The 71,676-nt window shown below is 36.6% G+C and overlaps 4 protein-coding genes and 1 long non-coding RNA gene across 11 annotated transcripts; 4 read left to right on the top strand and 1 right to left on the bottom strand.

Annotated features, from left to right (window-relative positions):
- Positions 1-9,117: 9,117 nt before the first annotated feature.
- On the top strand, positions 9,118-10,089 carry LOC138887085 (uncharacterized). The gene is made up of 3 exons (XM_070168799.1): positions 9,118-9,383; positions 9,473-9,656; positions 9,748-10,089. The coding sequence occupies exons 1-3, from the start codon at positions 9,118-9,120 to the stop codon at positions 10,087-10,089; spliced, it is 792 nt and encodes a 263-aa protein (XP_070024900.1).
- A 1,581-nt stretch (positions 10,090-11,670) lies between these two features.
- LOC104210852 (uncharacterized) lies at positions 11,671-15,136 on the top strand. 4 transcript variants are annotated; one of them, XR_706982.2, is made up of 4 exons: positions 11,671-11,758; positions 11,902-11,938; positions 12,993-13,090; positions 13,242-15,136. It is a non-coding gene; the product is annotated as an uncharacterized lncRNA (long non-coding RNA). The 4 variants fall into 4 exon arrangements; XR_706983.2 differs by lacking the exon at positions 11,902-11,938; XR_011405763.1 differs by having other exon boundaries at positions 11,902-13,090.
- Positions 15,137-37,118: 21,982 nt separating this feature from the next.
- On the top strand, positions 37,119-47,480 carry LOC104218311 (target of rapamycin complex subunit LST8-1). Of its 2 annotated transcripts, none has more exons than XM_009768768.2 (11): positions 37,119-37,283; positions 37,377-37,502; positions 38,347-38,448; positions 38,596-38,708; positions 38,802-38,871; positions 41,131-41,208; positions 41,551-41,667; positions 44,198-44,292; positions 45,731-45,810; positions 45,927-45,986; positions 46,873-47,480. In XM_009768768.2, exons 2-11 carry the CDS (start codon positions 37,392-37,394, stop codon positions 46,995-46,997), a joined length of 951 nt encoding a protein of 316 aa, XP_009767070.1. In that variant the 5' UTR covers positions 37,119-37,283; positions 37,377-37,391; the 3' UTR covers positions 46,998-47,480. The 2 variants fall into 2 exon arrangements, with proteins under 2 accessions (XP_009767070.1, XP_009767071.1); XM_009768769.2 differs by having other exon boundaries at positions 37,173-37,283; positions 37,381-37,502.
- A 4,247-nt stretch (positions 47,481-51,727) lies between these two features.
- Positions 51,728-57,279, top strand: LOC104218310 (protein FAR-RED IMPAIRED RESPONSE 1). Of its 3 annotated transcripts, none has more exons than XM_009768765.2 (8): positions 51,728-51,884; positions 53,642-55,906; positions 55,999-56,055; positions 56,296-56,364; positions 56,500-56,562; positions 56,646-56,714; positions 56,793-56,837; positions 56,917-57,279. In XM_009768765.2, exons 2-8 carry the CDS (start codon positions 53,789-53,791, stop codon positions 56,971-56,973), a joined length of 2,478 nt encoding a protein of 825 aa, XP_009767067.1. In that variant the 5' UTR covers positions 51,728-51,884; positions 53,642-53,788; the 3' UTR covers positions 56,974-57,279. The 3 variants fall into 3 exon arrangements, with proteins under 3 accessions (XP_009767067.1, XP_009767065.1, XP_009767066.1); XM_009768763.2 differs by having other exon boundaries at positions 56,494-56,562; XM_009768764.1 differs by lacking the exon at positions 51,728-51,884 and adding an exon at positions 51,891-51,976 and having other exon boundaries at positions 56,494-56,562.
- A 968-nt stretch (positions 57,280-58,247) lies between these two features.
- On the bottom strand, positions 58,248-66,662 carry LOC104218309 (1-acyl-sn-glycerol-3-phosphate acyltransferase 2). The gene is made up of 11 exons (XM_009768762.2): positions 66,138-66,662; positions 65,669-65,791; positions 63,068-63,107; positions 62,894-62,967; positions 62,275-62,334; positions 61,427-61,504; positions 61,018-61,176; positions 59,925-60,050; positions 59,038-59,130; positions 58,794-58,880; positions 58,248-58,704 (listed from the first exon to the last, which is right to left on the bottom strand). The coding sequence occupies exons 1-11, from the start codon at positions 66,216-66,218 to the stop codon at positions 58,462-58,464; spliced, it is 1,164 nt and encodes a 387-aa protein (XP_009767064.1). The 5' UTR covers positions 66,219-66,662; the 3' UTR covers positions 58,248-58,461.
- Positions 66,663-71,676: the final 5,014 nt, after the last annotated feature.

Raw genomic sequence — 71,676 nt, 5'->3', positions numbered from 1 at the left:
ATATTACATAGTGAGGACGAGAGTAAAAGCACGAAGGGTGATGCCGTGCCTTTCACTTTCATATCATTGCTTTACCTGCATTCCTTTTTTGGTGATTTACTTGGTTATATTGTTAATTCGTGAGATGTTACTTCAGGATATCGTACTTGCTGTTTTTATGATATTACCCCCTATCGCAAATCCCCTCCCAGCTAATATTTTATCATTCTTCTTGTTATTTTTCTGCTTCATATATATTTACACAGGCTATTTACCTAGGTGTCTTGTAATAGCCTCGTCACTACCTCGTCGAGGTTAGGCTCGATACTTACGGAGTAGGTTGGGTCGGGTGTACTCATACTACATTTCTACATTTTATGTGCAAATATTGGTATCGGTCCTGGTGGTACTTAGAGGTGCGTCGGCTCCGATCACTTTCATACGGAGGCTCGAGGTAGATCAGTTGGCGTTCATAGACCTTGAAGTCCCTGCCATTTTCTACATTCACTGTCTATCTCTTTCAAACAGTTGTATTTATTTCAGACTATATTTGTGGACTTCTAGATGCTCATATACTCGTGACTCTGGAATTCTCGGAGTAGCTCGTATCACGTTGTTTATATTCACATTATGTTAGATTTGGAATTTATTTCTCATTAAACATCATTACTTTTTTCTAACAGTTAAAATTATTTAATTACTTATTTCACGTCGGCTTGCCTAACAAGTGGATGTTATGCACCATCTCGACCTTGAGGTTGGTATTTCAGGTCATGACAAGTTGGTTTCAGAGCCTTGGGTTGCTTAGATCTCACAAGTCATGAGCAAGCTTAGTAGAGTCTAGAGGATCGGTACGTAGACGTCTGTATTTATCTTTTAGAGGCTATGGAGTCTTAGGAAAAATTTCACTCTTTTATTTTCCTATCATGCGATTTTGTTCTATCATTGATATTTAAATCATTCCATGCTTGTTCTCTCGCAGATGGTGAGAACACCTATAACATCTAAAGTCGGGTAGGAGCCGGAGCTGCCTATTGTAGCTACTACAAAGGGTAGAGGCCGAGGCCGAGGCCGTGGTCGAGCCAGAGGTAGAGCTCAATCTAGAGCTCGAGCAGTAACACACATAGTGGAGCCTCATATTGATCATGAGGAGGAGAGCTGGACCGTACCAGTTGGACCAACTCAGGTCCTGGAGGGAATCATAGCCACTCCAGTGCTTAGGACGCTCTAATTCGTTTAGTGGGCCTTATGGAGAGTGTGGCCTAGACTGGTGCATTTTTTGTGGCACCAGCCGTCTCTCAAGATGGGGGAGGAGCACAGAATCCCGCTACTCACACTCCGAAGCAGATGGTACTCTAGCAGTCCAGCTAGTTGGAGTAGTTCAACCGATTGTTGCTACACAAATCGGGGAGAGGCCCGTAATGTCTTTTAAGGGATTGATGAGATTGGACAAGTTCACCAAGCTCTTCCCTATTCACTTCAGTGGTGCGCCTTCAAAGGACCCACATGATTACTTGGACCATTGCCACGGGGTGTTGCTCAACATGGGTATTGTGGAGACCAATGGGGTCAACTTTGTAGTATTCCAGATGACCAGTTCTACCAAGAGATGGTGGAGAGATTATGCGTTGACCAGACCAGTTGGTTTACCTTCGGTTACCTGGGATCAGTTTTCAAAGCTATTTCTAGAAAAGTTTATTCCTTTCACTCTGATAGAGGAGTATCGCATGCAGTTTGAGTGCCTTCAGTAGGGGAGCATAACCATCACCTAGTATGAGATTTGATTTGTGGACTTAGTTCACCATGTAGTTAACTTACTCCCTACTAAGAGGGAGAGAGTGAGGAGGTTCATTGATGAACTCACTTTTAGTATCAGGTTACAGATGGCCAAGGAGACTGGAGAGGATATTCATTTTCAGAGGGCCGTAGAAATTGCTAGACAGATTGAGATGGTTCATGGTCAGGAGAGGGGGGGATATCTGATAAGATGCCTCATCATTCTGATAGTTTCAGTGGGGCCTCATCTGGAGGCAGACGTTCATTTGGTAGGGGCTATCCTCCCAGGCTATTTTAGTCAATGCTTCAAGTATCCCATGGTGCTTCGGGTAGTCGTGGTCCTTATGTGCCTTATCTTGAGCAGCTAGCCTATAGTGCATCATCAGCTCCTATTAACACACCCCCGATCCAAAGCTATTAGGGTGACTATGCAAGTCAACATGGCCAGTTCTAGTTCCAGGGTCAGCAGTCGCAGCAGTCAAGGGCTTATTGTACTTGTGGAGATCCGAGGCATGTTGCTAGATTTTGCCCTAGGTCACAAGGCATGCCACAGTAGAGTTCTCGTGCCATGGTTCTGGCACTAGTTGCTTCACCTCTCGCTCAGCCAGCTAGAGGCGGGAGTTAGGCTGTTAGAGGTAAAGGTCAGTCTATTAGAGGTAGAGGCCAGGCAGTTAGAGGTTGTCCGAGAGGCGGAGGTTAGAGTGGTAGGGCTCAGCCCCGTTTTTATGCATTCCCAGCTAGACTTTAGGCTGAGTCATCTGACGCCATTAATACGGATATTGTTCCAGTTTGCCATAGAGATTCTTTAGTTCTATTTGATCTGAGCTCTACTAATTCATACGTGTCATCCTATTTTGCTTTATTTCTTGTTGTGCCTTATGATTTTTTGAGTGCTCATGTATATGTATCCACTCTTATAGGAGATTCTATTGTTGTAGACCATGTTTATCACTCGTGTGTGATTACTATAAGGAGTCTTGAGACTAGTTTAGACCTCCTTCTTCTTAATATGGTAGACTTTGGTGTTATTTTAGGCATGGATTGGCAGTCACCTTATCATGCTATATCGGATTGTCATGCCAAGATGGTGACCTTAGCTATGTCGGGGTTGCCTCAATTAGAGTGGAGAGGGACTCCTGGCCATTCTACCGACAAAGTTATTTCTTATGTGAAGGCTTGGCGTATGGTCGAGAAGAGGTGTCTAGCTTATTTGGCTTATATTCGTGATTCTAGTGCGGAAACTCCTTCCATGGATTTAGTACCAGTTGTACGTGAGTTTCCAGAGGTGTTTCCTGCGGATCTGCCCGGGATGCCACTTGATAGAGATATCGACTTGGCTCCGGGCACTTGGCCTATTTCTACTCCACCACACCGTATGGCCCCGCGTGAGTTGAAGGAGCAGTTGCAAGACTTGCTTGATAAGGGATTCATTAGACCTAGTGTCTCACCTTGGGGTGTGCCCGTGTTGTTCGTGAAGAAGAAGGATGGTTCGATGAGGATGTGTATAGACTATCAGAAGTTAAACAAAGTCACTATCAAGAACAAGTATTTATTGCCAAGGATTGATGACTTATTTGATCAGCTTCACGGTGCCAAAGTTTTTTCAAAGATTGATTTGAGATCTGGCTACCATTAGTTGAAGATTACGACATAGGATGTCCCTAAGACAGCTTTCAAGACTCGGTATGGGCATTATGAGTTCCGAGTGATGTCATTTGTGTTGACCAATGCCCTAACAACGTTTATGGATTATATGAATTGGGTATTTAAGTCCTATTTGGATTCTTTTGTGATTGTATTCATTGATGATATCTTAATCTACTCCCGCAGTCGAGAGGAGCATGAGCAGCATCTTTGGATTATAGTTCAGACACTTAGAGATAGTCAGTTATATGCAAAGTTTTCAATGTGTGAGTCTTGGTTGGACTCGGTTACATTTTTGGGACATGTCGTATCAGTCGAGGGCATTAAAATGGATCCTAAGAAGATTGAGGCATTTCAGAATTGGCCTAGATCTACTTTAGATACAGAAATGTAATATTTCCTAGGTATGGAGGGTTACTATCGTCGTTTCGTGGAGGGGTTTTCATCCATAGAAGCCCTATTACTAGATTGACCTAGAAGGGTGCTCCATTCAGGTAGTCCAATGAGTGTGAGTTGAGCTTTCAGAGGCTCAAGACTATTTTAACTATAACCCTAGTGTTGGTGTTTCCCACAAGTTCAGGTCCTACACGGTGTATTGTAATGCATCATGTATTGGGCTCGGTGCAGTGCTGATGCAGGATAACAAGGTGATTGCTTACGCATCGTGGCAATTGAAGGTTCATGAAAAGAATTACCCTGCTCATGACTTAGAGTTGACATACATTGTTCATGCATTGATGATTTGGAGGCACTACCTCTACGACGTGTCGTGTGAGGTATTCACTGATCATCGAAGTCTACAGTATTTGTTCAATCAAAAGGATCTCAACTTGAGGCAGAGGAGGTGGTTGGAGTTGTTGAAAGACTATGATGTTGCCATTTTGTATCATCTCAGGAAAGCCAATATGGTTCCTGATGCCTTGAATAGAAGGCTGTGAGTATGGGTATTCTTGCATATATTCTAATTGGTGAGAGACCGCTAGCATCAGATGTTCAGGCCCAGGACAATCAGTTTGTGGGGTTAGATGTTTCGGAGCCTAGTCAGGCCCTAGCTTGCACGACTTCTAGGTCTTATTTATATGAGCGCATCAGAGAGCGTCCGTATGACGACCCCCATTTGCTTGTCCTTAAGGACACGGGGCAGCACGGTGATGCCAAGCAGGTTTCTATTGGAGATGATGGGGTGTTGCGGATGTAGGGTCGGATTTGTGTGTGCAATATCGATGGGCTTCGTGAGTTGATTATTGAGGAGGCCTACAGTTTACGGTATTCCATTCATCCGGGTACCGCCAAGATGTATTAGGATTTGAGACAAAATTATTGGTGGAGAAAAATAAAGAAATATATAGTTGCACATGTGGCTCAATGTTTGAATTGCTGGGATTTAATACGGGTCGTTGATCTCTCAGATCAACGGCCATGATTTAATTGGTTCTGGATCGGGTAGGCTGGTTTAGAGCTTGGGTCGGGTATTTCGATTGGGAATTGGGCTGGGGTTGGGTTAAAATTGAGGCTAAAATCGAAATGCAATCTGGCTATATTTTAAATAGCCAATTTAATCCCATATAATTTATAATAAATAGTAAATAATTTCTACAAAATAATTTCATGTACTAAAATGATTTAAAATAGATATTCAACATTTTAAAAATATAGAAGATCAATTTTATGCATATAAATGTAATTATACATTAATAAAGCTAATATTGTAATTATATGCAAATTGGCTTTAAAAATACACAATGCAATTATAAAAATGTACTAAAAATATTTTAACAGTATTTTGGCATAAATATAGAATTTAGATGATTAAATTATCCCAACAATAATTTGAAGTATAATTATTGGGGATTTTATGAGTAAAAAGGGAGGAAATAAATCACTTTAAAATCTTTAAAATTATAAGAAAATTATAAAAACCTCATACATGCCTATATATGCATATGTATGCTATTTTGAAAGTATTTATGTATATTAAAAATATATAGGGAAAAATTGGGTATCAACAACATTGCACTTCTGGAGGGTCGTACAGCATGAGTTAGGCACACATGTTGAGTTGATTACAACATTTCACCCTCATATGGACGGACAATCCGAGTGCACCATTCAGATATTGGAGGATATGCTTTGTGCTTGTGTTATGGATTTTGTGGTTCATGGGATCAGTTTTTACCACTTGTGGACTTTGCCTACAACAACAACTACCAATCGAGTATTCAGATGGCTACTTATAAGGCCTTATATGGGAGGAGATGTCATTCTCCACTTGGCTGGTTTGAGCCGGGAGAGGCTCGGTTGTTGGGTACCGATTTGGTTCAGGATGCCTTAGTAAAGGTCAATATAATTCAGGATCGACTTCGCCAGCTCAGTCTAGGCAGAGGAGTTATGCCGATCGTAGAGTTCGTGATGTTGCATTCATGGTTGGAGAGAGGGTTTTACTCTAGGTTTTACCCATGAGGGGTGTGACGAGGTTCGGAAGGAAGGGCAAGTTGAGCCCTAGGTATATCTGGCCCTTTAAGATACTCGAGAGAGTTGGTAATGTGGCCTACAAGCTTGCATTTCCACCTAACATATCAACAACTCACTTGGTGTTCTATGTCTCTATGCTCTGAAGGTATCACAGTGATCCGTCACATGTGTTAGAATTCAGTTCAGTCCAATTGGACAAGGATTTGACTTACGAGGAGGAGTCGGTAGCCATTCTAGCACAGCAGGTCCGGAAGTTGAGGTCTAAGAGTTATCCTTTTGTTAGAGTGCAGTGGAGAGGTCAACCGATCGAGGAAGCTGCGTGGGAGTCCGAGTCTAACATGTTAAGTAGATACCCACACCTTTTCACTAGTCCAAGTACCTTTTTACGTCGGTTCGAGGACAAATGGTTGTTTTAGAGGTGGAGAATGTGATGACCTGATAGGTCATTTTGAATTTTAGCCTTTATTTTTATTTTTTCGAGATATCTATTAGCTCCATTTAGCATTTCTCAATTTACGTACATAGTCTATATCTTATTCCAAAAAAAATTTATGTGAAAACCTGAAAAAAAATATGAATTTTAGCCTTTAAAATGATTTGAGTTGACTACGGTAAACATTTTGTATAAACGGACCCGGATCAGTATTTTGACAGTTCTAGTGGATTCGTATCATGATTTTGGACTTGGGCGTATGCCCAAAATTGAATTCGGAAGTCCTTAACTTGTTTTGGCATGATTTGTTGAAAACTAGTAATTTGAAGGTTTAAAGAATTCCTGAGTTTGACCGTAGGTTGACCTTGTTGTTACCGGGTTTGGATTTCGGTTTCGCGATTTGGTATAGGTTCATTTTATTATTTAATACTTGTCTGCAAAATTTAGTGCAAAACAGAGTTGATTTGAAATGATTCGGATGCTTAGATGTGAATCTAGTGTTCTTGAGTTTTACTTTGAAATTTCATTTGTTTTGAGGATTTATTTGTAAATTTTGATGTTATTTTAGTGATTTGATTGTGCGAGCAAGTTCATATGATGTTATTACACTTGTGAGCATGTTTGGTTTGGAGCCTGAGGTGCTAGGGTGAGTTTCGAACGTGTTTCAAATGAGTTTTTCTAGGGTGAAGATTGTTGGTGCAATACCAGCTCTAGTGTCTGCTGTAGATCTTGTGTGACTCGCAATTGAGAGATTCGCTTTTGCAAATAAGAGTTCGCATTTGCGAGCAGGGTCTGGGATTGGGTAACCTCACATTTGCGAGGAAATATGTCGGGATATCGTACTTACTGTTTTCATGATATTTTCCCCTATCGCATGTCTCCTCCCAGTTAATATTTTATCATTCTTCTTGTTATTTTGCTGCTTCATATTGTACAAGGTTTTTACGTAGGTGTCTTGTCATAGCCTCATCACTACCTCGTCGAGGTTAGGCTCAACACTTACGGAGTACATTGGGTCGGTTGTACTCATACTACACCTTTGTACTTCTTGTGCAGATACTGGTATCGGTCCTAGTGGTGCTTAGAGGTGCATCGGCTCGGATTACTTTCATACGGAAACTCAAGGTAGATCTGCTGGTGTTCGCAAACCTTGAAGTCTCCTGCCATTTTCTACCTTTACTGTCTATCTCTTTCAAACAATTATATTTATTTCAAACTATGTTTCTAGACTTCTAGATACTCGTGTACTCGTGACTCCTGATTTCTGGGAGTAGCCCGTATCACATTGTTTATATTCGCATTGTGTTAGATTTGGAATTTATTTCTTATTAAATATCATTATTTTTCTTTTAATTGTTAAGTGTTTATTTCCGAGAACCAGTTCGGGTTCATGTCGGGGCATTCTATTAGAGAAGCCATCCACTTTATAAGGAGATTGATGGAGCAGTATAGGGAGAGGAAGAAGGACTTGCATATGGTGTTCATCGACTTAGAAAAGGCATACGATAAAGTTCCGAGAGAGGTTTTGTGGAGATGTTTGGAGGCTAGGGGCGTACCTATTGCCTACGTTAGGGTGATCAAGGACATGTATGATAGAGCAAAAACTCGAGTGAGGACGGTGATTGGGGAATCAGACCATTTTTCGTTTATAATGGGGTTGCATCAAGGGTCGGCACTTAGCCTTTTTTTGTTTGACCTGTCGATGGACGTACTGACGCACCACATCCATGGGGAGGTGCCATGGTGCATGCTATTTGCAGATGATATTGTGTTGATTGATGAGACATAAGGCGGTGTGAACGTGCAGTTAGAGACATAGAGGCAGTCCCTGGAGTCTAAAGGTTTCAAGTTGAGCAAGACTATGATAGAATACTTGGAGTGTAAGTTCAGTGGTGAGACTCAAAAGGGGAAGGGGAGGTGAGGCAGTCAAGATCTCTCATGTCCAGAAGATGAAGATATCAGAGATGAGGATGTTGAGATGGATGTGCAAGCACACCAGGTAGATAGGATTAGAAATGAGGTTATTCGTGGTAAGGTGGGTATGGTCCCTATTGAGGACAAGATGTGGGAAACGCGACTTAGGTGGTTTGGTCATGTGAGTAGGAGGAGCACAAACCCCCGGTGAGGAGGTGTGAGAGGTTGACATTGGAGGGCCTACGGAAAGGTAAAGGTAGGCCAAAGAAGAGGTGGGGAGAGGTGATTAGGCAAGACATGGTGCAACTTTAGCTGACGGAGGACATGACCCTTGATAGGAAGGTATGAAGGTCGAGAATTAAGGTAAGTAGGTAGTCTAGAGTGTTCATAACAGTAGTATTGGCACGTTTGTCCCGTTTTATGTTGGTAGTAGGTTTTTATGACTAACCGTTGTTTTCTTTCATTATTTATCACCTTACTATCTTGCTATTTTTATTCTACTTTTATATGGATTTTTGGTGTTGTCCCTTCTTATCTATATTTTCATTAATGTGGTGGTTATGCTTTTCTGAGCTGAGGATCTATTAGAAACATCCTCTCTATCCTCACTAGGTAGGAGTAAGGTCTGCGTACACACTACCCCCAGACCCCACTGTGTGGGATAATGCTGGGTATTATGTTGTTGTTGTTGTTGTCATTGTTATTGTTGTTGTTGTTGTTGTTGTTTTTAACTGTTAAAATTAGTTAGTTACTTATTTCATGTTGGCTTGTCTAGCAAGTAGATATTAGGTGCCATCACGACCCTGATGTTGGGATTTCCAGTCGTGACATCATTAATGGGCTTCCAAAATCTCATGGCTATGAAGTAATACTAGTGATAGTGGATAGACCTAGTAAATATGGTCACTAAACATCCTTTTACAAGTCAATCTGTAGCTAAGGTGTTCATGGACACTATATTCAAATTACATGGTCTTCCAGAATCAATTGTTAGTGATAGAGAAGCAATTTTTCTGAGTTCTTTCTGGTATGAACTCTTTTCCATACATGGTGTACAGCTGCATACTTCTTCAGCTTACCATCCTCAATCTGCTCAGACTAAGGTTCTGAATAGGTGTTTAGAAACCTATTTGAGTTGCTTTTGCAATGATAAAACTACTGACTGGTATTCCTATCTAGCTATGGCAAAATATTGGTACAATACATTTATCATTCTGTTATTAAAACTATTTCCTGTGAGTCACTCTATGGAAGGCCAGCTCCTCTACATTTGCCTTACTTACCAGGTGAATCTGCATCAGCTGATGTTGATAACACATTGTTGAACAGAAAACTCAAATTGCAACTACTGAAATATCACCTAATGAGGGCCCAACTCAGAATGAAGCAACAAGCTAACTCTCATAGGAGTGAAAGACAATTTGAAGTGGAAAAATGGGTATATTTGAAGGTCCAACCTTACAGACAGATTACCCTACCCACTTAGCCATTTCACAAACTAGCTACTAAGTATTATGGCCCTTTTTCAGATCATAAGAAAGGTGGGATCAACACCCTACACTCTTCTTTTTCTTTCTTTAGTAAAGATACGTCCTACTATACATGTGTCCTTATTGAAGAAGTGTTATGAGGTACCTGCTCAGATTTCATACCCTCCTATCATTGATATTGCTAGCCCCCATTGCCCCTACCCTGAATCTATTCTGCAAAGAAGGATGGTGAAGAAGGGTAATAAAGCAGTTGCACATGTTCTAGTCAAATGGTCAGGCCTATCAGCAGATCATCCTACTTGGGAATACTTTACCGTGCTCAAGAAAAGATTTCCAACTTTGGTCTTTGTGGTCAAGGATCTTCTACAGGAGGAGTATTGATAAACAATTATAGTCTTCCGAAAATTTGTTAGCAGAGTTAGTTAAAAGTTAGTTAGAGTGTTACAACAAATAGTCAATTTGTTAGTTGAAAGAGGAGAGAATCGAGACTGAATTGTGGGAACTTATATTCTCTATAAATTAGTGTATTTTACATATTACAATCATCAATATACAGATATTACAATTTCTCTCTCAAATCCTCTCATTTCTCTCAGATTCATCTTCTTTTCCCATCGCCATAGCGGATCCTCTCGAGCTTCTCAGCAAAGCTCCTAATTCAACTGCTTAGTCCTCGAATTCTCGATTGAATTCTTGCAATTTAGCTAACAACCCCGAATGCTGAAATATATTACTACTTATTCAATGTAGGATTAAAAATACAAGAAAAATCATAAATTGAGATTTACAATTGGAGGTTTTATCCTCGATTTGATCACTACGAACTGAGATTTGTCCCAAGTTCCTACGATAATGCCATTTTATTGTGTTCCTAGTATGTGCATACCTGTGTGATTTCTGAGTTTACTATTAAAAGCCATTGAGACTCTCTTAAACTTGAGTTTGAAATTTTGGATTTTTGAAATTTCGAGTGACTGTTGTTTGAATAGATTGGTTACATTTCAAGGAATTTAAATTTCAATTATTGGACAATCTTATAGAGATTTGAGGTGGTTTAAATTGAAGTTGAGCCAAAATCAAAATCAAAGACAAACGTTAAAAAAGATGAGATGTGTATCTCGTGTATCATCTGTGTATCCCATATGTATCAAATGTGTATCCAGTATATCTGCATGTGAGATAAATATGAGTACATGTCCCGCAGAGAAAATTTTCTAGTCGATTTTAACTATGAATCTTGACTCCAAATCAGTCCAAATAACCTCTAATTTTCCTCAAGTTTAAAATTTGCCTCCTCTATTATTTTTAACGAATTTCAACCATGCCAATTGAAAATAAATTCTTTTTCCTAGTTTTTTTGAATGTTATATATCATTGGTTATGAATTTTGACTCCAAATCAGTCCAGATCATGTCCAATCCTACTCAAATTTTCTATATTGGTTCATCTATATGTTTTCATTGAATTTCAATTATACCATTAAAGAGATCTTTTTTGTCTAAATTTTTTGAATATTGTATATCATTCGTAACTCTATTCTAGCTATTTTGATATCATTACTTAATGGCTAATAATTAGTAAGTGGTGCCAATGTTTAACTTATTTCTATTGTTATCTCTTCTCTTTTTAGATAAATTAAAGTTGGAAACATGTCAGAGGAAAATCATATAGCTAATTTCAGTTAAAAATAAATCCATTATAAAAAGCTGAAGGGTTGATACTTTCTTAGTACTCCATATGAAAAGGAACCAGCATCCTTAAGGACTATTTTGGACTTTTTCTCCGAGCAACTCAAAGCCCACTTAAAGCTTAGGGAGCTGAAGTGTAACTAAAGTATACATAAGGTACTAAAGTACCACTTATCTTAGTGAAGGGGCCATACCGGCATAACCGTTATGTATTTATTTGTCATCACTACAAATTAGAATGGTTTCAAAGTTCAAAGTTCAAACCCAACTCAACCTTTTATTGCGTATGTATCTCTCACAAAATCTTGCAAAACCCTAGTGCTATATCAATCAATGATCTAATCTGATCCCTAATTTTTCAGGTACAGTATATTATGTAGGCAATCCCCCCCTCCCCCCCCCGCCCGCCCCCCCCCCCCCAAAAAAAAAAAGTTGAAAACGCCAAATATTTTGGTCACCAATGCCTGAAAAGTTCTTTTTCTGTTTTGTGTGTGAATTTGAATAGAAAGAAGGAATAAAGATCCCTCCAGTACCCAGTATTAGTATGTCTCCTTAACTTCAATTCTTTTTACCACTTTTATTTGTATTTAACAGTAAAAAATATTTTTTTATGTTATCTTTAATTAATCTATGAGAGAAGGATCATGTAAGATATTTGCTTTCAGTTTATATTTGGTCGTTTTAGTTTCTTTGGTTTTTTTATTTTCTTTGTTTTTTTGGTTATAAATGCTATACCATTAACTTGCGTGCACCTTGACTATGACTATTCCACTGAGTCCCTACTACGTTCCATTTGCACGGATGTTGGGTAAATTTGTACACAAAGGTCGGAGCACATGGTCTCACATTCATGTGTTATGCTTTTGCTTTCTTTCAGGAATTTGCCCTCATTCTTGTTAATGCCCCTCTATATGTGGTCCTCTCTGTTCTATACATGGATATGTACACAGATAATAAGTTGATGATTAAAGCATATATCAACTCTTAGAATTTCTTGGTGATCCTAGTAACATTTGAGATTTCTGTGTGTTAAGAGCTTTGTTCAAATAGTAACATTAAGACTCTTATATGTCTGGATAAGTATGGCTGATTCAGCAGCAATCTATTTTCACTGTTGTTGCTGCTGCCTAGATGTTTTTTGCCAACTTCTAGTTTCATTATATATGGTCATTATTGGAGGTGGGTGCTTTATCATTATTCATTAGCAGATGGCATAATGCTCTGAGACTATAACTTCTTTTCTTTTGGAGGAAAAATGAAATTAAGATGAATGAGCTTTTATATAAAATGTTTTTGCCAAATTGCCTTTTCGCATATATGTGACATATGTCATTACGGGGTAAATTTGATGCCAAGTTTGCGAAATGGGAAACCAACTCAAGCTTCATTTTTTATCAAGTATGTGAACTTTACCCCCAAAATAGTTGAGTTGTTTTTCATCTGCCCAAACGAACTATATTGGTGGGAAAGGTGTTATGGACAGTCAAATCGCATGGAAAAATATTTGCATTTTAAATCAACTTATTTTTATTGGACCAGTTATGTGATACATCTGCCTTTACTTACTTCCTTTCCCTTTCTTGAACTGTATACAAGTCAATCTGCTCAAAATTACTCTGGATAATCACTTCCTGACTGCTGCTGGAGATCCTTACATTCGATTATTTACCATTAACTCGAACATTCCTCAGCCGGTAGGTTATAGACTAATTCTTTATTATTTCCTTTCTTAATGCGCTTTTGTTTTACCTAGTGCTTTCCTTTGTTGTGGCTCTGAAATATCTAGTTTTGTGTTGATTTGAGTTCCCCAAGCTAAACAAAGATTTTGTCACCCTCTTTTTCCAGATAGCTTTGATTCACACACTAACATTGTGATGGCAGTAAGATTCCATTGTGATGAAAATTGGATGTATTCAGGATCTGAGGTTGGCACTGTAAAAATTTGGGATTTGAGGTATTGTAGATATCAGAGACAGATGGTTTGCTATCTTTCCAACTTCCATCTCTCTTTTAAGTCAACATATATTTGAATCTTTTGAGGTTATCAAAAATATATTTGAATCTTTTGAGTATATGCACCAGGTCATTAAGAGGGAATATGAAAGTCGAGCAGTTGTGAACACTCTAGTTTTGCACCCTAATCAGGTTTTATACTATGTCTCTGAATCTGTGAAGCGCACTATATGCTTAACCTTTTGATTGAATGTTTGAACTCTCTGAGAACCTTACAGATAGCTGTGTTTTTTGTCAGCTTTTATCCTGCCTCTTTTCTGAGGAAAAATCTGTATCTTCATTCACTATTTTCATATAACAAAATCTCCATATCAATTCTATGAGTTTCTGGTTGAACTAGGGAATAGTTTGAACGAGCTATTTGGATCTTGATTGCATCAGAAAAAATGGGGGCGGTGCTTAAGAAAATAGACATAGTATTGGCATCCGTCTAAACCGATATGTGATGTGTAATATTTACTAGTAGTTCGCCTTTGCATGCCACATATTCTTATATTTAATAATAAACCGGTCTTTCAGCTACGTTACTTTTTGGTATGTTTTGAGCAGGTTTTAAAGTTTTAGGAATGCTTTTGCAGATTACAAATATATTAACCTATAGTAAGTAGTTTTTCAAATACCATATCATTCAATCAACTACGCCTCAATTTAAAATAGTTCACTTTGGTTATATATTAATCTTCCATAGCCATTAACCTCTATTAAGGTCCATTACATTCTAATAGTAAATTTGTCTTTTAAGTGGTTCTCTGGAATTAGATCTAAATCTCACTCTTATTACTACAGCCAGGAAATACTAGTCTCTATCCAAATAAAAAGATCCTTAACAAATATCTGGCCTTATGTAAGTGTAATGACAACAACTATGCTTTAAACCCGATTAGATGATTGTTTGCTTCCATTGTGTTGCAGTCTTAGTTGAAACAATTTCCTTCAAGTAATTTCAGGTTTACCTTATCCATTTTATTACCTTCGATTTTCATATTCTCGCACCAAATGATTGATGCATATCGAGTGCGTAGAACATAGTCAAACATATTAAGATCCTCACATTTTATCCTTTCTATGCTATATGCTCCATTCGTAGGATGTAATCATTTCTGATTTTGCTCAAACATATGTCCATCTTAACGTTCTTATTTTCTACAGCATTCTTCTTGTGATTATGTTGGACCTTGGATGTCCAACATTTACTTCTATGTAGTGTTAGTGGTCTCAAAATTGTTCTATAGACCTTTTCTTTCTTTTACTACTGTTAATTTTTTGTTAGGTAATCTTTCTATTCTGCTATCCTGCAACACTCCAATGTAACTCCTTTTATACGGTCATCATGTTATAGTTTTATATGTTACTTCTTTGTCTATCCTATAATCTATTCGAATATTGATCCAAGAATTGTTTGCATTAATGCACTACAATGTTGTCTATCTCCTTTAACCTTTATTCTTTAATGGTTGCAATCTTGTAGTGCATATATTTTGGTTTAATTCTAATAGCCATAAAATCCTTATTCTTTGACTTGTGGTTGATTTGTCTTAATCTCCACAATTTTGACTTGTGGTTGATTCCTTCACTAGTTTCGTCAAATTAGCACAACAGCACAACTATGCCTCAATCTATAGCAAATTGGAGTCAGTTGTATCAATCCTCATTGTTCATATCGCTCCATATAATCTTCTTAATCCAAGAGAAATTCTATACTCTTATATATGAGCATGGTTTTTTGGTCAAACATTAATAAATTGTATTACTTTATAAAACAAAGTTTTTCTTAGTCCAATACTATAAATTTTTTGTTAGTAGAAGAGGCTCTTTTCTTTTTTTAGTGGTGTATAAACTTCTAACAGGACTAAAAAACTCTTAGCAAACATTGGACATAAACTAAATAGACTAACATGCCTAACTAATTTGTATCTCCTGTATAAATTCCCGGAGATTGTAGATCTTCAAACAAATATATGGGGTAAGGACCGCCAAAGTTCAAGTGTGTAACTGACATTTTGACGCAAGTTTGGGTGTAAGGGGGTATTGCCTTTCCCCTAATTAGGGAGACAAGCTGTCGACATTGTGGTACTTTAGCGTGGAAAGTTTTTAAGGGAAAGGATAAAACGATTCCTTATAAAGTCTTATAGTATTTTCCCTTGAAGCCAAGAGCCCAAAGACATCAAATGTTATTTACATGTGGAAAAACAAGTATGGACATGAGGTGGCATGAAAAAAAAAATTGGAGAAGGCAAATGAGTTGAGGTATCTTGTTGATTCTGAAGCTTGGCAAGAGTTTGACGAGAATTATCTGTGGTTTGCACGAGAACCACTTAAAATTAGAATTGACGTTGCACCCGATGGTTTAAATCCATTTGGTAACGTGAGAACATCTTATAATATGTTGCTAGTCATTTTAGTTCCTTATAATCTTCCTACTTGGAAATGTTTTAAGGACCCATTTATAATAATGTCACTGCTTACTCCTAATCCTCGAGTATCTAAAAAGGATATTGATGTTTATTTGAATCCTATGGTTGATAAATGGAATGAGTTATGGAGTGACGGTATAAAGGAATTTGATGCATTAACCAGGATGTGCTTCAAGATGCTTGTTGTTGTTTTATGACTGCAAACAACTTTCTAACTTATGGTAACTACTTAATTTCTTTACCATTATGTCTAAATAACACTCCCTCTGTTTCATTTTATATAACTTGTTTGACTGGATACGAAGTTTAAGAAAGAAATGATTTTGAAACTTCTGGTATTAAACATACTATAACATTTGCTTGTCTATGAAAGCTTGTCATTATTGGTGAATGGGAAAATTAAGTTGCATTGTTTTCAAATTTAGAAAGTGGTCATTTTTTCTGAAACAGACTAAAACATAATATGGTCGCATAAACGGGAAAGAAAGGAGTAGTACATTAGAAAAGTGTATATAATTAACTTGTATAATACTTGTAAGTTTTATACAGCGCAACTATAAACCTATTTTTTAACATATATTATTTCATATGAATCAACCATTAGGTAATTTATTTGGATGAAATACTAAGGGAGTACATGGCATGTCCTATTTGCAATAAGGATATGTCTTCACACAAGTTAAGAAGTAAAATATGTTACATGGGTCACTATCGGTATCTTGAACTCAATTAAATATAGAGAAGTAAGAAATTTAAAGGGGAAATAGAAAATAGATTGAAGCCAAAAGTTCTTTTAGGAATAATATCTTACAACAACTAAACTTTATAGGTACTTATAGATCAAGAAAACACTAAAATAGAATAAACGTCATCTTGAAGAGTCAAATCAAGTGAGAAAAGTATTTTATTTGAAACAACTATACCGGAAGAGTTTGAAGTTGCAACATAATTAAGATGTAATGTACATAGAAAATAATATTTGTATGGGGGTTCTGGAGACATTGATTGGAAAATTAAGAACACGTATAAAGCAAGAAAAGATCTTAAGGAAGTGTTGTCAAAGGCTCATCTAAGGCGCGGTTAAGCCCTGAAGCTCAAAAAATCTCAGGGAGGGCGCTTCGCCTCACTTAAGCTGTGCTTCAGTATAGGCAAGGCATCACAACGTACCCCTTATTGCTCATGAGTTCTATCTTGAATGGAGTAATGCTATAGTACAAATATAATCGACAAATAAGTGTATTAGTTATTAAGGAAAACAATAGGAATGAATTTGTTACTTTCTCTTGAATTACATATATATATTTTTTTTGCATTGTGCCTTTTTTAACTAAAGCCCGCAATTAAATTGCGCTTTGCTCTTAAAGCCCAATTGACCTAGAGCGTTTTTTAGAGATTTCGCCTTTGACAACACTGTCTTAAGGATATGAACATAAGAAGGAACTATGGTTGCAAAAAATGTTTCCATTTGTACTGGACTATTTGCTTGTTATGATATGTCAAAAAAGGGAAAAAAAGATTTGTGCATTCTTAAATTTGTTTCTTAGTGGTTATGCTTCAAAATGTTGCGGTGTGTAAGCGTGAATGATGCTAAGATAATTGAGCAAAACTATCATGTCCACTTGTAACGAATGGTGCCTATTTGTATTTAGAAATTTGTAAAAGGACATAGTGGTCATGACTTTTTAATCCAGTCATGTTACCATCATTCATGCTTATACACCACGATACATTTGAAGCATAACTATTAGGAAATTTTACATATTTTAAAATTGCACAAAATTCTTTTCCTTTTCCTTTTTTTGACATATAATAACAAGTGTCATCGTATAATTGGAACTATTATGGTGCAACCATAGTTCTTTTCCTACATTCATATCCTTAAGGTCTTGTGTTGCTCTATATGTGTCCTTAATTTTTCCATCAATATTGAATGATGCCCTTAAAGGATTCTCACAAATATTTTTTTTTATGTGCATGACATCTAAATTATATCGTAACTTCAAACTCTCCCAGTATGGTAACTTAAACAAAATACTTTCCTCACTTGATTTGACTTTCAGGATGGTGTTTATTTTTCTTATTATTTGGGTGTTTTGCATGATCTATTAGTTATAAAAAAAATCTAATTGTTGTATGACATCATTTCCTAATAGCTCTTTTGGTTTCAAGTTTTTTCTACTTTTCACAAATTTTCCACTACTTCACTTGTGATTGGGTTCAAGATACCGACTGTGACCCATGTAACAAATCTTACTTTCAACTTTTATAAAAATGTATTCTAATTTCAAATATACATTCCATGTATCCTTTAGTGCTCCATTCATGTGAATTACATGATTCATAAGAAATAATATATGTTAAAAGGTAGTTTATATAACTTAACTATATACAACTTGCAAGTATTATACCAATGAAATATAAAATTTTCTAATTTACTACTCCATGTGTTCCACTTTATCTGAATCTATTACCATTTGGGGAGTCAAACAAGATTTTGTTTGACCGGATTTTCTGCAAATATTTTGAATTATTAACTGTTGTGTCCTAAAGTACTTTTTAGGTAGTTTCTAAATATGTTAATTTTATTTCAAAAATTCTGAAAATACTATGTTCGACTTAAAAAAAAGTCAATTTGACCCTCATACGCCGAAAAGGTTCACATGAAGTGGATCAGAGGGAGTATTATTTAGGCATCATGGACGGCAAAAAATTTAAGCCCTTACTGTAAGTTGGAAAGTCTTTTGTGGTCATGCATCTAGAAGTGCTTTATAGTTGATGCACCAAATGTCTCTATATCATTACTCCATAACTCATTCAATTCATCAACCACATCCTTATCTTTTCTAGGTGCTTGAGGACTAGAAATAAGCAATTACATTATTCTTTAACCCTAAAAATAGTTTTTACGGTTAAAACACTTAATTTATATTTTGGGGCACTAACAATCGATTTAACTCATTTTTCCATATATAAACAATATAAAAGGAATACAATTGAACAAAATAATTGAGAGATAAATGGAAAGAGAAATCTTATTGATGTTAGTAGCACTTCTTCCATGTAAGCAAAATATTGAATTACCAGAAATAGAATATTGAGATTCAATAGTGTGATTGAGAGAATAATTGAATAGTTTTCGGATGAGGATACAATGTAAGGAACATGGGTTTAAATAGTATTTCTATTCGTAACTGATTGCCTTATCCAGCTACTGCACATTACTATCATTTATTGCATTTATTGTACGTTACATAATTAATGCGTAATCAATGGTGTAATAATAGCGAATCTCGTGTAATTCAGGATTAAATGATTCTTTCCTTATTTGTGTTCAACTCGGGGCTTTTCCTTCTTGGTCAGTTCCAAGGCTTTTTCTATTTTCTTTTGCCTTTGCCTTCTTCCTAAAAATCTCTTCTGCTTTTTCGTTCTTCGCTTTCAACCTTCTTTTATCTTTGTAATGGCTTCCAAACCTTCTGCTTCTTCTAACCTTCTATATTTCCTCGTCAGGCTGTCATAGTCGACGAACTTCCTAACGTGGTAGCTCTAGTTAGGTCTAGGAGAAGAGGAGGAAGACTCTGTAGCCTTGGCTCCATGGCGAGTAGAGGCAGTACTATTTCCACTAAGGGAAGTTCTTCCAAAACTCATTTTATCTCCAAAACTTCTTCTAAAGGGCAAAACCAAAGCGAAAGATACCACAAAAACTTTGGTTGAGCCTTTAGTCTCTAAAATTATTCCACAAGAATTTTTTTTTTGCAGCCGATTATGACGAGTGGGATAAGAAGATAAGTTAAAAGGATGGCCATAATGATCCAACTGACCATTACCCTTCCCATATCAGTTTGGCCATCCCCCACTTGTTCGTAAAGAGTGATGTTAGAGATCCAATTTTCCGGTCGAAACTCCTCGTGAAAATGAACGAATAACTAGCTATCACGAAGGTTATTCATTCGTGTATACTTATTCGTTCACCCTCGGGTTCCAACCTGCAATATATCTAGTGATCATAGGGTTTTGCCGAAACTTTAACGTATGTTTCGGTCAGATAGACCCGGTAATTTGGATAGTAGTGGTGTGCCTTGGCTTTTTGTCAAGTTTAGTTTCGACAAATTTCACTCTTTGCCATCTTCTCCATTTATACGCTCGCAAACTTTTTCGTGTCGCTATATTTACTCTCACGACAAGAAGCAAACGAGTTATCGTCAATCCCGAGGACGAGCATGATAGGTGGTGGGACAACAAGTTTGTAGTTGTTTCTACCCAAGAATTGGTAGGACATGATAATCTTCCATTTCTCGAGAAGTGGGATTATAGACGTAAGTTTCCTTCGCCGTCTTTAAATTGCTTTTGTTTTATTTATGCTACTTTTTTATATACCTTTTGCAGCGACCATGGAAGTATTTGGGGAAGTTCAGAGTTTCCATGATTTGGTTGCTTTAATGTTATCTTACGCTCCAATGGAGCAAAAAACTTGGAAGTCCATTTCCAAAATAAAATGGTGGGAAAGTGAAGACCCACGGTAAGTTCTTCTATATCATGCGTATTTTTCTGCATTTTTATTTTGTAACCATTCCTTCTGGTCCAGCTATTAGACTTAATGTCAACGTAGCTCAGAAACGTATTTTGAGCATTCTCTCATCGAAAAGAAAAAATAAAGGGGCGCCTGCTTCCGAGGAGGAGGAAGACTTTAGCCCTCTCAAAAAGAGGCCCCATTCCAGTAGAAAACAAATTGAGTCGGAAGGTGGTCGAACCAATCTTGAGTTCACCCTTCTGAAACTCAGTTTCAGTTAGTTGATGAGCTTGAGGATACCTCTGTGGTGGCATTGGATATGAAGGTGTTGAACCAGTCCCTGTGTCAACTGAGGATGTATTTGATCAATAATTTGGTGATTACGATGGTGAAGACCATCTTTCGGGTTTTACTAGCGGTAACCAATCTACCGTAGCTCTGGTACCAGTCCTTTCCATTCTTGTTCATGATGAGGCTGGTCCTTCGAGAAAAGGAAAAATGCGGCAGGTTGTAGTAGATATCTCGAAAGACGTCAATCTCTTGAAAAGACTGGACCAGGTTGCCCCTTGGTTAATACTCATTGGTCCAATTGAAAAGAACAGATTGAAGTCTTACTCTTCAATTACCCCTCGCAAATGACATGGTTCATTCAGCTCTCAAGGTATGATTCCTTCTTTTTTTTATCTCTTTCCTTAAATTTGCTTAATATTTTAAACTTCTTTACCACAACTTAACTTGACTGGTAAGGAGTTGATGAAGAGAGTTGCTTGGTATGAGCATCGGGTTGAAGAATTGTCTATGGAGACTGACAATCGGAAAGCCTTCAACTTGACAAAGAAGAATCAGATAAACAAAAGGAATTTCTTCAGCAACAAGTCAAAGTGATGACTTCAGAGCTGGCAATTACGAAGGCAGAGGTGAAGTTTCAACAAAACTTTATGATCACCGGATCTATGCAGGTTGGAACCCGAGGGTGAACGAATAAGTATACACGAATGAATAACCTTCGCAGTAGCTAGTTATTCATTCGTCTTCACGAGGAGCTTCGACTGGAAAATTGGATCTCCAATGGCACTCTTTGCGAACAACTGGGAGATGACCTGACTACGACCATCCTTTTGACTAGTCTTCTTTTTCTACTCAGCACAGTCGGCTGCAAAAAAAAAATCTTGTAGAATAATTTCAGAGATTAAAGGCTCAACTGAAGTTTTTGTGGTATCTTTGGTTTTTCCCTTAGAAGAAGTTTTGGAGGTTGAAGGAGTTTTGGAAGAACTTTCCTTAGTGGAAGTAGTACCGCCTCTACTCGCTATGGAGCAAAGGCTATGGAGTTTTCCTTCTCTTCTCCTAGACCTAACTGGAGCTACCACGTTAGGAAGTACGTTAACTATGACATCACGGCGTGGAGATGTAGTAGGGTTAGAAGAAGTAGAAGATTTGGAAGTCATTGCAAAGATAAAGAAAGTGGTTGAAAGCGAAGAACGAAAAAGTAGAAAATATTTCTAGGAAGGCAAAGGCAAAGAAAGTAGAAAAAGGTTTTGAGGGTTTATGGTTTCATATTTATAGAAAAGAGTTACATCGTGGGACTGTCACAGAGCCGTCAGTGCCTAGAAAACCGCTACAAATCTTAGAACCAATCATATTGCCACGTGTTTCGAGCATTAAATGGAGGCGGCACATGTCTCTTCACTTTTGCAGCACGTCATTATGATCTCGGGAAGAGGCGGCAAATATTCTCGCCATAAATAACTTACCACTTCTCTAATATTCAGTTGAGATATTAGTGGAAAATAACTTCACCACGTGGATCAATTAGATTGCAACACTTGGCAGTAAAGTTATTGAAGAATGACGTGTAAAACACATTCAAAGCTAATGTATATTAGTACCGGAACTATTAGTTCCGGAACTGACCATGAAGGAAAAGCCTTGAGCATGTTATGGAAGGTCGTTCATGAACACGAATAAGGAAAGAATCATTTAATCCCGGATTGCACGGGATTTGCTATTATTGCGCCATCGATTTAGCATTAGTTATATAACGTATAATAAATGTAATAAATGACAGTAACAAACAGGAGCTAGACAAGGCAATCAGTTACAGATAGAAATACTATACCCATATTCCTTACATTGTATCCCCATCCGAAAACTACTCAATCACATTATTGAATCTCGTTGTTCTATTTCTGGCAATTCAATATTGTTACACGGAAGAAGTGCTACTAACCTCAATAAGATTTCTCTTTCCTTTTATCTCTCAATTATTTTGTTCAATTGTTATTCCTTTTTATCTTGTCTATATTTGGAAAAGTGAGTTAAATATGTTGTTATAGTGCCCCAAAATATAAAATTAATTGCTTTGACCCTAAAAAGTATTTTAAGGGTTAAACAATTATCATAAAATGCGTCTTTAAAGTATTTCAAGAAGGAAGATATAAGAAACTAAAATGACAGGTCACATACTATAAGATGTGCTCATGTTATCAAATGGCTTAAAACCATCAATTGCAGGCTTAATCTAATTTTACGAGGTTCAAATTACTGATGGTTGCAAGGCAGGTATGTACTGAAGTTGTTGTGAACTATAAGAATATTTCTGATGCTTCTTCCCGGCTAAAGTTTAACTTGACCAAGCATTTTTGGTGCATTGAGTACTCATTCTGTCTTGTGTCTTTTGGATTGGGCCAGTTGGCTGAGACGTGGAATCGTGCTGTTTTAACATAATTTCTTTTTCTCAAAAGAGGAAGGATTTTCCATATCATTAGAAACAGGAAATAATTGACAGTAGAATGAGTTCTACTCATTTTGTTTAACTACTCCTTGGTTCTTAAATTCTCTTAACCATTTTTAGATGAGGAACTTTCTGTCTTTCTATTTTAATTTATTTAGGTATCATGTGGTTGTCATTTACTGGACTCCTTAGTATTGGTCACTTTTGTTTGTTTACTATGGTTTTGGTTTTTGTTGTGATAGAAAATAGGTATTGAAGAGAGCTTTGCTCTTCATCAACATTCAACAGATGAAGGAACATAAACGATGTTTTCGGGGATAGAAATGTTATGGAGCGGGTGAATTTTTTTTTTTTCCTTTTTCTGTGGACGACTAGAGGTTGATTCAGGGTTTGAAGCTTGAAAATAATAATATGGTACAGGTGAGCAGCCTGTGTGATGATTTAGAGAACCTTTCAGATTTCCCCTTTATGCCGAAAGACCTTTTCAGATGAGACCAATATGGTTCTGTTTCTCAATGCAGCATTGTCTTAGGTTCTTGCTCCCCATATGAATATCGAGTGTTAATAGTAAGTCTTTGAAGCATGCAGCTTTTCAATTTGTTCCGACGTAAAGCAACTAAACTTAAGCAACACATCAATTGGCTAGGACATCAAAGTGCACCAAGTGCAACATAAGGCTGTAAACTATTTTCTTACGTGTATGTGGCCCAATAAGATTAGGCCCATAATTAATATTTAATTAATGAGCAAATCTCATCCGTCCGATCGGTTACTTGATGGACGTACCGGATTAAGTGAGAACCTCTATAAATTGATCTTCTCCCTACCCATTAGGGTTACCGTATTTTTATTCTCTCTTCCATCTCTAAAGGCGGCGGTAACATAAAGTTAGGGCAAGGGGCGAGAAACCAGTTTTGAATTAACGCTTCCGCTTCAAGATAATGGATTCCGCTTTAGGTATGTTTTCTATGGCAATTACATGTAAGATTATCATATTCAAGATCCTGGTATAAATTAAAGATTATGCTTACATGTGGTATCATGAGCCTGGATTACTTGAATTGATAATCTTCATTAAAAATAATAAACCTTTGCGAATGAGTTGCTGTTTTGAAATTATGTATACCTACGGTAATTTTGAAATCATGCTTTAAATCATCGGTGCAACCAGTGAAATAATTCTTCAACGCCTGAGTCATTAAAGACCTTGGGCAGCATCTTCTTTATTGACCGAGATAAACAAAATTGTTTCTCTGTACTTGAATAAATTTTGTATTATATAGGTTATGATATTAGAAGATAACGATTATACTGATACGCAAGAATTTGATGATACAGGAGTAACGTTAATGATGCCTTAATGCCATAAATTGATTTGAAACTTTTTTTTAAAATTCTTGGACAGTATAGTAATCTGTTTTGGGCTATTAGGTTGGTGAAACGATTTATTGTTTATTTTATGTATGTGATCAATGTGTATATAGTTTGTTAGTCACCAAAGTGACCAAACTAGATTGTTTAAAGTATTCACATGCATATAAACTTATGATCTCTATTTTGTGTGTGCACTTATGTTATATAGTTTGTTAGTCACCAAAGTAACCAAACTAGTTTGTTTATGAAAATACGCATACATAAAATTGTAGTTTATCCATGAAATTAATGAAATGCCTATAATAAAAAATTAGTGGATAAATTAATTTTCACTATTGCTAGAACTTAAAGATTTACCCAAAGGTGAATCAATTATTCTATGAATAGTGAATATGATGAGGTAAATTAATATTCTTAATCAAATATATATTGTCTGTCCAAAGATGGCATATATATTTGGTTAAAAATATTTAATTACCTATTATAGACTAAATGACATTTAAATTATGATAGTGTGTCGTAGTATCTACCCAAAGGAGAATTGCGATATGCTTTAACTGTTTTGTTGAATCCATATTGATTTGTGAGCATGTATTATCTATTTTGCAGCTATTCCTTTTCATTCGCTTGCTTCGTCTGTTACTATGTTCAATGGATTGAACTTCTCTGAATGGCGTGAACAAGTCCAGTTCCACTTAGGTGTGATGGATCTTGACTTGGCTCTGCTGAATGATAAGCCCGCTGTCATTACTGATTCGAGCAGTGCAGATGAGAAGTCTTTCTATAAAGCATGAGAACGCTATAACATGCTAAGCCTTATGTTTATGCGAATGAATATTGCCAACAACATTAAGAGTACTATTCCACAAACAGAAAGTGACAGAGAATACCTGACGTTTGTGGAAGAACGTTTTTGTTCTGCAGATAAGTCTCTCGCTGGTACACTAATGGCTGAACTCATGACCATGAAGTTTGATGGGTCGCGTAGTATGCAAAACCATATCATCGAGATGACTAAAATTCCAGCAAGACTTCAGACCTTGGGGATGAAAGTGGATGACTCCTTCTTGGTTCAGTTTATTCTGAACTCGTTACCTCCTGAATATGGACCTTTTCAAATTAACTATAACACTATTAAGGATAAGTGGAATGTTAGTGAATTGTCCAGTATGCTTACTCAGGAGGAGTCGAGACTTAAGAAACAAGGGAATCATTCAATTAACCTCATGGGTCAAGGAGCTGGTAAAGGACTTAAAGTGAAGGCCAACAAGTTCAAGAAGAAGAAAGTACCTGCTAAAGCTCAACAGGATACTAACAAGGAACATAAGGCAGATACGTGTCGTTTCTGTAACAAGGAAGGACACTATCAGAAAGATTGCCTGAAACGTAAAGCTTGGTTCGAAAAGAAAGGTACAATTAGTGCTTTTGTATGTTTCGAATCAAATTTAGTAGAAGTTCCTAATAATACTTGGTGGCTTGATTCTGGTGCAACTGCTCATGTATCTACTACGTTGCAGGGATTCCTTACGATCCAAACTACAAATCCAAATAAGGATTTCTTATTCATGGGAAATCGTATGAAGGCTCCAATTAAAGGCATAGGGACTTATCGTTTGATCATGGAGACTGGACGTCACCTTGATCTATTACAGACTCTTTATGTACCTTCAGTTTCTAGGAATTTGATTTCTCTTTCAAGACTTGATGTTTCTGGATTTGATTTAAAGTTTGGAAATGGATGTTTCAATTTATATAAGAATGCTATTTTTTATGGTTCTGGCTTTCTCAGTGATGGTTTATATAAATTGAAACTCGATATTGCTTTTTCTGAATCCCTTCTTACTGTTCAACATAATGTTGAAATAAAACGTAGTTCACTAGATGAAAGTTCTGCTTACTTGTGGCATAGACGTTTGGGTCATATATCCAAAGAAAGGTTAGAAAGATTAGTAAAAAATGAGATTCTTCCGAATCTAAATTTTACTGATCTTACTATATGTTTGGATTGCATTAAGGGAAAGCAAACCAAGCATAGTAAGAAAGGTGCCACAAGAAGCACCCAGCTTCTTGAAATTATACACACCGATATTTGTGGACCTTTTGATGTTCCATCTTTTGGTGGAGAGAAATATTTTATCACTTTTATCGATGATTTTTCACGTTATGGATACATCTATTTGCTGAAAGAAAAATCTCAAGCAGCAGATGCTCTCAAAGTGTTTGTTAATGAGGTTGAAAGGTAATTAGATAAAAAGGTGAAAATCATTAGGTCAGATATAGGTGGTGAATATTATGGAAAATATAATGAATCAGGACAATGTCCAGGTCCATTTGCAAAGTTCCTCGAGGAACGTGGCATATGTGCACAGTATATTATGCCAGGAACACCTCAACAAAATGGTGTTGCAGAAAGGTGCAATCGAACACTTATGGATATGGTTAGGAGCATGATAAGTAATTCCTCATTACCCAAATCATTGTGGATGTATGCTCTTAAAACCGATGTATATTTATTAAATAGGGTTCCTAGTAAGGCAGTTCCAAAGACCCCTTTTGAACTGTGGACAGGAAGGAAACCTAGTTTAAGGCACCTGCATGTTTGGGGTTGCCCAGCGGAAGCTAGAGTTTATAACCCACAAGAAAAGAAATTAGATTCTCGAACAGTAAGTGGTTACTTTATTGGTTACCCAGAGAAATCTAAAGGGTATGTGTTTTACTGTCCAAACCATAGTTCAAGAATTGTTGAAACCGGTAATGCAAGATTCATTGAGAATGGTGAAGTTAGTGGGAGTGTTGAAAAGCAAAGTGTGGAAATTAAAGAGGTGAGGGTCAATATTCTATTACTCAGAAATGTGCCTACTTCCACACAAATACCAAATATTGTTCCAGTTGTTGAAGAACGCTTTGACAACACAGAGCAACATTTGGATGAAATACTTTATGAAGAAACTAACTCACAAATATCTGACACAAATGAACCACAAGAAATGCCATTAAGAAAATCTCAAAGAGTTAGAAAATCGGCTATTTCGGATGATTACGTGGTTTATTTGCAAGAGTCGGATTTTGACATTGGTCTTAATAAGGATCCGGTTTCATTTTCACAAGCCATAGAAAGTAATGAGTCTAACAAATGGATTGATGCCATGAAGGAAGAGTTAAAATCCATAGAATACAATAAAGTCTGGGACCTTGTTGAATTGCCAAAAAGTTCTAAAAGAATCGGGTGTAGATGGGTCTTTAAGACCAAACGCGATTCAAATGGCAATATTGAGAGATACAAAGCCAGACTTGTTGCCAAGGGTTATACTCAGAAAGGAGGCATTGATTATAAAGAGACCTTTTCGCCGGTCTCAAAGAAAGACTCATTAAGAATTATTATGGCTTTAGTGGCTCATTATGATTTAGAGTTACACCAAATGGATGTGAAAACTGCCTTTCTTAATAGAGACCTCGAGGAAGAAGTTTATATGGACCAACCAGAGGGTTTCGAAACTAAAGGAAAAGGTCAAATGGTGTGTAAACTGAAGAAGTCAATATATGGACTTAAACAAGCATCATGACAATGGTATATAAAGTTTAATGATACCATAACATCTTTTGGATTTGTGGAAAATACCGTTGATCGGTGTATATACCAAAAGATCAGTGGGAGCAAGTTTATATTTTTAGTCCTATATGTTGATGATATTCTACTTGCTGCTAATGATTTAGGCATATTACGTGAGACTAAAGATTTTCTCTCTAAGAATTTTGAAATGAAAGATATGGGTGAGGCATCCTATGTGATAGGAATAGAAATATTCCGTGATAGATCACAAGGATTATTGGGATTGTCTCAGAAAGGCTATATCGAAAGAGTTCTAGAGAGATTTAACATGAATAATTATTCAGCAGGAATTGTTCCAATTCAAAAAGGGGACAAATTTAGTCTCATGCAATGCCCTAAGAATGATGTAGAACGAAAGGAAATGGAATCAATTCCTTACTCTTCAATTGTTGGTAGTCTGATGTATGCTCAGACTTGTACAAGACCGGATATTAGTTTTGCGGTCGGAATGCTAGGAAGATATCAGAGTAACCCAGGAATTGATCATTAGAAAGCTGCAAAGAAAGTTTTGAGGTACCTGAAAGGAACGAAGGATTACATGCTCATGTATAGGAGATCCAAGCATTTGGAAGTTGTTGGATACTCGGATTCAGATTTCGTTGGATGTATTGACACTAGAAAATCCACGTTTGGTTATTTGTTCCAATTAGTTGAAGGAGCAATTTCGTAGAAGAGTGCCAAACAGTTTGTTATTGCTACATCCACGATGGAAGCAGAATTTGTGGCATGTTTTGAAGCCACAATTCATGCATTATGGCTGCGAAACTTTATTTCAGGACTTAGGGTTGTCGACACCATTACCAAGCCGCTGAAAATTTACTGTGATAATTCTGCAGCAGTATTCTTCTCCAAGAACGATAAGTACTCTAAAGGTGCCAAACACATGGAATTGAAGTACTTTACCGTCAAGGAGGAAGTTCAGAAACAAAGAGTGTCACTTGAGCATATTAGAACTGATCTCATGATTGCAGATCCGTTAACGAAAGGTTTACAACCAAAGATATTTAAAGAACATGTACATAGAATGGGTCTTGGCTGTACTTATGATTGATGTATTTCTGATGTTTTGACACTCTGAGCTCATTTATATGTTTCTGATATACATTAATGATTTCCTGTTTCTCATAATGGTGTACACATTATTGTTTTGAGAAATTACAGGATAAGTTTCAAGGAGACATTATTGTGGACCATAATATTTTATAGCTTATGAACCTGATGATAAATTACTAATGTTGTAGTATATGGAAGGGAGTATGTAGACAAATTATGTATAACCGACATAACTCACATTTACTAGTTTATCGTATTGTGGTATTTATGATGGACATTATAGAAGAGATTTGTTTATGCGCAACTAATGTTCCTATATTAAACTATTTTCTTACGTGTATGTGGCCCAATAAGATTAGGCCCATAATTAATATTTAATTAATGAGCAAATCTCATCCGTCCGATCGGTTACTTGATGGACGTACCGGATTAAGTGAGAACCTCTATAAATTGGTCCTCTCCCCACCCATTAGGGTTACCGTATTTTTATTCTCTCTTCCATCTCTAAAGGCGGCGGTAACATAAAGTTAGGGCAAGAGACGAGAAACCAGTTTTGAATTAACGCTTCCGCTTCAAGACAATGGATTTCGCTTCAGGTATGTTTTCTATGGCAATTACATGTAAGATTATCATATTCAAGATCCTGGTATGAATTAAAGTTTATGCTTACAAAGGCAACTGTATGCTGTGCTCTACATGGCATCGTTCGTCTAACATCTCGGATTAATTGTTTAATGAACATTATATGTGATATTCGAACGCCTCAATATGTTGTACATGTTATTTGATTTTAGCCTGTTTTTGGGGCATTTGGTGTACATGGGATAGCATTCTACCATTAGTTTGCTTATATGGCATCCATGTTGTGTGATGTTTTAGGTCTGAAATTTTAGTGTTCAACAAAGTTATGATACAAGACTCAGTTCTTGGCATGAGCTTTTGAAAGATTGAGAGGACTGATGATGCAGTGAATTTTTCTTATCTTGTATATTCACCCTGTAGCTGCTATATACATTACATCCTATAGATACAACAAATGTACATATAATATTCCTAGACAATAGTATTGTTTACTATGTGAGTCCATACTCACTTTTAGTGCATGCTCAGTAATACAAATGTGGGCATGTGCTCACTCATGTGTATGGTACTAATAAATGAATGGCCAGGATGTGTTTATGTGTTCTAATCCAGCGGTCAGGATTAGATCTTCTGATCTGAGTATCAACAGCTATAATGCTGCCACGTCACTGTCCACTTATCAGTATCAATGCGTTTTCATTTTGTCTTCTTCTTCTTTACTTTGATGCCTCGTCTGTTCTCCTGTCTCTCTGTCTCTGTGATGCTGCTTCTTCTTTTGTTCTTCAACATCCCCCCTCAAGGTGGAGGGGAGAGAATGGACCCCCAGCTTGGACAAAAATCTCCGATGAGAACCCCCAGATAAGGGTTTGGTAAATAGATCGGCGAGCTGAGATTCTGACGGAACAAATGAGAGAGAGATCAATCCGGACAGAAGTTGTTGACGAACAAAGTGACAATCCAACTCCACATGTTTGGTTCGTTCATGAAAAACTGGGTTACGAGCTATGTGAATGGCGGCTTGGCTATCCGAGTGTACAGGCACTGGTAAAGTGGGTGGTGCTGATAGATCTGCAAGCAATCGGACTAACCAGGTTATTTCTGCGGTCACCCTTCTCATAGATCTGTATTCCGCTTCTGCGGAGGACATAGAGACTGAGATTTGTTTCTTCGATTTCCAAGAGATTGGAGCTCCACCAAGGGTGATGAAGAATCCACTAACAGACCGGCGAGAATCTCTACAAGCCGCCCAGTCTGCATCACAAAAAGCGAGTAGATCAAAGGAGGGATGTGCAGTAAGAAAGATCCCTTGAGAAGGGTCAGTGCGCAAATAGCGGAGGACACGCAAAGCTGCAGAATAATGAGACATGCAAGGGCGTTGCATATACTGGCTCAAACAGAGGACAGCGAAACAGAGGTCCGGCCTAGTATTTGTTAAGTAGTTGAGCTTTCCAACAAGATGGCGATAAATGGTAGGATCAGGCATAGGTTCTCCCATATCAGCTTGCAATTTAGAGGAAGGGTCGAGAGGTGAAGATACAGCAGGACCTGTGCAGTCAAATTCAGCCAAAAGTTCTAAGGTAAATTGCCTTTGCCCTATTATAAAACCATGCTTTTCTCTGAGAATTTCCATGCCCAAAAAATGATGAATGGGGCCAAGATGTTTTACTTTGAATTCTGAGTGTAGAAAAGCTGCAAGTTGTGCAATTTCTGTGGTGTCATTACCTGTGAGTAGTATATCGTCCACATATACAACTAATATGGAGATTAAATCACCTGATTGCTTGAAAAAGAATGAATAGTCATTTAGAGAGCTGGAGTAACCTTTGTAGCTCAGAGCCCCAGCTAACCTAGCATACCATTGCCTCGACGCTTGCTTTAAACCATAGAGTGACTTCCTTAGTCGACAGACAAGATTAGGTTGAGAAGGGGACAAACCTGCTGGGAATTTCATATAGACCTCTTCTTGCAGATCCCCATGCAAGAAGGCATTATTAACATCGAGTTGTGACACATTCCACCCCTTCTTAACAGCTACAGCCAAAAGACATCTGATAGTAGTCATTTTTACCACAGGTGAAAAAGTTTCTGAATAATCTATCCCTTCTCTCTGAATGTCCCCCCTCACCACCAACCTAGCCTTTAGCCTTTCAATTGTACCATCTGAGTTATGTTTCACCTTGTACACCCATTTACAGGGTAAAGCTTTCTTCCCTGGTGGTAAGGATACAACATCCCAGGTGTTATTTATCTCAAGTGCTGAAATTTCAGCATCCATGGCATTTTGCCAACCAGGATGCAAAGAAGCTTGTAGATAACTACTAGGTTCTGATGTGGTAGAAATAGATTGAAGGAGGTGCTGGTTGTCTATAGAAAGAGCATTGAAAGAAAATACATTTGGCTTGAGAGGTTTAGATAGACAGGAACTAAGGTCGGATAGGTAGATGCTATTGCAAATGTAATCATTTAAGTAGGCTGGTCTCTGAGTTACCCTGTCAGATTTTCTGACTGGTGGGGGTGGAATTGGAATAGGTGTGCTGATTGATGAATGAGAAAATGATCTGGAAAGAATGGGTGAGTAAGAAGGACATGAAGTAGAAGCAGAGTCTGAAGGTGTTAGGTTGATGTCGGTTGAAGTAGAGGGACCAGGACATGTAGAGGAACTGCTAGGTGAGGAGTGAGTAGATGTAGGTGAAAAGGTTGGTAGAGATGTTCTAGAAGAGTATTCTGTTGAGCTATGGGTTAAGGTATCTGGTGGAATCTTAGCCTGGGGAAAAAAAGGAAAATCAGATGTGAGGGGTGAGTGGAAAAGAAAAGGGAATTGATCTTCATGAAACCTAACATCTCTAGACACAAACACCCTTTTAGTGTCAAGATCCAGAACCTTGTAACCTTTCTGATGTTGTGCATATCCGAGGAACACACAACCTTTTGAGACATAGCACAAACAACCAAAACTTTTGAGGGATTCATAGCTAGGTTGTTTACCAAGCAATACCTCATAGGGTGTTGATCCATTCAGAACCTTAGAAGGGATTCTATTGATCAGATATGTAGCTGTCAGTACACATTCTCCCCAGTATTGGAGGGGCACCTTAGATTGAAATAAAAGTGCCCTTGCTACTTCCAAAAGATGCTTATGCTTCCTCTCAACTACTCCATTCTGTTGAGGGGTAGAAACACAAGAGGTTTAATGTATAATCCCTTCTGATTCAAGAAAACTTGCCTCTATTGAACCTTTTCCTAGTTCCATGGCATTATCAGATCTGATTTTTTGAACTTTCAAGTTAAACTGTCTCTCTGTCATGCACAGAAATGATTTCAAAACTGAAAAGGCATTCCCCTTAGAACTTAAGAGAAAAGTCCAAGTGGCTCTACTATAGTCATCCACAATAGTCAAGAAATACTTATAACCATTATAAGTCACAGTCTTGAATGGCCCCCATGTGTCAATATGAATCAAATCAAAGATAGCAGAACTTTTAATATGACTCAAAGGGAAAGGCATTCTGGTTTGCCTAGCTTGAGGACAGATGTGGCACACACAATTAAACTTAGAGGGAAACTTAATGAAAGGTAGTCTTCTCATTACTGAAAAGGGCAAATGCCCTAGCCTAACATGCCATTGCTTTACAGTAGATGTAGCAACATTAGCTAAAGGTACTGAAAAGGAAACAGAAGTAGAAATAACACTGGAATTTCTCCCTTTTGGAATGGAAACTACATATTTTTTCTCTCTTTTGGGAGAGATAGACTCTATTCTAGTTGGCTGAAACAGGTACAATCCATCTCTGACTTCACCAAAAACTTGTCCCTTCCCCACTAAAGGGACCTGCAATAGACACCCATTAGAAGTTAGTTTCAAAGAACAACTGAATTGAAGACATAACTTATGAACAGATAATAAGTTATATTTGAAAGAAGGTACATGAAGCACCCTATGAAGAACCATATCAGGCTGAATAGACACACTTCCTATATGTGTAACACACAACTGGAATGAATCAGGTAAGCTAATGTGCAAAGGTGCAGGAAGAGGAGTAAGAGATAGGAAGGAATTAGCATCAAAACACATATGTTTAGAGGCCCCTGAGTCAATTATCCATGTTTTAGTGTTGAAAATAGCAAGACAAGTTCCTGTGTATTGGAGTATGGTACCAGCTACAACATTAGCATTGATTTCTGATGTTGTGGCTGCTGCACTTCCAATTTGCACTTGCTTGATTATGTTCACCAATTCTGACACTTGCTCCTTACTGAAAAACTGGTTTTGACTGCTGATATTTCCTTCACTAGATGTGTTGTTCTTCTCTTGACCTTCTTGTCCTGTCACCACTGCATTTCCCTTTATGGTAGGGTGATAATTTGTTGATTTTGTGAATTGAAAATCATCTGGGAATCCTATTAGTCTGTAACAGTCTTCCCTCACATGCCCTGTTCTCATACAATGACTACAACTCACATTAGGATTGTACTTTGCCTTCCTTTTGAACTTTTGTTGCATGTTCTGAAAATTCCCCTGTTTCTGAGGAGTTCCCCATGATTTCTGAATATTGTTCCTTTGATTAAACTTCCCTTGAGGTCCTACCATAAAAGATGCAGCATCTGTTGGATATTGTGGGCTAACAAATATTTCCCTCTGACTTTTATCTTGCAGGAGGATGGAATAGGCATGATCCATATTTGGAAGTGGGCTCATCATGAGGATGTTGCCTCTTGCATGTGCATACACATCATTCAATCCCATTAGAAATTGGATGACTCTCTGATCCTCTAGGAACTTGGCTACCTTCTTCTTCCCTTCACACACACAGGTACAAGTGCATCCTAGATGTGAGTTCAGGGAATCTAACTCATCCCATAACTTTTTCAGAGTTGTGAAGTATCCTGCAATACTGTTGTTTCCCTGAACTGTCTTAGTAACTTCCTTTTGTAGGTGGTAGATCTTGGCTCCATTGGATTGTCCAAATCTATGTTCAAGACTATTCCAAAGTTCTTTTGCAGATTTGGAATAGATTACACTGTCTCCTATCTCTTTGGTTAGAGAATTTAAGAACCATGAGGTTACCATGTCATTGCACCTACTCCATTGTGCATGATCCTTTGAATCCAAGGCAGGCTCATCACAAATCCCATTGATGAATCCCAGCTTGTTCTTGGCTGACAATGCAATCAGCATTGACCTTCTCCACCCTGGGAATCCTCTTCCATCAAAAGGTGAGGTCACAAGAGTCATCCCAGGGGCATCTGAAGAGTGAAGAAAATAGGGATGGTTGACATCATGATTGACTGCTTGACTTGTTGATCCAGAAGTAGGAGTTACTGAAGAATCTGTTCCAGTCATGGTGATAAAACAAGTTGAGTTCAAAGAAGAAGATGGAGTTCTTCTTTAGAAGTCAAGCAGTGAATTTTAGAAGGTGGAGTTCAAGCAGATTTCTGCTCTGATACCATGAAAGATTGAGAGGACTGATGATGCAGTGAATTTTTCTTATCTTGTATATTCACCCTGTAGTTGCTATATACATTACATCCTATAGATACAACAAATGTACATATAATATTCCTAGACAATAGTATTGTTTACTATGTGAGTCCATACTCACTTTTAGTGCATGCTCACTAATACAAATGTGGGCATGTGCTCACTCATGTGTATGGTACTAATAAATGAATGGCCAGGATGTGTTTATGTGTTCTAATCCAGCGGTCAGGATTAGATCTTCTGATCTGAGTATCAACAGCTATAATGCTGCCACGTCACTGTCCACTTATCAGTATCAATGTGTTTTCATTTTGTCTTCTTCTTCTTTACTTTGATGCCTCGTCTGTTCTCCTGTCTCTCTGTCTCTGTGATGCTGCTTCTTCTTCTGTTCTTCAACAGCTTTTAGCATGAAATGTTCCTTGTTACTTGATCTTCAGGTTTGGAATTTTTATTCTACTGTATACTCAAAACAAGCGCAAACTTGCCCAGCCCCCGCAGATCAAATACAAGATCAATATGCAAATTTTACATGTGAATTTTTATCCAGAAGCATTCTTCTTTCAATTTTTCTATCATTTCTAACATTTGATGTTCCTTTTTTAAAATGTATCACGTCTTTTTACTAAAATTATCGAGACCCATTGAAAGGTCATAAACAAAAAGGTCCATTACTATCACAATTGATCTTTCTCATCTTTAATTATATAACGCAAAATTCCAATATTCAATATCTTGAATTTAATACCAAGATGTATTTTAAGATACAAAATAAATTATCACGTACCGCTCTCAAGTATGATATTAAGTTATTATTTACTCTCTTTTTTTTTCAAATCTACCTCTACATTTTTAATTCGTATAGTATTAATTAAGTGAGACGTCTAAGAACTATGAATAGTAATTTATACAAGTACTATTATGATTAAGATTATTATATTCCTTTCGTAAAGAATTGTCTAAAAACAGCTAGTAGCTTAAAGAGTACAAACCATGATAATTTGCAGTCACTGTGCTTCAAACTTAAAAGGAACCATTTTTTATGTATCTTCATTTGACGTTTAGGGACTGAAGTGTAAGTATAGTCTATTGAAGGTACTAAAGTACCACTTATCCTAGTGAAGGGACCAAAAGCTTTATATATAAGGGTGTGTTTGGTAGGAAGGAAATTATCTTCCAGAAAAATGTTTTCAATTTTCCCATATTTGGTTGGCTTAAAGGTATTGGAAAACATTTTCCTCCAATTGGAGAAAAATATTTTTCTTATCAAGAGAATGGAAAATATTTTCTAAAACTCCTTCTCAACTTTTCCCACCCTCACCACCCCACACTCACCCACTCTGCTACCCCCTTCTAAAAAATATTTTTTTTACTTATTTTTTTGTAATTTTAAATTTTTGTTTTTTTCGTTTTTCTGCACCCCACCCCCATCCCGCCAAACCCCACCCCCACTGCCCGCTCCACAAAAATAATTTTTAACTTTTTTTTGTAATTTTTAAATTTCTATTTTTTTATTTTTCTGCACCACCCACTACCCCTGCCGAATTTTTTTATATATATTTTAAGTTTTAATTTTTTCATCTTTTGATTTACAGGTTCGAAATATTACAAGTTCCAAAGTTATGAATTCGAAGGTTTATGTGTTTGGAAGCTTACTAGTTTAGAAATTATAAAGTTTATGAGTTCGAAAGTTCGCGGTTTTGAATGTTTAGCGGTTCGAAAGTGTATGAAATTTATGGGTTCGGATAGTTGTTAGTTTGAAAGTTTATGGCTTCATGTTTATTGTATCTAAATTATTTATGAATACTCTTGAGAAGTTATTTTCCTTAATTTGCGTACCAAACATCAGAAAATAAATAAGATTAGTACTTGTTTTCCAAGAAAACATTTTCCGTTATACCAAACACACCCTAATATCCGTACGAATTTCGTCAAAAAAGAAAAAAAAAGACAAATACCTACGCATTTCTCCTATCGAATTTATACTACTGAAGCATTTCGCAGTTAAAAAAATGGTTTTCTCATCCCTACCATGGTTCCTTATTCTGTCTGCAATTATCACAAAACCCCTTAAAACCCTAGTCCTGTATATCAATCAATGATCTAATTTCACTCCAACCTTTTCTGGTACGATTATTATCTAACCAAAATAAATAAATAAAAGGCCAAGTTTTTTGACCAATTTCTAAAAGTTTTTTTTGTGTGTGTGAATTTGGGTAGGAAGGAGGAATAAAGATGAGTCAACAACCATCGGTGGTGCTAGCAACGGCTAGCTATGATCACACTATAAAGTTTTGGGAGGCTAAAAGTGCCCGCTGCTATCGCACTATCCAATACCCTGAATCTGTAAGTTCAATTCTTTATTCCATTTCTCTGTATTAGAACTTTTTTCTGTAAAACAATTACCTTTAATGAATATATGAACTAAGAATCTTGTAAATTAAGAGCTTATGCTTGGTCAAGTTGATACTTGTTAGATTTGAGATATGTATGTATTAAGAGCTTTTGTTAAAATAGTAGCATTAGGACTGTTATATGGTTAAAGTAGATGGCATAATGCTGAGATTAGAACCTCCGCCTTTCAATGGGAGAATGAAATTACTAATGAACAGGCTTTTATATGCAGTGTTTCTGCCTAACTGCATTCTTGCATATGTAACTTATATAATTGTAAAATCAGTTTCAACACATCTATGTGACTTATGTCATCACGGGATAAATTTGATGCCAAGCCTGCAAATTGGAAATAGACTCAAGCTTCACTTTTGCGTCGCATTACTTTTTTTCTCTTTTTAATAACCGAGCCCGAGGGCCGCTGATGCATGATTCGAAACTCAGCAGATAATGAGCCCGCCCCTCTACCTATCTCCACTTAAATACCAGGCTTTTGTTCGCGACTGTGACGTGCGCCTAACCCGCGCATCACAAGTTGCGCTCTTACCGGTCGATCAAACTCCATGGGGCACTTTTGAGTGGCATTGTTGTCTGCATTTTGTCAAGTATTTGACTCATTTTTCACCAAGTTGAAATCCTGTTCATCTGTCCGAACAAATTGTATTGGCAGGCAAGGTGTGACAGACAGTCAAAATGTATGGAAATAATATATGCATTTTGGATCAACTTATTTTATTGGGGCAGTTATGTGATACATCTACCTTTACTTCATTTCCCTTTCTTGAACTGTATACAGCAAGTGAATCGTCTTGAAATTACTCCGGATAAACGCTTCCTTGCTGCTGCTGGAAATCCTCACATTCGATTATTTGACATCAACTCTAACAGTCCTCAGCCGGTAGGTCTTTAGATTTTCCTTCTTTATGTATTTCTTTTTTTAGTTCCCTTTCTTTTGTTACCTGGTGCTTTACTCTGCTGTCGCTTTGATATATCTAGTTTGTATCCATTTGAGTTTTTAAAAACTATTTGTCATACTTTTTGGCAGCTGAAGAGCTTTGATTCACACACTAACAATGTGATGGCGGTAGGATTTCAATGTGATGGAAATTGGATGTATTCTGGATCTGAAGATGGCACTGTAAAGATTTGGGATCTGAGGTATTGTAGATATCAAGTCAGATGTCTTCTGATCTTTCCAACTTCTTATCTTTCCTCTAAGTCAACATATCTTTGAATCTGTTGAATGAATAGGGCACCAGGTTGTCAGAGGGAATATGAAAGTCGGGCAGCTGTGAACACTGTAGTTTTGCACCCTAATCAGGTTGTTATACTGTGATCTCTGAATTGTGTTAAGCACAGTATGTAATTAACTTTTTGACTGAATGTTGAACTCTCTGAGAACCTCACAAAAAGAGCAGTGTTTTTAGTCAGCTTTTATCCTGTCTGTTTTTTCTTAGCAAAATTCTCTGGCTTTATTCATCGAATAGATATCTATATCAAATCTTTGAGTTTTTGGTTGAATAAAGAAATAGTTTGAATGAGCTATTCATACTGGGTTGCATCAGAAATGACGGAGGATGTGCTAAAGAAAATAGACATAGCATTGGTACAAATAGTGATTCTATTTTACATTTTTACTACTAAATCTTTATATTCTAATAATTTAGTATGTAACAGGTCTCTTTGCTATGCTTCTGTTGATTACCTCTTGTTATGTTTCAAGAAGTGTTTATAGTTTGGCATGTCTAAGTTTGAATATACAGTGCAGCTCTTAGAAATCTTTGCCAAACAATCAATCAACTGTATTTTAATCTGAATATTGTTGGGTCTGCTATGTGACTCGTCAATATCTATTCCGCTCTATTATGGTCCAGTTCAATCCAATAGTAACTAATTTATCTTTTATGACAAATTAGAGTTCTCTAGAACTAGCTGTTTCCGAAATTTACCCTTATCCATATATACTGACATACAAGTTTCTACAACAATTACTACTATGCCTCAATCCCAAACTAGTTGGGGTCGGTTGTGTGAATTCGTCAACATCATAAATGCTCTGTTTGGATCCATAATATTTCAATACGCGGTACTTAAGTATTATCTAGTGCTAGGTGTTCTCTAATATACTCTAATGGTCATATATCTCACATACTAAGAATCCTCTAGTAAGCACTAATCTTTTAGTTCGTATCACCTATTCGGATTTTCTGACATACAAGTTTCTAACCCGAATAATAGATTCATAACGTACATCGAGCCTAATGTTAGTGTAACAACAACTACTAAACATTAAGCCCAAGTAGTTATTGCCTATATGATCGCTTTCTTCCATTGTATTCAGTCCATAGCTAAATCACAGTAATTCGAGGCATAAAAGGTACCTCGTCTCTTTTATTACCTTTATTCATCATATTCGCACACCAACTGACCAGTGCATATGGAGGTTTGCATAGAAGATGACTGAACATCTAAAAGGACCTCTCATCTAATCCTTTATGTGTGCTACTCGCAATCTCGCACCCTTTGTCAGATATGATCATTTCTAATCCTGCTCAAGCATGTACCACCTTATATCCGTCTTAATACCTTTGGCTTTTGGCTTGGTAAACATATCTATGCCGTTTCTTTTTCAATTCTATGATATTCACTTGTAGATATGTTAGGGATTAGATGTCCAACATCCCTTTCTATATAATATTGTTTGTTGCACATTTGTGCTATGGAACTTGCTTTTCACTTTGTTGGGTCCGTAAAACTCCTTCATTTCATTGATCCTCTATTTAATATGTCTATTACATCTTCATTTATTATATCATCCTCTAGGAAAATCGATCCAAATATTTGTTTGTATTTAGGCACTACAATCATGGATAACCTCGCTCCACGTCATACTTCTCATTGTGGCTAAACTTGCAGCACTTATGTTTTGTCTTCATTCTGCTTATCTAAAAAATTCTTACCCTTTAGAGTGCTTCTCTATGGTTCCAACTTTTGTTTGGTTCTCTTGCTAGTTTCTTCAAATAACAAGTATTATTTGCAAATAGCATACTTCATGGAACCTCATCCTTAGCAATAATATGATTTTTATTATAAATCCACCAGGCATACATGCAAATTGGTTACCTACCCTTGTAATGTCACTTGATTTATGCTCTATCAATTTTCTGAAAGTTTCATAGCATGACCTCATGAATCTAATACTATGATTGTATGCACAACCGTCGGAACCAAGGTACTATTTCTCCAATTTTGGCATCTTTCTACTCCTTAATATAACAATTTAATAGCCTGATTAGTCATGCTACTCTAATCTTTGAAGATACTTTGAAACCTCAATCGGAACAACATGAATGACCATATATTTTTCTAACCCTCATATTTTTCAGGCACTTCTTTATTTCAGCAGACCTAATACTTTAAAATTGTTATATGAAAGTAAGAAAAAATAAAGTTATCTTTCTGACTTGAATATTTCCAATTTATTTCTGTATGCCCCACCAGAATACACATTCAATGAGATTTTCTTGAGTATTTCCATTTCTTGTATTTCATGGATCTTGTTCTTCTATATGTTTTACAGACTGAGTTGATATCTGGAGACCAGAATGGCAATATCCGTGTGTGGGATTTGAGGGCAAATTCATGTAGCTGTGAGTTGGTATGTAGTACATAGTTTTTAGTAGTTCATATATCTTGTACTCCTTTGGTTTGAGTCATTCATGAGTGAATATTAAGGTAATTCCGAGAGCTAGACCATTGCCGTTATAAAAGAAAGGAACTCTTTTTTAGAGATTCAACTATTTCACTTAAATAGTGAACTTGTTAACCATTAATTGATCATGTAGATATATCTGTTGGTGTTTGATGATCAATTTCGTTCAACAAGAAATGCAATACATAGAGCATAATAAATGGCCTTGAGTGGTCACTATCTCTTGTCCTGTGCATGTTTAATGTGAAGTACATAAGTTGGTATTTATCAGTATCTTTGAAAACGTAGGTACCAGAGGTGGATACAGCTGTCCGATCTTTGACTATAATGTGGGATGGAAGCTTAATTGTTGCTGCAAACAATCGTGGAACATGTTATGTTTGGCGTTTATTACGTGGCACCGAGGTAACCAATTGCTGATTCTACAATTCTAAAGTGTGCGTGTGATCTTGCTTATCGGGGAAAAAAGAGTGCATGTGATCTTTTCCCTGAACCCCAAATCTCCTTAACCAAAAAGGGGGAGGGAATGGGGAAAGAAAAACGAATAAGGGAAAGAGAAAGAAATTAACACAAGTAAGCAACAACAACAAACCAGTAAAATCCCACAAGTGGGGTCTGGGGAGGGTAGTGTGTACGTAGACCTTACCCCTACCCCGAAGGGATAGAGAGGCTGTTTCCGAAAGACCCTCGGCTCATGATAATAAAAAGACAAAAGGAGAGAATATTAGATTCACCACGAAGATCATAGGGAAAAAGGAACATAAAATGCAGAAGAAAAATGCAAAGCAAAAACCATGGCTAGTAAATGGATCCTACGTCGAAAATAGAAAATAGTAAGACATGACATTGCCCTTAGCTATCTTAGATAAAACCCCACCAGACTAGGCTCACAAAGGTACAAAGTAACGCAAGACTCAACTACCTCCTAGCCTACAACCGTAATACTCGACCTCCGCAACTTCCTATCAAGTGTCATGTCTTCGAAAATTTGAAGCCTCGCCATATTTTACCTGATCACTTCTCCCCAATACTTCTTAGGCCGCCCTCTACCTCTTCTCGTGCCTTCCGCAACCAGCCGCTCACACCTCCTTACTGGAGCATCTGGGCTTCTCCTCTGTACATGCCCGAACCATCTGAGCCTCGCTTCCCGCATCTTGTCATCAATAGGAGCCACGTGCACCTTCTCCCGAATATCATCGTTCCTAATCTTATTCATCCTAGTGTGCCTGCACATCCACCTCAACATCCTCATTTCTGCTACTTTCATCTTTTGGATATGTGAGTTCTTAACAGGCTAGCATTCAGCCCCATACATCATGGCCGGTCTAACCACCGCTTTATAGAACTTACCTTTGAGTATCGTTGGCACTCTCTTGTCACACAAGACTCCAGATGCTAACCTCCACTTCATCCATCCTACCTTAATGCGGTGTGTGACATCCTCGTCGATCTCCCCTCCCCTGTGGATAACCGAACCAAGGTACTTGAAGCTGTCTTTACTTGGGATAACCTGTGACTCAAGCCTCACTCTTCCCCGGCCCAGTGTTGAACTTACACTCGAAGTATTCCATCTTCGTTCTGCTTAGCTTGAAACCCTTAGACTCGAGTCTGTCTCCAAACCTCCAATCTCTTGTTAACACCGGCTCGTGACTCATCAATCAGAACTATGTCATCGGCGAATAGCATGCACCATGGCACCTCCCATTGAATGTGGTTTGTTATCGCATCCATCACAGGGCAAATAAGAACGGACTGAGCGCAAAGCCTTGGTGTAACCCCATTTCAACCGGAAAATGCTCAGATTCCCCTCCTACTTTCCTAACCTGAGTCTTAGCCCCATCATACATGTCCTTAATTGCCATAACATAAGGAGCCGACATACCTTTTGCCTCCAAGCATCTCCAGAGAACTTCTCTAGGAACCTTGTCATACGCTTTCTCTAGGTCAATAAACACCATGTGCAGATCTTTCTTTCTCTCTCTGTACAGTTCCACCAACCTCCTAACAAGGTGTATAGCTTCTGTGGTGGAACGACCCGGCATAAACCCGAACTGGTTGTCGGATACAGACTCTGTCATCCTCACCCTCGCTTCAACCACCCTCTCCCATACTTTCATGGTATGGCTCAGTAATTTGATACCCCTATAATTGTTACAACTCTGGATATCACCTTTGTTCTTATACAATAGAACCACCGTACTCCACCTCCACTCATCCGGCATCCTCTTCGCCTTAAAAATAACATTAAACAACCCAGTCAACCACTCCACACCTGCTCTCCCTAACACTTCCAAAATTCCACCGGAATCTCGTCTGGCCCGGTCGCTCTGCCCCTACTCATCTTATGCATAACCCTCACGACCTCCTCGACCTCGATACGCCTGCAGTGCCCGAAGTCACGGTGACTCTCGGAATGCTCCAATTCGCCTAGCACAATATCACGATCCCCTTTTTCATTCAGAAGTTTATGAAAGTAAGTCTGTCATCTCCTCTTAATCTGGGCATCTTCCACCAGTACTCTACCATCTTCGTCCTTAATACATCTCACTTGGTCCAAATCTCGAGCCATCCTCTCTCTCAACTTGGCCAGCCGGAATAACTTCTTCTCCCCGCCTTTTTCCCCAGTCCCTCGTACATACGACCATAAGCCGCATTCTTAGCCTCCGTGACCGACAATTAACGCAAGTAAGCATATTTTAACTTTCTTTAGTTTCTATTCTGTTAAAAATATAATAAATGTAAAACATTTCACCTTCCCGTCTGTAACTATCTTGTCTCCCTTTGAACTAGATCGTTCAGTCTGATTGAACTCAAAGTCAAACATCTTTTGTCCCGTCTCATGTGTCAACATCCTCATGAATTTAGATTGTTGCTGCAAGTATTTGCTACAGCTGTGACTGAATATTACTAAAACTGACTTCACATAAATGTGCAGACAATGACCAACTTTGAGCCTCTGCATAAGTTACAGGCTCATGACGGTTATATCCTCAAATGTCTTCTTTCGCCTGAATTATGCGAACCTCACAGGTGAGAGTTTTTCCTGAATTCTTTGTGTTTTTCTTCTAATGGTGTGTTTGGTAGAGTTTTTGGCCAATATTGTCCCTTATCTTTAAGGGTAGGTCTATTTTGATCCCTCAAATATAACCCTGAGCATATTTAGTCCCTTAAGTATACTAAAGTGGAGCACCTTTAGTCTCACTGACAGAATATGTCCGAGATTAATTACGGGGTTGGTTTCAGCACTCATCGTCTTTTTAATTTGCTTATCGAAAATATTTTATAAACCAACACTCACTAATAGTACAGAGCTGATAAATTTAAAATTTTAAGGTTGAAACTTTTACTTTTAACAATTTCGGTTGATTTTTCCAAAAAGAAAAGTTAAAATTTGAAGAAAAAATGGAGTTGCCAAGGTCACTTCTAGGCATATTATTGAAGCAAACGAATAACCAAATTGCATTATCACTTTTAGCCCGCGCCAGAAACTATTTATACCTAATAGTCGAAAAAATATATAAAATTTGTATAATTATTGTATACTAACATACAAAATGTATATATATTCCAAATAATATACAAATTTTACATATTTTTTCGGCTATTATTTTTACAGCGGCTATACAGTGTAATTTTCTCATTGAAAACTGGCACAGACGGGGATATTTTCAAGGTCAAAATTTTAGAAGACATTATCTAAAAATGAGGAATTAAAGTGATAATTTGTGTTATCCAATAAAAGGAGAGGAAATATTTTGCTTAAGAGCAGAAGATTTGCTTCATGAATCAGAGTTGGTTAACACTATTAGTTTTCTGACATATTCTGTCAGTGAGACTAAAGGTGCTCCACTTTAGCATACTTAAGGGACTAAATATGTTCAGGATTATATTTGAGAGACCAAAGTAGACCTACCCTCAAAGATAAGGGACAATATTGGTCAAAAACTCTGTTTGGTATGAAGGAAAATATTTTCTTATTTTCCCATATTTGGTTGGCTCAAGTGTTTTGGAAAACATTTTCTTCATGAACTCATTTTCTTCCAATTGGAGAAAAATATTTTGCCTACCAAGAGGAATGGAAACATTTTCCAAAACTTTTTTTCAATATTTTCCACCCCCACTCAGACCCCCCCCCCCCCCGGGGGGCTCCCGCACCCCTACCTCCACCCCCCTCTACCTCACCCTATGGTGTTTGTCTAATTATATATTTTTCAAAAAAATATTTTCTACTCACTAACAAAACACTAGAAAATATTTTTCAAAAATTTTCCACTCACCAACCAAACATGGGAAAATAAGTGATAAAACCACTCATTTTCAAGGAAAATGTTTTCAAACACACCCTAAGTTTCTAGTGTGTTATCTGTTAGTTGCTGACTTTTCACAGTAAATACTATTTTGCTTTGGATACTTTCCATTTTAACATGCTTTAAAAATTCTTAGTTCCTTTCAAAATTGTAATTTATAGGTATTTGGCCACTGCATCTTCTGATCATACTGTCAAGATTTGGAATGTGGATGGCTTTACCTTGGAGAAAACTCTTATAGGTATTAATTACCAAATAACTGACAGTCGTCTTCTTACTTATCCTTTCCTGTTTCCTGGCAGCTTCTTTCAAATTCTTCATCACATGTAATATTGTTAATTTTGGTGTATTTTCCAGGACATGAACGCTGGGTTTGGGACTGTGTATTCTCTGTCGATGGTGCTTTTCTCATCACAGGTACATACTGAAATTGTTGTGAACATATTTCTGATATTTGAGTACTTATTCTGTCTTGTGTCATTTGGATTGGGCCGGTTGGCTGACACATGGAATCATGTTGATTTATATGAACAATTTTATTTTATTTTTGCAAATTAGGAGGTTTTCTGTATCTTTAGGAAAAGGGAATAATTGAGTATAGAATGAGAAAGATTCGGGAGCAAAGCAGTCCTACTCAGATTGTCCGACTCCTCCTTGGTTCTTCTATTTTTCTTAATCGTTTTACTTCTTTTTTTCATTTTTCTCTTTCCTTTTTTAATTTATTTAGGTGTCAGGCTGTCATTTTCTGGACTCTTAGGTATTGGTTACTTTTGCTGTTGGTAGAAAATAGGCGTTGAGGAGAGTTTGTTGTTTATCAACATTCCACAATTGAAGGAACAGGAATGAGGTTTTCTTTTCGGGGAGATAAATGTTATGGCGGTTAAAGTTTTTTTTCTTCTTTCCTTCTGTGGGTGGGGTGAATTGCGTGGGCGACTAGGGACTGATTCAATGTTTGAAACTTGAAAACAATAAACATGGTATTGGTTGGCATAGTCTGCCAATATAGTTTTTCTTCGAGAATAGATTTGAGTAGTTGGATTTTATGTATGACATCCGAAGATAGAGAATCTGATGATTTAAAACCTTTAGATCTGCTGTTATGCCCAAAGACCTTTTCAGATTAGACAGATATGCTTCTGTGCTTTTCAATGTTGTATTGCCAAAAGAATTTCTAACTCAAAAGGCTTCTTAGGTGTTTTTAGGTTCCTGCTGTCCACTTCAAATTTAAGTTTTAGCAGTTGGTCTCTGAAGTATTTGGCTTTTCAATTTGCTCTGACATCATACAAAACACTACCCTTTGCAGCATCTTCTGATACAACAGCAAGATTATGGTCCACATCTACTGGCAAAGACATCAAAGTGTACCAAGGGCATCATAAAGCAACAGTATGTTGTGCTCTACATGACGGGCCTGAACCTTCTAGCTGAACTTGGAGCATGCGTTGTTCGTCTTATAGATGACCCCAGGGCTTTAGTTAAGTTGTAAGGGCGCAGAGCGTGGTGTGGGGGTTGGTGCAGGTCACACATTCAACCCCTGCCGCATACAAGAAACTTGGTGTTTAAGTGGAGAAAGGTGGGGCCGGCCAATTATTTACTGAATTTAAAACCATGCGCCAGCTGGATTTAAGGAATTTCTCTATTATCAGGAAAGATTATAGATGAAATTTGGACGTTTATTGTCGTCTTCTACAGGATATTCAGTTTGCCCTGTTCTCTAGGCATTTGGTGCACATAAGTTGCATTCTGTCGTTTGCTTTCATGGATGCTTATCCATGGTTTCATAAGTGAGCTCTTAGGTCATAAATTTTAGTGTTTAATAGAATCATGATAGAACACTGTTACCTGAGCTTGTATGCGTCATTAGCACTTAGTTTGTATGAGCTTTTAGCGTAAATGATCCTTGTTACCTGATCTTGATGTTTGGAATTTTTTCTTTTTCTCAATTTAACCATTTATTAATATCCGAACCTCATTGATTCAACTAATTTGGATTTGCGCCTGGTAGACTCACAAAGAGGGTAAAATGCTCCCTTATTGAAGCTCTTAGGTGAAGGGATTTCAACCATTCTACTACACCGTTCGGTGGTTCAAGTTTAGAATTTGAATAATACGATAAACTCATAATAAGTGCAAATTTCTCAGCTCCTACTAATCAATTACCAATTATAAATACAGAGAAGGGCCTAAAATGTCCCTGAAATATGGTATTTGGTATAAAATTACCCTTCCTACACCTATCGGGTTAAAAATGATTTCGCCATGGACCTTTTGGTCAAGTTTGCCTTATTTCAAATGGCCCGCTTGTAGTCGGGGTTTTTAGCAACAAATACACACTTTTAGTCATCTTTCTTTCAATTTTTCTATGGTTGTAGATACTTACCTTAATTCAAGTGCCTTTCAAAGGGGTACAACATATAGAGGGTAGGAAAATAACATGTCACAAAGTATATGGTAAACATGGATTAAATGTTTTGTTAGGGAGCATGGAACTGACTCTTGTGGTATTCATTCTCGAATCACATTCAACACTGGTTGGAACAACTCACAAAATCCAATCACTTTACTATTTCATTGTCCCTAATAGTTTCTCGTACATTTATTGAAACAGAATGATTTAATATTCTTTCATCGACTGATTATTCCTCTCATTTTTCAATTCTGATCTCGATTAATTCACAAGATGGAATAGCCAATTCTCCTCTGAACCTCAATTCGATTGTTTTCCAAGAACGTTGATATAAGCCAGGTACGTGAGAGGAACTCAAATGCGTTATTTAAACCAACCCAACCTATTTGTTGCAGGTTATTAACATCTCATCCCTACTATATTTATGCCATTAACACTACTTTCAAGTATGATATCAAAAGAAACTATTGCCCTTTATTGTAAACGAAAACTACAAATGCTGCCGAAAAGCATCAACAAACGAAAACAATAAATGTTGCCAAAAAATATCAATAGTCTGAATTCAACTGAAGAGCCTTTAGAGGTCAAACAAGCTTCCATAACCTTGATAAAAGAAAATTGAGCGCAGTTTCTTGTTAATTCTCGTAGTTGTAAAACTGTCAATCCATACGTCGTGCCTTATGAATCATCGCTTGCACAATACTAGCCCTATCCTGCCCTGCAACAGCCTTCTCATACGACAGATCAAACATCATCCGACATCGCTTAAGTAGTAACATCTCTTCATAAGCAATGTCAAGTTATGCCCGTGCATCTTCAAGTCACGACTCAATATGTGCCCTATAACATCAATCTCGTTTCGTTGCTTCGGGAGCAAAGCCCCAAGAATTGTCTCAGCCTTCTACAAATCAGCCTCAGCCAGATCCCCCTAAGCAGGATCAACCTGCTGATGCGCCACATCTTGCAGCTCAAACACCACCTTAGTAGCTGGCAAATCATTTTGCCAATCAATGTCAATCAATTCTTTTCCCATCCAGAGTGTTCTTTCATCATCATAGGAAGCCCTTCCAAAAGAGAACACAACTTAGATTTTCCTTCAATGTCAGTACACAATGAAAACAAATCTGCAATGTTTGTATGAGTGAAATAATCTGTTAAGATACCTCCCACACAATCAAACCTGCAAAATTGATACTAAAATAATTTATGCTAGTTCAATTTTGGTTTTAATATTAAAATAACCGGCTTAATTGGTTTGATTTTTTTACGCAAAAATCGAGCCAGACCATACCACAAACACCCCAATGTGCTGTTTACATAGATTTGTTGCTGGGCAACAACCTAGTGTGACTGTACTTGGGATTACAGACTTGTTCACTTGTCTGAGCTATTAGTCTATCTTGTTCATAGACTAATTCGTTTATTGGAGGGATTACATCCATTTGAGAGGAATAGTGCGGACGAAAGTGAAATAACTTTTTAGTTTTGAAGGTGTAAATTCAATAAAATGCTCAGCATCAGCCATCATAGGTTGAGTTTTCATATTATCCTTGTGAAAAAAAATCCTTTTTCTTTCTTTCTTCCCTTTTTAACATGCAAAAGTTATTCTTTATTTGCAATATTTATATTTCACAAAAAGGTTAAATATTTTAGACAAAAGACAAGCATATATTTGATCAATTTAACGAGGGCATTACCTCGTTCTCTTCTCACTAAGTTTGAGAAGGTTCTTATAAATTATAAGCATTCACCTTTAATATTATTCATTTCAAAAAGTATTTACATCTTTTTGTACTAAAACTATAGAAACCCTTTAAAAGTTCCTAAGAGGAAATATTCCTACCACCATTACATATTTATTTTCCTCTTTAATCGTTTCGTATTTGGGTTTAAACTATATTTCCCTCCGACCCTCAACTTTAAACAACGAACATTCTTCTCTTTCTGTTCTGCATAATATTTATTTTTTCGTTGACATTTTCAATATTCCTTTTATGAAATACTTTTCTAATATTGTTATAATATATGAAATTTTGTACCTAGGTGTTTTACCTAATTAAGTTCACAATAAATAAAATATTCATTTTATAAATTTGTTATAAAATTTGTCACTATTTTTTATAGTTATTATATTAATATTACATTAAGCATTTACTTAAGTTTCACTTTCTTATTCTCCCTCGTGTACATAGATTTTTTATTTTTCATTGTTATTAATAAAATATTTAGTAAATTATAGTTAAAATTCATTTAAAATATAAATAGAAATTCTTTTAAGAAGTTGTTAGAAATGCGCCTCTATTTTTATTAGTAATATATTTTGTATTACATGCATTATGTATGTATTATAAAGGTCTTACTCTCTTCTGTTCTCAATTTTAAATAGATTTTTTGACTTTGGTTTCCATTAATTAAATTACTTTTTGTTATAGAAGAGTTTTTTCTTCTCATTTGCTTTATTATTCAACGATATTTGAACAATTTAACGAGGGAATTACCTCGTTCTCTTCTCGCTAAGTTTTAGAAGGTTCTTATAAATTATATTCACCTTTAATACTATTCATTTCAAAACGTATTTACATCTTTTTGTACTAAAACTATAGAAACCCTTTAGATGTTCCTAAAAGGAATATCTTCCTATTACCATAAAATTTATTTCTCTTTAATCGTTACATATTTGGGTTAAATAAATTCCCTACAACCCTCAACTTTAAACAATGGACATTCTTCTCCTTTTGTTTTGCATAATATTTATTTTTCGTTGACATTTCCAATATTCCTTTTATGTAATTCTTTTCAAATATTGTTATATCATATATGAAATCTTACACCTAGGTGTTTTATCTAATTAAGTTCATCACAATAATAAAATATTCATTTACTAAATTTATTATAAAATTTATCATTATTTTTTTGTTATTATATTAATATATGTGCAGTAAGCATTTACTTAAGTTTTACTATCTCTCTGATTCTCTCTTATGTACATAGATTTTTTATTTTTGGTTATCGTTAATAAAATATTTATTAAATTATAGTTTAAAATTTATTTAAAGTATAAATAGAAATTATTTTAAGAATTTGTTACAACATCCACCTCTATTTTTATTAGTAATATATTTTGTATTACATGCATTGTGTATGTATTATAAAGGTCTCACTTTCCTTTTTTTTTTCCCCTCAATTTTTAATAGATTTTTTGGATTTGGTTTTCAATTATTAAATTACTTATTCGAGCAAATTATTTTTGTTATAGAAGTTTTTTTCTTCTCATTTGTTTTATTATTCAATGTTATTAACTTAAATGCTAAATTATTATTTTTCACTTTTATTTTTTCAAAAATGAAATTTATTTGTTCAATAGGCAAGTTTACAAAGATTAAAAAAGAAAAATATATCATTTATCAAAGTAAAAAGGGAAAATAGAAGTTGATAATTTTGAAGGTAAAATGAAGGTCGATAATTTAAATGGTAACATAGATATTTATAAAACTCAATTAAGATATGAAAAAAGGATGTCTATTGCTCAAAGCTAGAAGAGAAATTTAATTGGATTTAAATGATTTTTGTCCTTTCATAAAATTGCAGTGTTCAATATCTTGAATTTAATACCACAAGGTTGGAGAAAATAAAAGAAAATATATACTCCCCGGTTCTAAATAGGAGTCGCATAGATAAATTTGTTTCAAAATATTTTATATTTAAAAAATAAGAAGTCATTCATTACTTTCTCTTTAAAATTTACACATGTTGTTTCAATTAATTATGTACAACATCTTGGAGCTTAGAAGGTACAATACAACAAAGCACTGCAACTCGCTCAGAATCGAAGACGTGGGGTTCCTCTGATTCATTGCAATCAGTTTCCCATCACGCCTCAGAAGCTTTTTCAATCACATTGGAAAAAGGTTAGAGAAAGTTTCAGTTTTACCAAAAATTTGATTTTTATTTCACTTTGCTTAAACCCTAACATTCATATGATTCTACGACCAATTGCAAGGTTAGTGAATCGCTCAGGAAAAGTTTCAGTGGGTCATCTTCTTCTTCGTGTTGTTGATTTTCAGTTGATAAAGTGGAATTCATCACCATTGATTTCCTGTTTTCTGTTTTGCTTTCTTATTTATGCCTTTTGTTTTTCCCAACTTCTCTTCAGTAAATTAGTTGTTTTTGAGCTTTTAACTCTTTGTAATTTGAGGTTTTTTTTTTTTTTAACAAAATAGATTATCATGTTTTCCCAAGTTTCTTTTGACACTATGGTAATTTCTGATATTTAAGCAGGTATTTTTAATCTTCTTGCCGTTCCCTGTTCCGCTTTTGTTTATTCCTTTATGCCTTGTTTTGTTTACATTTGTGCATCTGGAGTTCTTGGTTTGGTAGTTCCCTAGTTTATATATATATATATATATATATACATATTGGTTGTAGTTTTGTATTTTTGTCGAAGGCACTCCATGCTAGAGTTTCTTTATCAGTTTGTAGTTTGGTATGCTAAGTTTATTACATCCCCAGGCAAGGAAGGGTAGGATAATGGTAACGACATGTGAAGAAACGGACAGTGCACCTAATTCAACCCAAAAAGCTTATGAGGATGGATTGCGCTAGAACATATAAGGACCACAACCCATTCCGTCATCCAATGTGTGACTTAAACCCCTCAATGTAACACGGGGCCCAACATTGAGAAACACAACATGGATTGATGGGTCTGGCTCTAATACCATGTGAAAAATGGACATTGAGCCTAACTCAACTGCAAAAGCGCTCATGAGGAATGGGTTGGCAAAGACCATATAAGGAGACTACAACTTAGTCCCTCAACTAATGTCGGACCTAACATAAGGTGGGGGCTCAAGTCATCAATGGAATCCAAGTGGGAAATGGCCATTGTTAGGCTCTTGGATAGGGGGTTTTGGGGTGGGATTTAACCATTAAGAAAAAAGAAGTTTGTCCTGCGTCCAGGAGTGAGGGTTATGCTGGTCAAGCTCATTGAGGAGTTTTGTTTCTCAAGTCTCGAATATGGACAGCTGAAATACTGCAGCCATAGTGAATTACATTGTATAAGCAACATTTGCTGGACATCCTGTTAAATAATTTTAGCTTATGACTTGTTTAACTGTCAGTTCCATTCCCTTCTCTACTTTGTAATTACTGTTTAGATTGAGATTGCAAGAAAGCTCGGTTTCTTATAATTAATTAGCAAGTGGTAGGATATCAGATTTCCTTTGATGGGCATGATGCTTTCTTTACTGGTTTTGTAAATTCGCCAACAGCATGTTTTGTTTTTGGCTGAGCTGCTTGCAAACTGATCCTTTGAGTGAAATGACTCCACTAAAGAAAATTTTATGACATATTGCAGTTTGTTGTTATTATTTTACTCCACTTCATGTGATATCTATTTTGAATTCAAAATGTCCTGGCTTTAGTATAGCTGAAAAGGATTCTCTTATTTTGTATGCTATTGCTGACAAACTTTTGTTAAAAGTAGAACTCATTTGTTTATTGTGGTATTAGGATTAAATCAAAATCATTGTTGCTAGTGGGTGCTAGACTGGGGGTTCAACCTGGTTGCTGAACTTTGTGAATGTAAATAAGATTCAGGTCAACTTTCATTGATTGTTAAAGTTTCTTCACAACTGAAACTTTTGCATATTTTTATAATGTTCAGTGCAGACCTATCAACAAAAAAGGAATATTTTAGTACTGAGTTGACATTTTTCCTCTCCGGCTATTGTTGGAGAAGATTGATTTCTCATGGATATAGCCCTTGAAGAACACATGATTAAGTAAAAACAACTGAAATGTTGTCCAAAAGATGGTTGATCATGGAGTTGTCGTGCAAAATAGTCTTCAAGTGATTGGTGATATGGTTGATGCCGTAGACAACACATGTCACAATAGGGATGGTGGAGTTGCCACTTCTCCTAAGAGAAGCATTACCGGAGTAGAAGGAAATGCAGATTTGGAGCCACGTGATGGGATTGAATTTGAGTCCCACGAGGCTGCGTATGCATTCTACCAAGAATATGCCAAGTCCATGGGATTCACTACCTCGATTAAGAACAGCCGTCGCTCAAAGAAATCAAAAGAATTTATTGATGCTAAATTTGCATGTTCTAGATATGGCGTGACTCCGGAATCAGATGCTGGCACTAGTAGACGTCCCAGCGTCAAGAAGACCGATTGCAAAGCAAGCATGCATGTTAAGAGAAAGCGAGATGGAAAATGGTATATCCATGAGTTTATAAAGGATCATAATCATGAGCTTTTACCAGCCTTGGCTTATCATTTCCGTATTCACAGGAATGTTAAACTTGCTGAGAAAAATAACATTGATATTCTTCATGCTGTTAGTGAACGAACAAGAAAGATGTATGTTGAGATGTCTAGACAATGTGGTGGAAGTCAAGAAGTTGGCTTGCTAACTAACGATTTAAATTACCAGTTAGATAGAGGCAGGTGCTTGTCATTAGAAGAGGGAGATGCGCAAGTTATGCTCGAGTATTTCATGCATATCCAGAGAGAGAACCCATACTTCTTTTATGCGATTGATCTCAATGAAGATCAACGCTTAAGGAACTTGTTCTGGATTGATGCCAAAAGTAGGAAAGACTATGTCAGCTTTAGTGATGTGGTTTTCTTTGATACCAGCTATACGAAAAGCAATGAGAAGATGCCGTTTGTTCTTTTTGTTGGGGTAAACCATCATTGTCAACCTATGTTGCTTGGATGTGCACTTGTAGCAGATGAGACCAAACCAACATTTGTGTGGTTGATGAAGACGTGGCTTAGGGCAGTCGGTGGGCAGGCTCCGAAGGTGATGATCACTGATCAAGATAAGTCACTCAAAGCAGCTATTGAAGAAGTTTTCCCGTGTTCACGTCACTGCTTTGCGCTTTGGCATGTGCTTGAAAGAATTCCGGATATTCTTGCTCATGTCGTAAAGCAGCATGAGAATTTCATGGAAAAATTCAGCAAATGTATATTTAAGTCAGTAACTGATGAACAATTTGATTTAAGATGGTGGAAGATGGTCAGCAGATTTGAACTGCAAGAGAATGAATGGATTCATACCCTGTATGAGGAGCGCAGAAAGTGGGTTCCAGCTTACATGAGAGGGAGTTTTTTTGCTGGAATGTCAACAGCTCAACGATCAGAGAGTATAAGCTCCTTCTTTGACAAGTACATTCATAAGAAAATTAGTCTCAAAGAGTTTATGAGACAATATGGAATGATTCTGCAAAATAGATATGAAGAGGAAGCAGTAGCAGACTTTGAGATATTGCAGAAACATCCTGCTTTAAAATCACCTTCACCTTGGGAAAAGCAGATGTCAACAATTTATACACATGCTATATTTAGGAAATTTCAAGTTGAAGTGTTGGGTGTAGTTGGGTGCCATCCAAAGAAGGAAGCTGAAAATGGGGAAACTGTAACTTTTAGAGTTAATGACTGCGAGAAAAATGAAAATTTTATGGTGACGTGGAATGAGGCAAAATCAGATGTTTCTTGTTCGTGCCTTCTATTTGAATACAAAGGTTTCCTTTGTAGGCATGCAATGAATGTTCTTCAGATCTGTGGTCTTCCAAGCATCCCATCTCAATATATTTTGAAGAGGTGGACCAAAGATGCAAAGAATAGACAGTTGTTGCTTGAGGGGACCGAAAGAATAACAAGGGTGCAAAGATACAACGATCTATGTAGAAGGGCAATTGAACTGGGTGAGGAGGGTTCCTTATCTGAGGAGAGTTACGGTATTGCCTTCCGTGTCCTAGATGAAGCTCTAAAGGACTGTGTGAATGTTAACAATAGAAGTTCTACATTAACAGAATGTAGCAGCAGTGCTATTGGACTTCGTGATCTTGAACAAGATACTCAAGGGATTCATGCTACCAAAACAAGTAGGAAGAAAATTACAAACAAGAAACGGAAGGTTGGTTCTAGGATCATTAATTGTTTTTAGCATAACTTGTTATAATAATTTGGCTCCACTGATATAACCACATTAAAATAATGGTGTCTCAGGTGCACACTGAACCAGAAGCTGCAATAGTTGAAGCTCAAGATAGCTTGCAGCAGATGGTTTGTCTCTTAGCGATTTATTCATTATTTATTGCATATTTACATGTTCATAGTAAGGAACCCCTTAGCATGATAAGAAATGCTGTCAGTGTGTGAGAACTCCTTTTTCTATTAGCAGTAAGTAGTTTAAGCCTTTTCAAAAATATTAGCACTTGCCACAGGCCCTTTTTGTCTGGAGTAATAATATTTTCGCTCGTGTGAGACTTTGGTGATATACTAATTTTAAATTGCTGATTATAGGATAATCTTAGTGTGGGTGGAATGACATTAAATGGCTATTATGGCACACAGCAGAATGTGCAGGGACTGGTAGGTTACAATATTTCCCTAGATCACATTCATGACTGTTACTTTATTCTTGCAAAAATGGAATGAGTCATTACAGGTAAAATTTGACGATTTCTACTGTTATGATCTCTAATTCGTGTTCACTGGTAGATACAGTTGAATTTGATGGAACCTCCCCATGATGGCTATTATGTTAACCAGCAGAATATGCAGGGACTGGTATGTGATATTGGTCTATTGAATTGGATTTTCTTACAAGATTCACATCCATGTAAACGAGATATATTCTAATCATGCTGCAGGGACAACTCAATACAATTGCACCTGGCCATGATGGGTTTTTCGGGTCTCAACAAAGCATTCCTGGACTAGTATGTTATGCTACTACTTTAACATTCTTGGCTATATATTACGATTCAGAGAATGAAATGTTTCTTCCATTCATTCAGGGGCATCTGGATTTTAGGCAGCCGAGTTTCTCATATGGTCTGCAGGTTTGTCCTTTATCCTCCAGTTTTGCATTTTGGTAATTTACAGGATGCGAATAATTTCCGGCATCTTATGTTACTTTAGGAAGAGCCTAGTCTAAGAGCTTCTCAGCTGCATGGTAACAGTGCTAGACATGCATGAGGATGATCGTTTCTGTTGGTCATGCATTTTCTTTGAGGAAAACCCTCATCAGATTTTCGATAGAAGTATTCACTTGTGTATCATGGAAGTTGACTCGAAGGCTGACGGAGCACTGAGTTCCAATTTTGATGTCATGCCTCGGTAGATAATGGCGTGCTCAGGTTACTGTCTTTCGGAACCTTTTTTGTTTCACAGGATCAGAAATTCAGATTGGTTTACAAACCAAATGTAGATATCTTAGGTAAATCTCAGAGGTAATGATTTAGATTTTTTTGAATGTTATTGAAAGTTCAAAATTTTCATGAACCTTGGCTCCCTTTCCGGCACTTCTTTTTTCCCATTGTTGCTGATTTCTGATCATTCATGGATGCACAGCCATTTTGTGGTATCACTTATCATCTTTCAGGGACTCTAATTCAACTTTGAACTATTAGCCATCGATTTTAACTTCTATAAAGTGAGAGCGTAGAAGTTTTAGACTGTCAGATCATTTAAAAAGAAAGTAATTACACGTAATTTTCCATAATAAATGGGATTAGTAACAAGTTAAAATAAGGCAAGTTAAATTGCACTATTCAATTTTCATTATATTGTTTGAGCTGGTCCAAAGTGCTCCAAAAGGCACTTGATAAATTTTCATACCTACAGATGCCACTACACATCTAAGAAAAGCTTTTCTCATCATCCATACCTTCAACTGGTCAGGGGACTGTCCAAGATTTAAGCGTATGGGTTCTGAATTCTATGACAACAACAATTGAGTTCGAGAGAGAATATTTATACATATTAAGTAAACTCTTTAATACAAATATAGGGTCTAACTCAAAGCTATTGGGTTCTACCGATACCTTAGCGGTCATTTGGAAATTCAAGATGATCTTCACGCCGTGTATGTCACAACACAGCTTTTACTCTCTTATGTTTTCTGGCCTGGCAGCTTCAGCTCCATCGGCATGCAGCATGGCATGGATACTTTGTTGGTGTATATTCGATCTAAAAAGATAGGTCATCTTGCATTTCAAGGTGCCAAAACCCACTCCCAGCTGATACAAGTAATAATCTAGTCTAGTAGCAGTTTTTCAAATTTTCAAGGTAAACAATCTTTGATGATAAAGGGTACTTGGAATATCAAACCTAATACTCAGCAACAAAACAAAAATAAGGATACAATTCATGTGGCTCATCACTTCCCAGTTAATGATAGGACATCGATAACAGACACAATTCAACTACTATGCCAGCATAAAGCTATGCAGTTTACCAACATTGTGGACTTGAGTGAATAACAATTAATCTATTGACTGCATCTTAAAGATACAAAGACGAGCACAAATTTCGTTCACTGTGGCCAAAATTACACGTTTATAAAATAGACAAGCAAGTAACTATATTAACACAAACATCATCTTCTAATTCTCGTGATTAAGGCTACAAATTGAGGGATGGATCATTCGCTATCTCGGATGAAAATCACATATCATCACTTAATTAGTCCTTTTTTTCCTGCCCATTCCCTGTAGGCTGATTCACATTCTTTTCCTTTGCTGGTGCAACCTTGGCAGCTGTAGAGCGTTCGGACTTGGAGAAATTGATCAAAATTTGCATAAGAACTGTAACAACAGCCATGAGAGCAGCTGAAACTGCAACACCCTTCCATGACGACAATAAGGCAGTTGCTTGTAAAAATTTTATGGTTCCTAAGATAAGAATGCATGCCCAAGATGCAACAACCTGATATTCAGGAGAGAAAAGAGTTATTTGATATACAAATAGAACCAAAATATACACAAATTCGCCAGCAATATTGGAAAGTGCCATACCACAAGAGATTTCACTGGGCGGCCAATGTCTTGCAGCTGTTCTTCCCCGAAAGTGTCTTCAGCAATATGCTTATCCAATAACTTGTCCTGGTGGAAGAGCAGGTCACCAGACAACACCAAAAATATGAGAGACTCATCTATAGGAGATTGAATGCTTTTCACAGACATCACAAATAAGCACGAGAGAGGATTGTTTCCACAGTTAATTTTCTGGTAAGGAGATTTAACAAGAAGAAAGGACAACCTTGGCCACAAAGACATCTCTGCACCATTGGGCAATGGCCTCATCATTTTCAGGCATATCCTTCATCTCATGCCGCTTGAGGTGCACATGCACCTGCACAATAGCAAATAAATAGCTAAACACTAGACAAAAAAGACTCTTGGTACATACATTTTAAGCCCAGCAAATTTAAGTACTATAAGACAAGTTATATTTTTAGCCACAAAGATACAAGGCTTTATTCTGTGGACTCCATTAACATCCATGAAAGTTGATATGCACAATTCCAATTTCTTTTGATTTTAAATTCAGCGTAGTTTATATATTGTTTCATTATTGCAACATTTTTCCAGACCGGAGCACTGATGGTTGACCAAATACATGTAAGTTTAGCTTTACGATTTCTCATAGGGTATCACATTCTAGAATCTATTTATCCCAGATATGCAAGGGGAGATAAATCTCAAAAGACTCCCATGGACAAATCTATTCGCCAGTTGGAATGACGTAAACAGAATTATGTATAAACAGTAAAAAAATCTAGTTTGCTTATTTACACTAGGGCTGTCATGTTCTTTGCTTTAACATATGCTTTGCCATTCCTCTCATCATCTCTAAACTTCTCTTTTCTCATGCTTTCCTATGTTCAGCAACTCTCTTTCTTTTTCTTTTTTTTTCCCTCCTCTTTTAAACCAATTTTTTTTTTATAATTTCCCAAGCTTTCCCTCCCATCCCCTCCATTGGCATCCGTAGGAACTCCCACATCACACCAGTGGTGACAATCACAAGCAAGAACTAGACAACTAGAAGTTTCCTAGAACCTTTTTTCCAGTATTCTGATGCTATAAATGACTGGAAATACGTAAACAGAATACCAACGTTCCAATTTAATGGATAGTTTTATTTACCACAGAAGGCTGCCCCTTGAAGAGTCTCAGCATTGTAGGTGCAGGTGAACTTTTGGGGATGCAAATTGTTGCATCATAAATAGCTGGAACAAATGAGCGCATATGACTTACTGCAGTAACGAAACCCTGAAATCAACATAAAATGAATACAGAATGCTTCAGGAAACACTAAGGACAGCAATGCAATGAAAGAACCACGTTAAAGTAGAATAGAATCCATTATAAACTTCAGAAAAATCTGTTTGGACGCCTTAATGGGTGGTGTATTGCATCAGACGCAACCTTGGACATGTACAATACGTGAATCCAAAAGCATCAGCCTGCTTATTTAGATTGACACAATTTCTTTTCTTATAGAAATGGTAAGTGCATTATTAATATAGCAACAAAGAGATGTTAGTCAAAAATATTTACAATGTATTTAGATTGCTATGGTTTCAATATATGGCACCCTTTCTCTCTCTTTCATTTTGTTATTCCCTTTTTCAAGACACACTAACTATTACAATTGCGAGCCGCGTCTTTGATATCTAGAAGGTTTTCATATGTTTTACACACTGCAGAAGAAACTATACCCCCAACTAATTTAGGCTAGGGAAGTTCCTCATGGCCAACTTAGCTTCTCCTTGTGAGGGAGAATATTGTTTGACAGTATTCTTCTTGGATCTTCAAAAAACAATAATCACCCTTCCCAGTAGAGGCAAAACTGCCGTTAGATAATTTCTCTCCATCTGTCTAAGCTTAGGTGGATAGCATTACTTGGTATTGGTAGCATGTACCCAGTGGTGCACGCAAACAGGCCCAAACACCACCATAATTAAAAAAAACGAAGAGCAGATATTGATTACCCAAATTTTGAACCCCCACCCCCCCCCCCCCAAAAAAAAAGCAAAAGAACATATTGGGGGAAAAGAACAAGGATAGAATCACAATTTGATTGTCCCAACAAAAATAACGTTTAGCAAGGTGCTTTGGTCAACGAGTACGGAGAGACAGATCTATCATCATATTGACAATTCAAAAGAAACAATCAGTAAACTCTACCTCTAGAAATATGATCTACGTGGAGAAAGAAGGAAATACTGGTGCCCACCTTAGTGCGAGGAATCAATACATTCCTTGGAACAGGTAACCCAGCTGAAGTAGCATATTCTTGAGCAGCCAAAAGCTTTGCTTGTGTAAAGCGGGTGCCTTCAACAAAAAGTGCCAGCCAGAAAGGCAAAGGATAATCACTTAGCCGTTGAAGACCTGACTGCAGATCGGACACCCAATGTATAAAATCACAGTCAGGGTAATTTGGAATAATAAAAGCAGACACCAAAACTCACATCAATGAGCCAAAGGAAACAGAAAGTATATCCAAATATGTGTTATGCATCAAATAAAAGCATATAGACAACTCTATCTTTGATTTGCTTCCTTGTGGCCACACAGCTTTTAAAGAATTAGGATGCCCAAATTTATATTTAAATGTGTCTGCAAGTGATCTGGCTTAACCATACCTTCAATGTTCTTTCATCCTTGGCCCAGCTTCTTTCAAGGAAAAGATACTCGGAGAACCACATGGACCAACCAATTACCTGCAGAATCCACGATATTACTGATCATACTCTGGAAATCAACTGCACGGACATAAACCAAGAGAGAGACATATACAATAAGCATATACTCCATCTTGCCATTTTATTGATGGTGTTTGACTAGATACGGAACTTAAAATGTTAACTTGACTTACGTAATTTGTTAGTAGTAGTGGAACAAAATATTAAAGTATTTATTTTTGATAGAGAAACACCGTATCAAAGTTTAAAAATTAACTAGTTATGTGAATTTGAAGTCTTGTAACTCTGTAAAAGTTGTATGACATAATGTTATTAGTGAAATAACGTATAACATTTTCTGATTGTCAAACCAGATAGGATGTCACATAAATTGGGTTTGGAGGAAGCAATTTCAAAGAAATTCAAGCAAAAAAGATTACAGGTCTATCACCTTCACCAACAAAAAAACTGAGCCGAATTCCAGGCATCATCATGACTTTCTACCACTGTATTCAAATAAATGAAGATAACAGCCTCTTTCCCTCGAGGTTGAAACTAATACTACAGCAGAGAATAAACATCCTTTTTTTTTGCAAGTAGAATAAACATCTAATTTATCATCAATTCCTTTGTACTTTTATGCACAGTAAACTTCACGAGCTGTGGAAACCAGAAAAATATACTATTAACCAACACCATCTTGGATGAGAGCTCCATACATTCTAAAAGCAATTGGTGGGCAATGGATAAAAACAAGATTCAGTCTTAAAAAGATGCAAAATCTTCATAATATTTCTTCAACTACTTACTGGAAGGAGTTTTGATGATTTCTTCATTACAGCTAATGAGCTACCAAGGCAACCAGATCGCTGCAATTGAAAGATCCAAGAATTGATAAGCAGAGGTCAAATGAAAAACAGCTATGACTTATAATATGAAAAGACCATATTTTTATCATGTATCAGAGCATCTTTCAAAATTAATTAACTTCCGTAGTAAGATTAAACTTCCTCCAAAATTACTTGTTTCCAAGCGATTCATAGTTAACATGCATAAATGCAAATAGGGGTGACAAGCACACATTTATATATTACATCGCCTAGCTTAAGGGTACATTCAACACATAGGTATCCAATCCCTGCGGAATGTGGTCCAAACTTTGAAAATAGAGGACAAATAAAATGGAACTTGAATTGGTTGTAGAAGATATACAAGATAGTTCCTTATATAAGAGTTTAGACAACCTGAAATAAGTTTAAGTATAGACATATAAAGTAAGAAAAGTTATTAAAAAGGAAATTCTACATGTGGAGATTCCTAATTATATCAAATTGAGAAGAATATTTCATGCTACTAACCTAAACATATTGAATGAATCTAGAACATTCTAATGTATCCCAAGTAACTTTATTGACTGTCAATACAAACCTGAGCTAAGATCCAACCTACAAGCCAATCTATGTCACTTCTGTGATTTGCAATGACAAGAGCATGTTCTTTACCTGAAAAGATCAATGTTTACCAATAATAACAATCACGTGAAAGCAAATGACAATATTATCATAAGATCTGCAGCATAAAATTGAAATAAATTTAACTTACCCATTAAATTAAATTCTTTTGGGTCCATATATACTTTAATCTGCAAACAGAAAACCTCATCAATGAAAAAAGAGTTCTCATAAGACATGCATAAAAAGAAAACCCAATTGAAAAACAAGTCAAAAATAATAACTCAATGGCCAATGTTCAGAAACAATTCCAGTCTCAGAGTTGGAAATGGAATGAAAACATCCTTCTGGGAAGATAAATGACTTGGACAGAGAACTTTAAAGCAACTATTCTCGGACATCTACAACCTGAATCAACAACAAAGAGCTTCTGTTGGAGAACTTTGGACAGGTCAAGGATGGAACCTTACATATAGAAGATTTCTATATGACTGGGAAATTGAGAGGCTGACAGATTTCTATAACACTCTAGAACAGTTTAGAGGGACCACCAACAATGAAGACAGGTTGTTTTGGCAAGGGGGGAAAGAAGGAATTTTCTCTGTTAGATCAGCTTACAAGGAGTACAACCATTCTAATAATCAGATTGGTTGTTGGCCTTGGAAAATGATCTGGAAAGTTAAAATACCTTAGAAAGTGGCATGTTTTGTTTGGCTTCTAGCAAGAGAAGTTGTCCTAACCCAAGATAATCTCACTAAGAGAGGATATCAGTTAGGGTCCAGATGTTACTTATGTAAAGCTCACGAGGAGACGGTCAACCATCTTTTTTTGCACTGCAGTGTCACAGATCAAATTTGGAAGATATTCATCAACCTGAGGGGAATCAAATGGGTTATGCCAGGGAGAATCAGGCAAGTTCTAACAAGTTGGAAAAGAGATGGAATGCAGTCTGGCCGGAAGGAGAGATGGAAGATTGTCCCTGCATGTATATGGTGGACAATTTGGAAAGAAAGGAATCTAAGATGTTTTGAAGATACACACAGTACAATACAAAAGTTGAAAATGAGCTGCCTTACGCTCTTTATTTTTGGTGTAAACAGGAGTGCTTAGAAGAGAGTGAATGTATTTTTGATGTTTTAGACCTCTTATGAGCTTTATAGAGACTTAGTCTATCTCTCTTTGTACTCCCTTTTGTAATTATGGATGACTACACTGAATTAGTGTAGTCATGTTTATATCTAATACATAAATGTTACCAATTTCAAAAAAAAAAAATAACTCAATCATGTCTCTCATAGCTCAAATGAAGTTGAGGTATTTTATTTTCCCAACACACCAACACAACATTTTAAAAGAAATAAAGGATAAAAATGCAATCAGTATACGGCCCAATAAAAAAGAAGAATAAGAAACTCAAATAAGAAGAGGCACGAGGGAAGGAAACCTCGTTGCAATTGCAAAAGTATGACTTGGAATATTTCAAAGAAGTTGAAGAGTGATGTCTTTAAATAAAATGATGAATAAATACAGATCACATGGTATTAAACATTCAAGAACAAATCCTATATTGAAAGCTTTTGAAACATTACGATGTCAGCTTAGCTTCTAACCACGAAAATTCCAAAACTTTGCATATTGGTCTCTCTAAACTTTCATTTGGATCACAAAGCTAACTGAAATCACTAAGGGTCATGTAGATAAACTGAAATCACTATAGGCCGTGTAGAGAGTGATCGAAAGAAACACCCATGCTATTACAAGAAAAAAAAAATGTTAAAGTAATACCATAACATCTTAGTTCATATTGACAGAAAATGAGGCTGTGATCCAAAATGAGGCTGAAAGACATGTTCTCAGATGCATAGGACAATTAGACCATTTTGATAATAAAGTATAAGGCAATTGGATATACCCTTCCTTGCAAAGAAATATATGAGATCACTGCATTTGCACATATAGTACTTTGTAAATAAATAATAAAGCTTAAAAGACAGCATGCAACAGATAAAACTGCAAGCATACCACCAAAAAGGACTCATTTCTAGCTAATTGCTATCAGTGCCAACTGTAATGCAGGTTGCAATACTAATAACTCAAGACCAACTACAGAGTAAATAATGTCGTAAAATTTATACTCAAGCAAGAATCAAACATTTAGGCTGACCATCACACTCTCATTAGTGATTTTTAGGATCATGAGGATTCTCATCAATTTGTTTCTTTCAATTCTCATCCCAGCTTATAGTGGTCTCAGTTTGCAGCACGCAATTTCTTATTCCTTGAGACGTCAAATAGAAGTCCTAATGTAGCGGGATTACATCAAAAGAGAATATAGCTTGTTCCTCTTCTATTCTTCCATGTCTTATTCTTTTATTACTCCAACCTTTCCAATATATGCAAACATAGAAACATCTTTTAAGAAAGAAATGAAGACTTCTGAAACTTGTGGTCTTAAACATGTCATAACATTTGTGTGGCTATAAAAGTTTCTTGTTAACAATAGAATGGGAAGTACAAAGTTAAATTGCTTCCAAATATAGAAATAGTATCACATAAGCTGGAATGCAGGGAGTTACTTTTTTCGATTTTTCTTTTTTGGTGGAGGAGAGGGGATGTGACAATAGACATCATAAGCTAAGCTGAGCACATACACCAGTGCAACAAAACTCAGCTTGCTTCCAAACAATGGAAGAGCGACCCTTTATTCTACAAAAGTTCATACATATATTGACATATATCATAGGTGCATTACCTTTACACCAGCCCACCAATCAACAATCCACACGAGTTCCAGCCATAAAAGCTCTGCAACGATTCTATTAAGCCTCCTGTATGTGCTCTTCGAAATTGGCCGTACAAGGACAAAGCAAGTAGCCTGTGATACAACCAACAACCACAAATCAATCCATTACCTTCACCAATTTTAGACAAAGCCTGAACCAGAAAAAGCAGAAACTCACATGTAATTCATTTTTTAACATTTAATCAAAAAACCCCAAAAAAATAAACAAAAAAAAAATCTCATTCAAGGAGAGAGAAAACCCAGAAACCTAATAGCCTACATAGCAATTCCCAAGTAATAAAATTAATTGCTTAACTAGATCGCAACATTGTCAAATGAAAAGTTGTTTGTACCCTCAAATCCAGACAAATCTAATCCAAAAAGAAAAAGAAAAGACACAATTAAAAAATACCCAAATCGTGGGAATCAAGAGTTTTACCTGAATAAGATTGATAACAAGACCGGAAATGAAGAAGAGAACACCCAATGGAACGATAACAGCTGCTGCTGCAATCGCCATAACCACTAACACTTCCCAAAAGAGCAACCCCACAAGAAAATAGTTAAAATAATTTATAGATGCAAATCTTTTTCAGCTACAAAAGAAAGATCGGGAATTGATTGAAGATAAAAAGAGAGAGAGAGAGAGAGAGAGATAGAGAAAGAGTGAAGAGTGAAATGGGAAAATTGGGTTCAATAAATAGCTGCTATATTTTTTGTCATTTTTTCACACATACCCAAAAAACAAAAATTAAAGATTTTTACAGATAGGATTTTGGTGTGTATTTATGTGGGAGTGTAGGTTATGGGGAGAGTGTCAGGAGGGGCACTGCATCTGCCGCTTCTGCTATTTGCTTCTTCAGCTTCTCTATCTACCTGTATTTGCAACCCCAGCTTTAAACGCCGTTTCCCATTTCAAGGTGTTTTCGTGTACGCCTTAAAGAAAGACGATAATTTTTATGCACCATTTCCCCTTTTTCTTTTGGTTTCTTCTTTTTATTCTTCTATGTTCTTGTTTCTCTTTTATTTTATTTGTTTAGTTTAAACTTTAAAGGATATAGCTAGTTAGATTGTTTTAATAGGTACATCAAAGGGGTTATTAGGATACTGAGGCCTCATTTATTTTACGGAAAAAGTCCAAATATGCCATTAAACTATCCAAATTAGGACAAATATGTCTGTCGCTATTAGTTTGGCCCAAATATGTCCAAACCGTCCAATAGTTGTGCATCCATGCACTTATTAGACGGAACCAACATTTTCTTTTTTTTTAATTAACTAATACCGAACCCGACGCTATCTATGGAGTGGAGTGGCTATCCTTAATTTCCTCTTCCCTATCTCCCCCTTTTTGCCTTCGGCTATTACCGGCTGGCAAGGCTTCTTTATCTACTTGAAAGCTGATGGGAGTACGGCTTTCTTCAAGGAAGTGTCCCATATGATATTATATTAGTAAAGAGCCCTTGATCCTAGATAAGTAAGCAGATATGCCTATGGCTGGAAAGATAGCGAGCGCTATTCTCAACTTAGTCTCTCAGAGGCCAGCTCGTTGTAACCCTAAAACACGGCATTAGCGGGGTTGGGCTCCCCCTGCAGAAATACAAGAAACATGGGACAGCCGGGAACGATGACCCTTCTCAAGCCTGAGGCTACCGACCCATCCCTAATTCTAAAAGACCCAAGTCGCCCATTTCTAAAAGACCTAACAGACGTCTCTCGCCCACCACATTCCCTCTTCCTTCTGTCCTCTTCTTCCTAAATCCCAACTTGGGCTTTCCATCTCTCCTTCCTTCTGCGTCAATGTCTGTCTAATTGATGAGTTTTTCTGAAAAAAGGTACGGGTCTCCCCTCAAATTTTCTTCTTTCTCCTCTTTCTTTCTTCCCTAAAAAAGGGTACGACTTTAAATTTTTGGCTGGGTTCTTCTTCTTACTCCTCTTTCTTTCTTTTATGCTTTAATTTTTCAATCCAACATGCCGTTTCCATCTTGTTTGATCCACTCACTTTCCTCTCTTACTTCTTTCATTTGCTTTGAAATGTCGGAATGTTCGAGTTCTTCAAATAGCCGTCGAAGGATGTATGGATGTGAAGTTGTTGCACTCCATCTCACATCGCGGACTGAAATGAATCCCGGAAGACGCTTTTTCAGGTGTCATAAACCTGATGTAATTTTTCTATTTTTTTTCTAATTAATGCTTATTCCGACAGATTTGGATCAAAGATTTTGGCATATTTGTAATCGATTTTTGTTATGATGTTAATGTTTTATTTGCAGAAAACTGGATGTGGTTATTGGGAATGGGAAGACGATGAATTTCCACCAAGAGCTATTATTGTCATCAACAAATTGAAAAGGGAAAAGGATGCTCTTTTTAAAGAAAGACTTGGAAACATGGGGAAAAATTATTTCTTATGTGTTTGGGTTTCATTATTGGATTTGTGGTTAGTTTCATATTTTGAGGGGAGACTTGAAAATATGGTTGTAATTACTTATGGTTATTTTAGTTGTATAATTTAGATGCATTGTATTGTAATGGTTGGATGAAAATAGTTGTAATATGCAATGTATTATTTCTGATGTAATGGTTGAAAATATGGTTGTAATTTAAATACATTATAATGCTATGGTAGTAATTTCTCAGCAGCATTGCGTGAACTTTCTGGGGTTATGTAATTGCTCAGCAACATTAAGATCAGGGAGTAATATGTGATCCATATAATTGCAAAAGTTTGTAATCTGGTTATGCACATTATCTTGGACCTGCTTCTATTGATCAGCTAAGGAGGCCTTGTAATGAAACAGTGGAAAAAAGACCATTTGTGAGATTAAAATGCTTTTGTTGATCAGCTAAGTGTTAATTCATCTTGAACAAGAGTTATTGGTCCCCTGTTAGAAATTGTACAAGTCATTTTGTAGTTTTGTCATCACTTAGGATGATCCACACAAAACAAGTATTTCTTTCTACTACTTCATATATTTGCTAGCTTACACTTCATGGACAAACCATATGCCATTAAAGAAATCTGTGACTTCAATCCGACAATTAGAAACATCAAGAAATAGTAATGTCTTTGGTCCCCTCATCTAACTTGGAATTAAGTAGTTAACTACTGATACTAGAACCTAAATAGATGTATTATCTTTGGACTAGTAAATATTGCAAGGATCGGCAGCAACACTGCTATAGTACCAATACTGCTGAATAACTACATGGTTATGGCAGCAACAATGCTGAATAATCACATATTTACATAGCCACACTGGAATATAGTTAAACAAACAGACATTCATATCCACCAAACCAAGATAATATGCGTATCAGTTAAACCAACATAAAATTCACCAAAAATTAATAGTTTTGTGCATAATAGTCATCCATAAGCTAAGTTCCTTAAGTTTTTCACAATAATAATTAGCCAACTTATGCTAAATTTCAGCATTTGGTACAGGGACTCCTCCCCCATTTGGCTCCATCTTCTTTTTCTTTTTTCTTACTTCAGCTTAGAGCTGGCTAAGTGTAACTGCAGCTTTCCCCTTCCAAGTTGCCTTAGTTGGTGAGTAAGGCAAGTTTGTCGGCATAGAAACTCCATCTGCACCCCCAGTAAATTGAATCCTTCTACTCCCAGTTGGTAGTCTTGCTTTCAGCCTTCTTTCCTTAAGTATTGATTGTGACTCAGAGATGATTTGTGGCCTCAACGGTGGATCTTCCTCATCGTCAATATCTAGACCATATGCTTGTAATTGTTGTATTGTGACTTGAGAAGAGTAATCAGATTGTTGTGTTTGTACTTCAGTTTCAGATTGTTGTGTTTCCTCATCGTCAATATCTGGACCATCTTTGCTCTGTCATCCAAAGAATGAGTTAATAAGAAGTTGTCATACTTTAAATTTCCACACATAGCCCTCCCATCTTTTTTAGTTGATCTTTGAAATTTTCTTCATAAGTGCTCCAAGCACACCACCACAACAACTTCTTTATATGTCTACTTCTCCACTTCTTCTGCCAATTTGCCTCAATATGTCTTACACAATACCTATGATGAGCTTCAGGAAGTATATTCTGCACAACATTAGTTAACCCTACGATAAAACAGGAACAAGCAGTCATAAAAGGTAAAATATATAAGTGTATACAAGAGAATAATAGAAATCAACAATGAAAGTTATAGTGTTTACCTTTTGCATATCTGAGATGAAAGTCACTCCTTGTCCATCATTTAGCTCCAGAGAAAGCTTCAAACACTCTAAAAATGAACCCCAAATCCTGGCAGTTTCCTTGTCTACCACAGCCCATGCAAGAGGATAAAATTGTTCATACAATCTTGACCAATAGCCACTAACAACTGACCCTTAAATCTACCCTTAAGAAAGGTACCATCCAGCCCAATCGGTGGTCTCAAGCCACTTTTTCACCCATTTTCAATGCATTGAAGCATATTTAAGAACTTTATTTTCCCTTCTTCAAGAGAATTCTTTGATAAATTGATCACAACATCACTGCCCAGATTAGATTGTCTTACTTCTTATTCATATGCCTCGAGTTTGTTATAGTCATCAACAAAACTGCCCTCTAACTTCTTAAGAGCCAAACCCTTGGACATTTTGAGCTTAATTTTGGACATATTTAAATCAAAACCACTCTCCAACTCAGTTTTCATATCATGTAACTTGTACTTAGGATTGTATTGCACCTTTTTCTTAAAAAATTGGGCCAAAGTATTCTAATCAGCCCTAGTATTTTTGAAACATGGATCACATGTATGTTCATCTTTCAATATTTTGATTCTAATGGTAGGACACTTCTTATCATTTGAAATATACAGTCTAAAAAGGCAGCCTTCAGCACACTTGTAACTAGCCCTAGTCGTATCAGTTTTGAGCAATTTCAACCCTTTTTTATTTACCATTGCATAGAAGTTTACTGCCCTTCTAGTTTCTACAATATCCTTAAATATCATACCTACCTCTAAATCCTTAAAATGTTCCAACTTATCAGTTACAACTATCTTTCTTTCTTTGACAATACCATCAAGTTCTATAGAATTATCCTTAAAACAATCTGATTCGTCAAAATCACTTCCCCCAAGACTATGTTCACATTCAAAAGCTACGTCAATGTCTGTAGAATATGTCTCTGTATGATGAGTAATATTTTGGGCAAATACATTTAAGTTAGACTCATCAACAACAAAGAAATTAATCACCTTGAAGTCTTTAGAAAACAAGCACTAAAGAGTCTTCACACCTTCGTCATCAGTTACCAAGTAGTACCTCCCCGAAGGTCCAGTCACTAATAGTTGTTTGACAGAGCTAAACCCTAACTTTTTTGTAAACTCTTCACAAAAAAATCATATTTAACAAGATAAGAGACATAACCAGACAAAGTGTGCACCGACATGTTGTTATATACTATCTCGGGGAAAAAGACTCAGTTACCCCCATAGTGAAATACCAAGTCCACTTTATCAATCATCTTCAACGGACTTCACATGTAAAGGTATAGAAAAAGGGACAAAGAAGGGACCACATCAGTATATATAAAGTCATATTCAAAACGTAGACAAAAAAATAGCAAATATTGTCCAAGATTATCAAATTAATGTATTAAAATACAAAAAGACCCAACCATCTGACAAAAACCATCAAAATTATCAAATTAACTGAATGTATTTTGTTCTTTAGTGTAGTAAAATACAAAAAGATATTATAGACTATATCACTCTTTAATGGATTCTAACAAAGCATAGCTTGTCCCTACATATGAAACACACAAGAAAAAATTCTAAATCCCATATATAACACACAAACAAAGAATAAAGTAGTCATACCTTAGTCAGAAGATGGAAAACCCTAGCTTGTCATACTCAAAGATGGAAAACCCTAGTTGGGATTTAGGAAAAAGAGGACAAAAGTAAGAGGGAATGGGGTGGGCGAGGGACGTTTGTTAGGTCTTTTAGAAACGGGCGAACAAAATAGGGG

The sequence above is a fragment of the Nicotiana sylvestris genome, chromosome 3 (assembly GCF_000393655.2).
Source record: "Nicotiana sylvestris chromosome 3, ASM39365v2, whole genome shotgun sequence".
Taxonomy (NCBI): Eukaryota; Viridiplantae; Streptophyta; class Magnoliopsida; order Solanales; family Solanaceae; genus Nicotiana; species Nicotiana sylvestris.
The sequence above is the reverse complement of the archived record's forward strand: the minus strand, read 5'-3'. Positions and strand labels throughout refer to the sequence as shown.

Coding starts and splice junctions, on each gene's coding strand:
- LOC138887085 (XM_070168799.1), top strand. CDS start 9,118: ATGGTCACTAAACATCCTTTTACAAGTCAATCTGTAGCTAAGGTGTTC. Junction 9,384..9,472: donor AATGATAAAACTACTGACTG/GTATTCCTATCT, acceptor ACTCTATGGAAG/GCCAGCTCCTCTACATTTGC. Junction 9,657..9,747: donor AATTTGAAGTGGAAAAATGG/GTATATTTGAAG, acceptor GCCCTTTTTCAG/ATCATAAGAAAGGTGGGATC.
- LOC104218311 (XM_009768768.2), top strand. CDS start 37,392: ATGAGTCAACAACCATCGGTGGTGCTAGCAACGGCTAGCTATGATCAC. Junction 41,668..44,197: donor GTTTATTACGTGGCACCGAG/GTAACCAATTGC, acceptor ATAAATGTGCAG/ACAATGACCAACTTTGAGCC. Junction 45,811..45,926: donor CTTGGAGAAAACTCTTATAG/GTATTAATTACC, acceptor TGTATTTTCCAG/GACATGAACGCTGGGTTTGG.
- LOC104218310 (XM_009768763.2), top strand. CDS start 53,789: ATGGTTGATCATGGAGTTGTCGTGCAAAATAGTCTTCAAGTGATTGGT. Junction 55,907..55,998: donor TTACAAACAAGAAACGGAAG/GTTGGTTCTAGG, acceptor ATGGTGTCTCAG/GTGCACACTGAACCAGAAGC. Junction 56,056..56,295: donor AAGATAGCTTGCAGCAGATG/GTTTGTCTCTTA, acceptor TGCTGATTATAG/GATAATCTTAGTGTGGGTGG.
- LOC104218309 (XM_009768762.2), bottom strand. CDS start 66,218: ATGGCGATTGCAGCAGCAGCTGTTATCGTTCCATTGGGTGTTCTCTTC. Junction 60,051..61,017: donor TATTGATTCCTCGCACTAAG/GTGGGCACCAGT, acceptor TGTTGATTTCAG/GGTTTCGTTACTGCAGTAAG. Junction 59,131..59,924: donor TCAAGGGGCAGCCTTCTGTG/GTAAATAAAACT, acceptor GCTATTGTGCAG/GTGCATGTGCACCTCAAGCG.